The following is a 72,089-nucleotide window of genomic DNA, read 5'->3' as shown; positions in this document are numbered from 1 at the left end:
AACAACTGAAGACTTTTAATATATATAAGAATAATCTACTTGATACATAAAATATAGAAAGAAAAGGGCTGTGTAAATTAGCACATTTGACAACCTTTTGACAAGTAATTGATAATAACCCCTATAAAAGGCACTGGGTTAGTAATGCAAGGAGAGCTTGAGAAAGGCGTATTAGCCGAAACTATCAATCAGTGAGAAATCAGTAGAAAGTCTGCAGGGGGACGCCCCCCTGGGTACCAATCAGAATGGTAAGAGTGGACTCTCATAAATAGCACTGCCAACCAGTGTGTACATTTAGGCCTCTGGGTGTTAAAGTCCCAAGTTCATAGATCCATCTGGATTCCTTCTGTAGAAGAATTTTGGCTCTGTTCCCACCTCTCCTAAGGCTTGGTACATGATCTATAATTTGGAACCTTAAATCAATCACCATGTGACCTGCCTCCAAGAAGTGTCGGGCTACTGGTTGGTCAGATTTTCCTTTCAAGATGGCTGATCGAATACTAGATCTATGATTAGCCATTCTTGTTCTTGCATCGTCAGTAGTTTTACCTGTATAGAATTTACCACAAGGACAGTTCAGTAAATAGATAATATACTGGGTGGTACATGTCAAAAAGAATTTGATTTCATATTTCTTTTTTCGGTCAGGATGGTGAAAGTGTGTGTCAGTCAACATGCTATTACAGGTCACACAACTGGTGCACTTAAAGCATCCTTTCTTCAACCAAATGTGATGAGGGATGTCCGGGATAATGTCTGTTAATGAGTCTCTTAGGCATCTGCCTCTCCTGTATGCAATTCGTGGGGCATCCCATCTATTGAAGGGTAATGAAGGATCAGCCTCAAGCAATTTCCATTCCTCCTTCACCGCTTTCATAATCAGGGAGCTGTCAGGTGTATAAGTCGTTACAAACGTCAGATGTTGAGTTCCTTTATCTTCATTGGACACTATTGGATTTGTTGCTAGTTTTTGCATCTCAGATAGATTTCTCTTCTTGCAACCCCTTTCAAGGAATCTTTGTGTCATCTCCTCTAGCTGTTTATTGCAAGTATCATCGTTGGTATTATTTCTGATGACTTGTTGAAATTGTGCTTTTGGGATATTGTGGACCAAGGATGGATGATGGCAGCTCTTTGCATGTAATAATGAGTTGCGAGCTGTGGTTTTTCGTAACAGAGTTGTCCCTAATCTATTACCATCCTTGAAAACTCATACATCAAGATAGTCTACAGAGCAAATGTTAGATATGTGTGAGAAGTGAATAGTGCTCTCAATTGCATTCAAATTCTTAATCCAAGTTTGCAAGGTTTCTTCACTGCCGTTCCTTATGAGGAACATCTATATATCGGCAGTAGAACTTTATCTGATCTGTTTCATAAACTTTCATCTTCAATGTTTCATACTCCACCATATAGAGGTTAGCCAGAGATGGGGCCATGTTGGACCCCATCGCTGTCCCAGAGATCTGCAGGTAGAAAATCTTTTCAAATCTAATTTTTTTTTCCGTGAGACATAGAGTCAGCAGTGTAATGAGAACCTCTTCTGATGGTCCAATGTAGACAGCCTGTCTTAAGCAATTGGCCACTGCCGCTATCCCAGCTGTGTGGGGGATGAGGGTGTATAGACTTGATACATCCAATGTTACTAACAAGTCAGAGGAGTTAATGTTGTTGAATTGAGTAATTCGTGTGATGAAATTGGTGGAATCCTGAATATAAGACCTCATTGTCTTAACCATTGGTTGAAGATAAAAATCCACGAATTGCACTAGAGGCTGAAACAATGAACCTCTAGCAGAGACAATGGGTCTCCCTGGTAGTGATGTTGCGAACCTAAAAATTTGGGTTCGCAAACTGCAAACCCGGACTCCCGCAAAAGTTCGCGAACCAGCGAACCGGGCGAACCCCCATTGACTTCAATGGGCAGGCGAATTTTAAAACCCACAGGGACTCTTTCTGGCCACAATAGTGATGGGAAAATTGTTTCAAGGGGACTAACACCTGGACTGTGGCGTGCCGGAGGGGGATCCATGGCAAAACTCCCATGGAAAATTACATAGTTGATGCAGAGTCTGGTTTTAATCCATAAAGGGCATAAATCACCTAACATTCCTAAATTGTTTGGAATAACGTGCTTTAAAACATCAGGTATGATGTTGTATCGATCAGGTAGTGTAAGGCATAAATCACCTAACATTCCTAAATTGTTTGGAATAACGTGCTTTAAAACATCAGGTATGATGTTGTATCGATCAGGTAGTGTAAGGGTTACACCCGCTTCACAGTGACAGACCAAACTCCCGCAGCGGGTACAACATCATCATCATCACACCGTACGTCCATGTCTGTAATGCTGCCTGACTGAGACATATCCCTGTTATCTACATCCTCTGGCAATAATGGTTGTGCATCACTCATTTCTTCCAACTGATGTGTAAATAACTCCTCTGACAGATCAAGTGAAGTGGCTGTGGTGCTAGTGTTGGTGGTGGCGGCAGGCGGGCGAGTGGTAACTTGAGAGGTGCTGCCCGAAGATAAGCTGGAGGAGGATGGTGCGTCAAGGTTCAGAGCGGAAGCTATAGAAGATTGGGTGTCCTGTGTTAAAAAGTCAACTATGTCCTCAGAACTTTTCGAGTTCATGGTACGTGGCCTCTGAACACTGGGCATTATTCTAGGGCCAAAGGGAATCACAGCACCACGACCATGACGGCACCTGCGGGGTGGCCTGCCTTTAAATGTACACTTACACTACTGTTATGAGCTGCTTATTCTATTTTCATTATTTTATATGTTTAACCAAACTTTTTCTTTTTCTTTTCTGAACTGTTCTCTGAAACTGCAGATATATTACTTCTGTATTTTCCAGCAATTCACTCCTGACCTAATAAGTGATGTATCTTTAACAACTTACTTTTAGCCTAATAAGTATGTATCAGTACATCTTAAAGTTATGGCTTCTCCCATACATTGTTTTCTAAATATCTGAAACTCAAGGTAAAATCCAAGGCTTCTCTGTACAGTATCAACTTCTCAATCCAATTAGCCAACTAGCCTCTGGTCACATTCCAAGAAAACATATCTCCCAAATTTTAACATAGAGGACCTGTTTTTTTTCTTCCCTTTCCTAGTAACCACTAATCACGTGAGATTTATTGGCCAATCATTATCAGCCAATTAGCTCTCTGCTTTGTAAGGAACTGTAATAGTATAAAAATGCATGTATATGAAAATGATTTAGACTTGCGTTACTGTTGTTTGTGCTGGGACACTGTTGCAACAGTGTAATAAAGATTACCTCTCCTGAGGTGAGCCCTTGTTTGATAAATATCTGGTCTGGACCTCTTTATTACTGCACCTGAGACGAGCTCACTCATGACAGTAACTTGGTGACTCTGGTGGGACGTGCTTCAGGTCGACCTTTCCGTGCCTCCCTGGCTGGGAACCAACATCTGTGCGCACCCATCTGATTCAGGTCTATAGCTTACCTGTGGGAGGTTTTGTCTTGTTGGCCAGGGAGTCCAGGGGGGGTGATAAGGGAGTTCGTCCTGAGGAACAGACCACAAACAACGGACACAATCTACCCCTTGGACCATTCTGTGAGTGTCTTCTTGTCTTTTGTGTTCATGTACGTGTAATATACGTTGTGGATCTTTTACCCTGTTTTTGTTTTATATACTGGATCACTATTAAATTCAGTGGGACATCTGTCTGGCAGTTAAACACCATTAGGGTGCCAGCCCACTATAAAATAAAGTTTCAGGTGGTAGGGATTTTACAGAGGCAGAAATAGTGATCCAAGACATATTGTGACTTGAGACTATAGTGCTAATCTCTCCCGCTAAGCAGGGACGTTGAGGTAGTGTCCGTCTGGTAACTGCAGGGACTTGATTGACTATAGTGCTAATCTCTCCCGCTAGGCAGGGACGTTGAGGAAGTGTCCGTCCGGTAACTGCAGGGACTTGATTAGGGATTAAAGTGAGGTGTGGATTTTGAGGAGTTAAAGTGCCCCTGTTTTTGGTCTAATTTTTGTAGACTGGGCACTTTGTCATCAAAATTTACATTCACTTTAAGGAACAGGGATATAATAATGGGATCCCGACTGTCTAAAGTAGACAAAGACTCTCCCCTTGTTAAAGTATATGCAAATTAGGGAAAACTCAGTACTGCTTGGTTATAAAAAAAAAATAGACTTTATACTTTGTGCACAGAGCTCTGAGTTTCCTATACTCTCGGCCTTGAGCCTGAATTAAGGTGGCCGAGATTTGGGTCCTTTGAGCTCCCTAAATTAATTGCCCTCCACAATCTTCTGGTTGATTTATGCCCTGACCAGATAAACTACTATTATCATTTTGAGAATAGTAGGGTTGCGGATGTCAAAACCCAAATGAAAATGTGTTTTCTGTATTACTAAAAGTTTCATGTATGTTAACATTGCTTTAGAATAAATGCTGGGAGTGAAATATTTGAGGTATGCGAGTTGATATGAATTTTGTGTACAATCGCTGCAAAAGAAAGCTGGCCTTGATGTTTGATGCAGGCTGGAGCTGTGTGTCTGTGTGTGTATCAGGGATTCTTAGCTAAGAAATTTGACGCCGTAATGATTTGCTTGTTATTGCTGTAACTTGGTTTTAAAGTCATATGTATGTTCTTAATTTTGTGCGCCAATAATTGCATTTTTTTTTTAGTTTTAAGTGATATTTGTTTTATGTATGGGCTGATAAGATATTTAATGTGTTTCCATCTGTTTGAGGCATATAAAATATATGCAAGTGAAGTAACTAAGGACTTTGAAAGTGCGATGGTGTGTGTGATTTTTGTCACGCTCTAGTAAATATGAGAGTTTTACTAGTATATGATTAATGGGTTAAGTATGTTTGTGGAAAAGATAAAATAAGGTAAAAAAACTTGTCTTGTTTGCCATTGGAGTTCTGCTTCTTTGCTGTATTATGGACTGTGTGTCATTAGATGTATGTATTTGGGTCTGTTTCTTTTGTAATAAATATTTAAGTATATGCAGGTTGTGATGCAGTGGGGAGTTGGAGTTTTGATGGTAAATAAGACAATAAGGTTGAATATGTAATATACATGATAAATGGTCAGCCCTTATGGGGACAGTACACTGTAAAATTGTTTTTATATTAATGTATTTTCAATGACTTGTTATACAAGCCGCATAGTATAAAATATAGGAGAAATTGCATTTGCAAGTTTATTTGTATATATATGAAGTAGCTGGTTTTATGCTTTCAAAACACAGTTGATTGCAATGGGTTGAATTTTAGATAATAAGAATATCTCATTGTGTTATATTTGTCTGTAAAACTGGAGCTCAGTGCTTAGACAGAGCAATGGAAAATTGTCATGTTATTACTTAAAGGACCAGTTCACTCATGTGAAAGGGGTTCATGAGTAGCAATAACACTGGATTAACAAGAAAAGAAGATAATACATAAAATGTAGTAGTTTGTAAAATATATATATATATATATATATATTTTTAAATTTTTTATCTTCTTCTTTGCAGTTCAGCTAAATGTCCCTGGAATGCCCTGATAAAAGGGCAGTGCTACAATGTTCTATTACCCCGCCCCATGGCCAATCAAAGTGCTTTAGTAAATGATATGCTAAAGACAGTAAACCTCCAATGTGCACACACAATCAGCAGCTAACAAAATAAATTAAAATATCACTCCCCACACTTTCTCCGGGAGCATAATAATTGCATAAGACCTGGATGATTTTCTATATTTTCACTTTAGTTTGTTTTACAATAGTTTGCTTACATAATCACCTTGTGCAGACCTTTCCTTGTATATATAGATAATATAAAATCTGTGAGACTAGCAGTGAAAAAAAAAAAAAGAGTTTTTTTGCTTTCCAGCTGATTGAGGCTTCATGCTGATGTGGATTTTACTTCTGAGTTGAATACATACAGGTCTGTGTAAAAGTCTGTTCTAATACAGGAGTGGAATTGCATGTTGCAAACGTTTTTTTTTTGTTTTGTTTTTTTAAGTTGCAAACTGAGAGATATCACTGACCTGAATGTATTCAAGCTCTAAGAAAAACTGCTCACTGCTCAACACGGAGTCAGGGGGTGGAGCAAGTGCTATGCACAGAAGGCAGGGAAAGAAAAAAAATATTTAAAAGGGTATAGGAAAACTGATATAAATCTGAGATTTCAAAAAAATATTTACAGAGAAAGAAAATGAAGTTTATTGTATGCTCAGCACTAGTATATTTAACTATGTCAGCAGTTTCAATTCAAAATATTCTTAATTTGGGTAAACTGTCCCTTTAACTATCCTGCACCCCACTGTGAGTGTGGTTTCTTATGCTGGCTTGTTTACTTAGGCTGATTGATAGCTGAGACTCCAGTATAAAACTTTTACTATAGGTGGGAATACCACAGGCTAAATTAGCTATTTCAAATGCCAAAATAGAGGAATGGAGCTTGTACAGGGACATTCTTTACACATTTATCTGCCACACACAGTACATCTCTTACTCAATCAGAAAAATACACAAAAAAAATTTAAACCAACGTCTCACTAGGTATGAGACATTGCTTCTTGTACCTTCTAATATCACTATCATCCACTGTACCTCTCTCAACCCAGCAACTTTGTTACCTCTGCCTGATGATGGTACCCCACACTATGACTGTTTATCTATATCTCTCTTTTCATCGAAACCAAGGGATGACCTCTGTGATGTGCCTCTACCTAGCCTGGATTGGACACTGTTCTGTGATGGAAGTTTGAGGATGGTGAATGTTTCTGGTGTAGTCATAAAAACAGAGAATGCAGCAGCATAGGTATTTTACCAATTTTATTTTGGCACAGACAAAGTCCACAACGTTTCAGGTGTTACCCCTTAATCATGTGAATACATAATGGCACTAGAATCTGTCCTTATATACCTATACACAGGTGTAATCAAACAGTAATTAACAACTTGTTAGTAAATTTGCAACTTCTCAATACTGTTACACCCTCTAGTGGTTATTTCATGTCATTACAACATTAAATTTACACATTTTCATAATCCTTCAACAAATGGTATAAAGAGAACAAAGTGCACAAAAAATCACTTAAAACAGATTAAAAATCATGGAAGGCAGATACTATCACGAATCACATCAGACTTAAAGGAGTACAATCCATTTAACAGAATCTAGCAGAGTTAATTAATAAAAAAGTGTCCAATCTAGGTCTCTATTCATCCCTTTTGGCAGCAAAGTCCCCAACTTAAAGATCCAAAAAGCCTCTCTTTTCTTTAATAGTTTTTCCCTATTACCTCCTCTCCTAGGTCTATGCACTTATTCTATGATTTGAAACCTAAGTTGAGAAATGTTATGTTTAGCCTTAATAAAATGATGGGCAACTGGGGCCTCTAAATCCCCCCTCCTGATACTAGATTTGTGTTCATTCATTCTTTCACGGGCTTTACGTGTCGTCTCACCCACATAAAGGAGCCCACATGGGCATTTAATCAAATAGATTATATATTCACTATTGCAAGTGCAAAAGCAATTTATATCAAACTTCTTTCCGGTATGAGGGTGAAAAAACACAGCTCCTTTAATCATATTACTACAACTAAAGCAACCCAGACAGGGATAACAGCCCTTATTGGCCCTAGTAATATATCTGGTGCCCCCTGATTTAGCAGTGCCAACATCACTGCTAATAAGTTTGTCTCTAAGGGAGGGTGCCCGTCTGAATGCAGGCATAAAAAATTCTTTAAAGGCCTTTATGTCAGGATTACACTCAAACAAAATATGCCAATGTTTCCTAAGGATACTAACAACTTTATTACTGTGTTTGTTGTATTCGGTGACAAAAGTAATTCTGTCACCCTTATTTTTATCCTTATTGGCATTTTTGTGATGAAGGATGTCTTCTCTCGTCCTAACCTCTACCTTATCCAAATTGGATTTAATAACTGTATCAGGATAGCCCCGTTCTTTAAATAACTGACCCATTTCCTTAAGTCTCTGGCTAGACAAATCAGGATCAGAAACGATTTTCTTAACGCGAAGGAATTGGCTATAGGGAAGAGAATTCAACAGTGCCGGTGGATGTGCACTCTCATATCGCAACAAATTGTTGCGATCAATCTTTTTCTTATATATATCAGCCTTCAAAGAATTCTCTTCCCTATAGATAGAGGTATCAAGGAATTCTATACGCTCCTCACTCCAAGTTAGGGTAAATTGTATGTATCTAGAGCAGCTGTTAAGGTCATTAACAAAATTGAGCAGGGTTCCAATGTCGCCCCTCCATACCCCAAAGATGTCATCAATATAGCGCCACCAGGTGGCGCCATATTGTTGAAAGGCTAAATTTTCATAAACAAAATGTTCTTCATACATATTCATATATATGTTGGCGTAATTAGGGGCGACATTGGAACCCATGGCAGTACCCTGTTTCTGAATAAAGAATTGATCTTGAAACAAAAAATAATTGCATCTGAGTACTATATCTAATAGTTCCATAAGAAATTCACATTGTTGGTCAGAGTAATTACCACTGGATTTCAAAACATTACAAATTGCCCCCATTCCGCTAGAATGGGTGATGGTAGTATATAAACTTACCACATCAAGAGAATACAAAATATATTTATTATCCTCTAGTTGTAGATTTTCCAATTTAACCAAAAAATCATCGGTATCTCTGACATAAGATCCTGAAGTTATGACAAATGGTCTTAGTATCTTATCAAGATATATTGCAATATTGGAAAAGATAGAATTAGTACTGGCCACAATTGGTCTGCCAGGTGGCCTTCTATCATTCTTATGGACCTTTGGTAAGGTATAAAAAATGGGCGTAATATGTTCATCTACACAAAGGTATTCCATAGTTTTATTATCTATCAGACCGTTTTTCACTGCCTTCATTACCACATGAGATATTTCTTTCTTAATTTGAAATATGGGATCCCTATCCAATTTGCCATAAACATCTTGGTCACTAAGTTGTATCAAAATCTCTTCAATATAATATTTCTTATCTAATATTACAGTCGCACCGCCTTTATCGGCTTGTCTCAAAATGATATCTTTCTTATCCTTTAAAGACCCCACAGCTGCATACTCAGATTTAGAAAAATTATTACTACCTTGTCTGTCAGTGTGACACTTCCTAGATTCTCTTAAAGCCTCAATATCATGAATTACCAGTTTAGAAAAAGTTTCAATACTGTGGTTCTGTGTAGGTGGATTAAAGGAACTTTTACTCCTAAGCCCCAAATGTTTAACATTAAGTCGATCATAATCACCTGTATCAACATTCTCATTGTAATTTTCAAAAAATGCTTTTAATTTTAATGTACGAAATAATCTATGCAGATCTTGATATAACATAAAGAAATCACATTCTTTTTTGGGTACATAAGAGAGTCCTTTTTCCAGAACCAACAGTTCATCTTTATCAAGAATAGTAGATGAGGTATTCACCACCAGAGAAGTTAGTTCTTTACCTTGGATCTGGTCTGGCGAATCTGGCGTACCCCCATTTTTCCTTTGTTTCCTTTGTTTGCTCCGGCGGTGTTTGGTGCCGCCATGGTGGCATCGCTGTCTGAGTCCCCCGACGGTCTTTCTGATGACCCGGAAGAGGAACCGCTCTCCTTGCTGGTATTGGCGTTACCTCTACGCGCTTGTCTGCGCCAAGAGCCTCTCCCCTCTCTCCGGTCTCTTGCTGTCGGGTCACGTGTCCATCGATACACGTGACCTGTCTGGTAGTCCTCAGTGTCTCGCATGAACTTACTGCGCTTGCGTTGTTCCAGCTGCTTGCGTAACTCGTCCACGGCCGTTTTGGTATCTGTGAAAACTTTAGCAGCTCCATCTACTGGTAATGTAGCCCGCAAGTTATTCTCCATCTCATTTAAAGTATTTTCTTGCTCCTCCATTTCTTTTTGCAGGCATTCCACAGTAAGTGTTATTAAATCAAGCGAACACTTATTTAATATACGTTCAAATTTCTCGCAATAGTCCTTATTTGTCAACATCAAAGTTGGACGTGCTGTCATCCTCAACCCTCTGGGTATTCTTTTCACCCTGTGGTATTCAGCTAGGGTTGTAGAGTGTAGCTCATAAGCTAGATGTTTTTTTGACAAATTAGTAAATTCTTTACCAGAAATCTCTGCCGGGGTAGTTTTCAAAAAGTCTCTTGAGCCCCTCACCAGAGTCGTGATCCTGGCTGCCTCCATTTCACTGTAGCCAAATACATTGGTATCTTGATCAGTAATATTTCCTTCCATATTTGGCTACAGTGAAATGGAGGCAGCCAGGATCACGACTCTGGTGAGGGGCTCAAGAGACTTTTTGAAAACTACCCCGGCAGAGATTTCTGGTAAAGAATTTACTAATTTGTCAAAAAAACATCTAGCTTATGAGCTACACTCTACAACCCTAGCTGAATACCACAGGGTGAAAAGAATACCCAGAGGGTTGAGGATGACAGCACGTCCAACTTTGATGTTGACAAATAAGGACTATTGCGAGAAATTTGAACGTATATTAAATAAGTGTTCGCTTGATTTAATAACACTTACTGTGGAATGCCTGCAAAAAGAAATGGAGGAGCAAGAAAATACTTTAAATGAGATGGAGAATAACTTGCGGGCTACATTACCAGTAGATGGAGCTGCTAAAGTTTTCACAGATACCAAAACGGCCGTGGACGAGTTACGCAAGCAGCTGGAACAACGCAAGCGCAGTAAGTTCATGCGAGACACTGAGGACTACCAGACAGGTCACGTGTATCGATGGACACGTGACCCGACAGCAAGAGACCGGAGAGAGGGGAGAGGCTCTTGGCGCAGACAAGCGCGTAGAGGTAACGCCAATACCAGCAAGGAGAGCGGTTCCTCTTCCGGGTCATCAGAAAGACCGTCGGGGGACTCAGACAGCGATGCCACCATGGCGGCACCAAACACCGCCGGAGCAAACAAAGGAAACAAAGGAAAAATGGGGGTACGCCAGATTCGCCAGACCAGATCCAAGGTAAAGAACTAACTTCTCTGGTGGTGAATACCTCATCTACTATTCTTGATAAAGATGAACTGTTGGTTCTGGAAAAAGGACTCTCTTATGTACCCAAAAAAGAATGTGATTTCTTTATGTTATATCAAGATCTGCATAGATTATTTCGTACATTAAAATTAAAAGCATTTTTTGAAAATTACAATGAGAATGTTGATACAGGTGATTATGATCGACTTAATGTTAAACATTTGGGGCTTAGGAGTAAAAGTTCCTTTAATCCACCTACACAGAACCACAGTATTGAAACTTTTTCTAAACTGGTAATTCATGATATTGAGGCTTTAAGAGAATCTAGGAAGTGTCACACTGACAGACAAGGTAGTAATAATTTCTCTTGTAAGGTGTATCCAGTCCACGGATCATCCATTACTTGTGGGATATTCTCATTCCCAACAGGAAGTTGCAAGAGGAAACCCACAGCAGAGCTGTAATATAGCTCCTCCCCTAACTGTCATAGCCAGTCATTCTCTTGCAACTCTCAACAAGCAAGGACGTTGTAGGAGAGAGTGGTTAAATATAGCTAGTTTATTTTCTTCAATCAAAAGTTTGTTATTTTTAAATAGTACCGGAGTTGTGCTATTTTTCCTCAGGCAGTAAATAGAAGAAGAATCTGCCTGAGGTTTCTATGATCTTAGCAGGTTGTAACTAAGATCCATTGCTGTTCTCACATATTTCTGAGGGGATTACACAGATGAGGTAAAACGTCAGTGAGAGAATGGCGTGCAGTTTATTCTGCTATCAGGTATGTGCAGTTATATTTTTTTCTAGAGATGGAAAACACTAGAAAATGCTGCTGATACCGGATTAATGTAAGTTAAGCCTGAATGCAGTGATTTAATAACGACTGGTATCATGCTTACTCCCAGGGGTAATACCCTTATGATATTGCAATTTAAAACATTTGCTGGCATGTTTAATCGTTTTTTATATATGCTTTGGTGATAAAACTTTATTGGGGCCTAGTTTTTTCCACATGGCTGGCTTAAATTTTGCCTAGAGGCTTTCCACTGTTGTATTATAAAAGTTACAGTTGGTGCAGTTAAAATTACAAACTGTGACATCCAGCTTCCCTCAGGAGTCCCCTGTATGCTATAGGACATCTCTAAAGGGCCCAAAGGCTTTCCAAAGTTGCTTATTGGGGAAGGTAGGGCTACAGCTTGCTGTGGCAGTTGGTTGTGACTGTTAAAAAACTTCTATTTCGTTTTTCTGATCCGTTTTTTTTAACTAAGGGGTTAATCATCCATTTGCAAGTGGGTGCAATGCTCTGCTAGTCTATTACATACACTGTAAAAATTTCGTTTGATTTACTGCATTTTTTCACTGTTTTTCACTGTTTTTCAAATTCTGACAAAATTTGTTTCTCTTAAAGGCACAGTACCATTTTTTATATTTGCTTGTTAACTTGATTTAAAGTGTTTTCCAAGCTTGCTAGTCTCATTGCTAGTCTGTATAAACATGTCTGACATAGAAGAAACTCCTTGTTCATTATGTTTAAAAGCCATGGTGGAACTTAGAATGTGTACCAAATGTACTGATTTCATTTCAGGCAATAAAGATCATTTTCTGTCTTTTAAAAAATGTTATCACCAGAGGAATCTGATGAGGGGGAAGTTATGCCGACTAACTTTCCCCACGTGTCAGACCCTTTGACTCCCGCTTAAGGGACTCACGCTCAAATGGCGCCAAGTACATCTAGGGCGCCCATAGCGTTTACTTTACAAGACATGGCGGCAGTCATGGATAATACACTGTCAGCGGTATTAGCCAGACTACCTGAACTTAGAGGTAAGCGAGATAGCTCTGGGGTGAGACAAAATGCAGAGCATACTGACGCTTTAAGAACCATGTCTGATACTGCCTCACAATATGCAGAAGCTGAGGAAAGAGAGCTTCAGTCAGTGGGGATGTTAATGACTCAGGAAGATACCTGATTCTAATATTTATACATTTAAATTTAAGCTTGATCACCTCCGCATGTTGCTTAGGGAGGTTTTAGCTGCTCTGAATGACTGTGATTCCATTGCAGTGCCATGGAAATTGTGTAGACTGGATAAATACTTGCAGTGCCGGTGTGTACTGATGTTTTTCCAATACCTTAAAGGTTTACAAAAATTATTAATAAGGAATGGGATAGACCAGGTGTGCCGTTCTCTTCCCCTCCTATTTTTAGAAAAATGTTTCCAATAGACGCCACCACACGGGACTTATGGCAGACAGTCCCTAAGGTGGAGGGAGCAGTTTCTACTCTAGCAAAGCGTACTACTATCCCTGTCGAGGACAGTTGTGCTTTCTTAGATCCAATGGATAAAAAATTAGAAGGTTGCCTTAAGAAAATATTTATTCAACAAGGTTTTATCCTACAGCCCCTTGCATGCATTGCCCCTGTCACTGCTGCTGCTGCGTACTGGTTTGAGTCTCTGGAAGAGGCTTTACAGGTAGCGACTCCATTGGATGACATACTTGGCAAACTTAGAGCACTTAAGCTAGCCAATTCTTTTCTTTCTGATGCCATTGTTCATTTGACTAAACTAACGGCTAAGAATTCTGGTTTTGCTATACAGGCGCGCAGAGCGCTATGGCTTAAATCATGGTCAGCTGACGTGACTTCAAAATCTAAGCTACTTAACATTCCCTTCAAGGGGCAGACCCTATTCGGGCCTGGTTTGAAGGAGATTATTGCTGATATCACTGGAGGAAAAGGTCATGCCCTTCCTCAGGACAGGTCCAAATCTAGGGCCAAACAGTCTAATTTTCGTGCCTTTCAAAACTTCAAGGCAGGTGCGGCATCAACTTCCTCTAATAATAAACAAGAGGGAACTTTTGCTCAATCCAAGATGGTCTGGAGACCAAACCAGACCTGGAACAAGGGTAAGCAGGCCAAAAAGCCTGCTGCTGCCTCTAAGACAGCATGAAGGAGCGGCCCCCTATCCGGTAACGGATCTAGTAGGGGGCAGACTTTCACTCTTCGCCCAGGCGTGGGCAAGAGATGTTCAGGATCCTTGTGCGTTGGAAATTATATCCCAGGGATATCTTCTGGACTTCAAAGCTTACCCCCCAAAAGGGAGATTTCACCTTTCACAATTATTTGCACACCAGATAAAGAGAGAGGCATTCTTACACTGTGTACGAAACCTCCTAGTTATGGGAGTGAACAGGAACAGGGTTTTTACTCAAATCTGTTTGTGGTTCACAAAAAAGAGGGAACCTTCAGACCAATTTTGGATCTAAAGATCTTAAACAAATTCCTCAAAGTTCCGTCGTTCAAGATGGAAACTATTCGTACCATCCTACCACTGATCCAGGAGGGTCAATATATGACTACAGTGGATCTAAAGGATGCTTATCTTCACATTCCGATACACAAAAGATCATCATCGGTTTCTCAGGTTTGCCTTTCAAGACAGGCATTACCAGTTGTAGCTCTTCCCTTTGGATTAGCTACAGCCCCAAGAATCTTTACAAAGGTTCTAGGGTCGCTTATGGCGGTCCTAAGGCCGCGGGGCATAGCAGTAGCCCCTTATTTAGACGACATCCTGATACAGGCGTCAAACTTCCAAATTGCCAAGTCTCATACGGACGTAGTACTGGCATTCTGAGGTCGCATGGGTGGAAAGTGAACGAGGAAAAGAGTTCTCTATCCCCACTCACAAGAGTTTTCTTTCTAGGGACTCTGATAGATTCTGTAGAAATGAAAATTCACCTGACGGAGTCCGGGTTATCAAAGCTTCTTAATTCCTGCCGGGTTCTTCATTCCATTCCGCGCCCTTTGGTGGCTCAGTGTATGGAAGTAATTGGCTTAATGGTAGTGGCAATGGACATAGTGCCATTTGCACGCTTACATCTCAGACCGCTGCAACTATGCATGCTCAGTCAGTGGAGCGGGGATTACACAGATTTGTCCCCTCAACTGAATCTGGACCAAGAGACCAGGGATTCTTTTCCCTGGTAGCTATCTCGGGTCCATCTGTCCAAAGGTATGACCTTTTGCAGGCCAGATTGGACAATTGTAACAACAAATGCCAGCCTTCTAGGTTGGGGTGCAGTCTGGAACTCCCTGAAGGCTCAGGGATCGTGGACTCAGGAGGAGTCTCTCCTTCCAATAAATATTCTGGAACTAAGAGCGATATTCAAGGCTCTTCAGGCTTGGCCTCAGTTAGCAACTCTGAGGTACATCAGATTTCAGTCGGACAACATCACGACTGTAGCTTACATCAACCATCAAGGGGGAGCAAGAAGTTCCCTAGAGATGTTAGAAGTTTCAAAAATAATTCGCTGGGCAGAGATTCACTCTTGCCACCTATCAGCTATCCATATCCCAGGTGTAGAGCACTGGGAGGCGGATTTTCTAAGTTGTCAGACTTTTCATCCGGGAGAGTGAGAACTCCATCCGGAGGTATTTGCACAACTGATTCATCGTTGGGGCAAACCAGAACTGGATCTCATGGCGTCTCGCCAGAACGCCAAGCTTCTGTGTTAAGGATCCAGGTCCAGGGATCCCAAGGCGACACTGATAGATGCTCTAGCAGCGCCCTGGTCTTTCAACCTGGCTTCTGTGTTTCCACCGTTTCCTCTGCTCCCTAGACTGATTGCCAAGATCAAGCAGGAGAGAGCATCAGTGATTGATAGCACCTGCGTGGCCACGCAGGACCTGGTATGCAGATCTAGTGGACATGTCATCCTTTCCACCATGGTCTCTGCTTCTGAGACAGGACCTTCTACTTCAGGGTCCTTCCAACCATCCAAATCTAATTTCTCTGCGGCTGACTGCCTAGAGATTGAACGCTTGATTTTATCAAAGCGTGGCTTCTCTGAGTCAGTTATTGATACCTTAATACAGGCACGAAAGCCTGTCACCAGGAAAATTTACCATAAGGTATGGCGTGGATATCTTTATTGGTGTGAATCCAAGGGTTACTCATGGAGTAAGGTCAGGATTCCTAGGATATTATCTTTTCTCCAAGAAGGTTTGGAAAAAGGATTGTCAGCTAGTTAAGCGTCTGGTAGATGTTGCAGACGTTCAGGCTTTTTGTCAGGCTTTAGTTAGAATCAAGCCTGTGTTTAAACCGGTTGCTCCACCATGGAGCTTAAACTTGGTTCTTAAGGTTCTTCAAGAAGTTCCGTTTGAACCTCTTCATTCCATAGATATCAAACTTTTATCTTGGAAAGTCCTTTTTTTGGTAGCTATTTCCTCGGCTCGTAGAGTCTCCGAGTTATCTGCCTTACAATGTGATTCTCCTTATCTGATTTTTCATACGGATAAGGTAGTCCTGCGTACCAAATCTGGGTTCTTACCTAAGGTGGTATCTAACAAGAATATCAATCAAGAGATTGTTGTTCCATCCTTGTGTTACACAATCTGGACGTGGTCCGTGCTTTAAAGTTTTACTTACAAGCTACTAAAGATTTTCGTCAAACATCTGCTTGGTTTGTTGTCTACTCTGGACAGAGGAGAGGTCAAAAGGCTTCGGCAACCTCTCCTTCTTTTTGGCTAGGAAGCTTAATCCGCTTAGCCTATGAGACTGCTGGACAGCAGCCTCCTGAAAGGATTACAGCTCATTCCACTAGAGCTGTGGCTTCCACTTGGGCCTTTAAAAATGAGGCTTCTTTTGAACAGATTTGCAAGGCGGCGACTTGGTCTTCGCTTCATACTTTTTCAAAATTTTGCAAATTTGATACTTTTGCTTCTTCGGAGGCTATATTTGGGAGAAAGGTTTTACAGGCAGTGTTTCCTTCCATTTAAGTTCCTGCCTTGTCCCTCCCTTCATCCGTGTACTTTAGCTTTGGTATTGGTATCCCACAAGTAATGGATGATCCGTGGACTGGATACACCTTACAAGAGAAAACACAATTTATACTTACCTGATAAATTTATTTCTCTTGTGGTGTATCCAGTCCACGGCCCGCCCTGTCATTTTAAGGCAGGTAATTTTTAAATTTAAACTACAGTAACCACTGCACCCTATGGTTCCTCCTTTCTCGGCTTGTTTTCGGTCGAATGACTGGCTATGACAGTTAGGGGAGGAACTATATTACAGCTCTGCTGTGGGTTTCCTCTTGCAACTTCCTGTTGGGAATGAGAATATCCCACAAGTAATGGATGATCCGTGGACTGGATACACCACAAGAGAAATAAATTTATCAGGTAAGTATAAATTGTGTTTTTTCTAAATCTGAGTATGCAGCTGTGGGGTCTTTAAAGGATAAGAAAGATATAATTTTGAGACAAGCCGATAAAGGCGGTGCGACTGTAATATTAGATAAGAAATATTATATTGAAGAGATTTTGATACAACTTAGTGACCAAGATGTTTATGGCAAATTGGATAGGGATCCCATATTTCAAATTAAGAAAGAAATATCTCATGTGGTAATGAAGGCAGTGAAAAACGGTCTGATAGATAATAAAACTATGGAATACCTTTGTGTAGATGAACATATTACGCCCATTTTTTATACCTTACCAAAGGTCCATAAGAATGATAGAAGGCCACCTGGCAGACCAATTGTGGCCAGTACTAATTCTATCTTTTCCAATATTGCAATATATCTTGATAAGATACTAAGACCATTTGTCATAACTTCAGAATCTTATGTCAGAGATACCGATGATTTTTTGGTTAAATTGGAAAATCTACAACTAGAGGATAATAAATATATTTTGTATTCTCTTGATGTGGTAAGTTTATATACTACCATCACCCATTCTAGCGGAATGGGGGCAATTTGTAATGTTTTGAAATCCAGTGGTAATTACTCTGACCAACAATGTGAATTTCTTATGGAACTATTAGATATAGTACTCAGATGCAATTATTTTTTGTTTCAAGATCAATTCTTTATTCAGAAACAGGGTACTGCCATGGGTTCCAATGTCGCCCCTAATTACGCCAACATATATATGAATATGTATGAAGAACATTTTGTTTATGAAAATTTAGCCTTTCAACAATATGGCGCCACCTGGTGGCGCTATATTGATGACATCTTTGGGGTATGGAGGGGCGACATTGGAACCCTGCTCAATTTTGTTAATGACCTTAACAGCTGCTCTAGATACATACAATTTACCCTAACTTGGAGTGAGGAGCGTATAGAATTCCTTGATACCTCTATCTATAGGGAAGAGAATTCTTTGAAGGCTGATATATATAAGAAAAAGATTGATCGCAACAATTTGTTGCGATATGAGAGTGCACATCCACCGGCACTGTTGAATTCTCTTCCCTATAGCCAATTCCTTCGCGTTAAGAAAATCGTTTCTGATCCTGATTTGTCTAGCCAGAGACTTAAGGAAATGGGTCAGTTATTTAAAGAACGGGGCTATCCTGATACAGTTATTAAATCCAATTTGGATAAGGTAGAGGTTAGGACGAGAGAAGACATCCTTCATCACAAAAATGCCAATAAGGATAAAAATAAGGGTGACAGAATTACTTTTGTCACCGAATACAACAAACACAGTAATAAAGTTGTTAGTATCCTTAGGAAACATTGGCATATTTTGTTTGAGTGTAATCCTGACATAAAGGCCTTTAAAGAATTATTTATGCCTGCATTCAGACGGGCACCCTCCCTTAGAGACAAACTTATTAGCAGTGATGTTGGCACTGCTAAATCAGGGGGCACCAGATATATTACTAGGGCCAATAAAGGCTGTTATCCCTGTCTGGGTTGCTTTAGTTGTAGTAATATGATTAAAGGAGCTGTGTTTTTTTCACCCTCATACCGGAAAGAAGTTTGATATAAATTGCTTTTGCACTTGCAATAGTGAATATATAATCTATTTGATTAAATGCCCATGTGGGCTCCTTTATGTGGGTGAGACGACACGTAAAGCCCGTGAAAGAATGAATGAACACAAATCTAGTATCAGGAGGGGGGATTTAGAGGCCCCAGTTGCCCATCATTTTATTAAGGCTAAACATAACATTTCTCAACTTAGGTTTCAAATCATAGAACAAGTGCATAGACCTAGGAGAGGAGGTAATAGGGAAAAACTATTAAAGAAAAGAGAGGCTTTTTGGATCTTTAAGTTGGGGACTTTGCTGCCAAAAGGGATGAATAGAGACCTAGATTGGACACTTTTTTATTAATTAACTCTGCTAGATTCTGTTAAATGGATTGTACTCCTTTAAGTCTGATGTGATTCGTGATAGTATCTGCCTTCCATGATTTTTAATCTGTTTTTAAGTGATTTTTTGTGCACTTTGTTCTCTTTATACCATTTGTTGAAGGATTATGAAAATGTGTAAATTTAATGTTGTAATGACATGAAATAACCACTAGAGGGTGTAACAGTATTGAGAAGTTGCAAATTTACTAACAAGTTGTTAATTACTGTTTGATTACACCTGTGTATAGGTATATAAGGACAGATTCTAGTGCCATTATGTATTCACATGATTAAGGGGTAACACCCGAAACGTTGTGGACTTTGTCTGTGCCAAAATAAAATTGGTAAAATACCTATGCTGCTGCATTCTCTGTTTGTATCTATTTTGGGGTTTGCAGGAACCCTGCAGCATGCATTGAGCATTTAAGGGTGCTGGACTTTGGATTGTTTTCTGGTGTAGTCATGACAGATTCTGTTATAGAGGCCAAGCCCCTCCCATCTCACTACAGTGCCCAAGCGGCTGAGCTACATGCACTCACACTTGCTTGTCAGCTCTCAAAGGACAGGTCAGTAAACATTTACACTGATAGTAAATATGCTTTAGGGATTGTATATGCCACTGGTCAATTATGGAAATTAAGGGGTTTTCTAACTTCTGCTGGTACCCAAATTGTCAATGCACCACAAGTTTCTGCGCTCCTTGACTCAATCCATTTACCCACTTCCATCTCTGTCATGCATTGCAAAGCACACACCCACTCACAGGAACCCATTTCACTTTGTAATAGTTATGCTGATCAAATTGCTTAGCATGCAGCTTCTCTGCCATTTACACTACATTGTCTTCTCTTTACACTTCTCTTCCTGAACAAACTGTTCACCTCTGGACTGTTCTTGGTCTTACCTATGACTCTTTTGGTATCTGGTCCACTCCAGATGGATGCCCTGCTCTACCTCAACCGCACCTCTCTCATATGCTATCCTTTCTGCATAACCAAACACACTGAGGTACCACACAACTTGCTGAAACCCTTAACAGACAGTGGTTTGCCCCCCCCCCCCCATCAAGCTGCAAAATGGGTTGTATTGAATTGTGAGACGTGCTCAATTCAATCCAAGGGGGGAACCTAAAGGCCCACCAGGCGGATGCCCATGGGCATTTCAAACTTTTGAATGTTTACAAATTGACTTTTCTGACATACCTCCCTGTAGGGGTTTCAAACATTTACTTGTGATAGTGGACCAACTTACTGGATGGGTCGAGGCCTTTCCTACAAGAACTGTGAAAGTCCAAGAAGTTGCCAAGTGAATGCTAAAAGAACTCATACCCAGGTTTGGCCTCCCAGAGTAATTGAATCTAACAGAGGAAGACATTTCACAAGTAATATTATTAACCAACTGACATTAGCCGTAGGCTTTACTTGGCATCTCCATACCCCTTGGCATCCAGAAAGATCAGGCCAAGTGGAAAGAAAGAACCAGACCCTAAAACAGACTATTGCAAAAATGTGTTCTCAAGTAAGCCTTAAATGGGTAGATGATTTGCCCCTAGCACTGTTTGGGACTCACACAAACCATAGGGGGACCCTCAAGCTCTCACCATATGAACTATTGTTTGGTAGGCCACCTCCTTTGTATAGTGCCAACACTTTACACCTGCCTGACCTTGCGGTGGGTGATGTACAATTAACTGCCTATCGTTTGCAATTGCAAAAGCAATTACATTCTCTCCACAGACATGCCTCTCTCTCTCAGCCCTTCCCATTGGATGTGACTGCACACCCCAGGTGACTCCATTTTGGTCTAGACTTATCAAAAGAAGCCACTGCAGCCTCTCTGGAAAGGTCCTTACTGGTTTTGCTGAATACTCCAACAACTATCAAAGTTGCCAAGGTTGACTCTTGGATCCACTACTCCAGGTGTAAAAGATACAGCCCAGAAAAAGAAGCAGCCTGCAATGGAGCAAAGAAAGAAGAAGCTGGGGAAACCAAGGCCTCTGAAGAAGGGGTAACCAAGACCCCTGACGACAAGTGATTAATTCAGACCCTTCCTGGTTTGAAACTCAGACTAACCAGAAATAGTAAAATCCAACTATCTGAATGAGTGAAACTGAAAGCTTTGTCTTCCTTACTCTTATTTTCATTGTCTCACTCCTCTGTTGATATCTTGAGTAACATTCCTCAATATGTCTCCTTTGTTTTGTGTCACACTTTTGACCATGCTCTCTTACTCTATTTCCAAATATGTGTCTCCTGGTCAGTGTGTTTGTTCTAACCCCTTTACTAAATAATCTTGTTCTGGTAACCTTGTATCTGTGGCAGTTTTCCCTCCCACTACTAGCTGCCCAACAAGTAATTATACTCAAAGTTCGCAATAAAAGTCCTAAGGGTTTTGTTATCCAGTCTATTTGCATAGCCCCTACTACTGAATGTGGTTTGAAAATTATGAAGTCGGTAGCTGAGAAACGAAAGTTACCCCTCCTTGCTTGGTGTTCCCATATAACTACTTTTGCCACAACCCTTATTTACCCCCATGATTCTTTCCCCCATAATGATAATTTACCTAATGCCCAATTGTCCACAGAGAACTATTCTTTAGGTGAATGGGGACTAAACTCACATGTTGTCCTACTCCAAACTATAGCCAATCACACCGAGGGCAATTGTTATATTTGTGCTCGCATTCCCACTCATCATAAGGGGGGTATTCCTCTTATGGTTATTAATGTTGATTTGTTTACCTTTGATTTGTCTACTTTTATTCCTCCAGGTACACCATTGTTTAACCTATCAGGTAATTTTATCTCTTTGGGAGGCACCTCATATGGTACTATCTGCAGGGAAATTGGCCAAGGTACGGTGCGGTTGGGTGCCTCCCTATGTGAGTATGTAATCTCCAGTAATGGCACTCATTTCCGGCTGGTAAATTCCTCTGGTATGATCCTAACTGTGAATCATAATCTCACTGCACTTTTTTGTTTCCTCCAGGGCCCCAATTGTACTTTTGTTTCCCCATCCCTTGTACAATCTTTCCTCAGCAGACCACCCCCTGGGTTGTATTGGATATGTGGACAGACAGCGGTGTCAGTCCTCCCTGGTTACTATACAGCCATCTGCTTCCTGGGTGTGGTAACCCTAGCCATCCGTGTTGTCCCCACGCTGCCCTTGGGCCCAATTCACAATAAACGTGAATCTGGAAGCTCGCTGCTCCCACTTGTCCAACAGTATGCTGGAGATTCAACTGGTCGAGCTATCCTCCCGGCCGTTTGTGTCTACCTGAATCATCAGGACATCATCATGTTATCTGTGATACTACAGACCTTCATGAATGAGAGTGCAGGAGTTGTTCAGAGTGTGGCCCAAGAGTTGAAACAGCTTAGACAACTAGCATTGCAGAATAGGATGGCCCTTGATTACCTCCTGGCTTCCCAAGGAGGGGAGGGGGGGTGTAGTCTTGTGAGCAAAGAATGTTGTACCTATGTTACTGATCAATCACTTAATTTGAGTCACCATCTCACAGTTATTAGGTCCCTATCCCAGGATGCCCAAGATGTGATTGATGACAAATTTGGCCTTGGAGGTATTTTTGACCATCTCTTTGATTGGCTACCTAATTTGGGATGGTTACGCTCCCTTTTTCTGTATGGCATTGTTATTATAGTATGCCTTATCCTGATGTGTTGATGTATACAATGTGTACCTGGTTTAATTTCTACATGCAAGAGTGTTTTCTCTGTGTCCCATTCTTCTCCCAAATACTTGTTTCCCTCTATCTGTTTTGAATCTCCCCACCATGTTGAGATCTCTCTTGACCCTGATTTCTTCTGAGTTCACCTACTTCTCTCCTGCTCTATATCTCGTCTGACCTCTTGATCTTACAATGTTATTGTCTAACCACCAGCTGTGCCCTAAATTTCCCTGTCTTATCCCTATGCAGGATGCAATACGTCCCTAGGATCGTCTAGAACTTTCCTACATTGGGAAACTGGCCATGGAGAGACCATGGACCATCATCTACCTTGATGGCCACCCCGGTCGTAGCCTGTATACCCATACCCCACTCCTTTTTCCCTCCCTGGTGGTTTCTATTTCTTCATTGTCTTTCTGCATTGTTTTATTTTGCCTTCATATTGCATTGCCTTATACTCTCTATGTTTCCTTCACAGGTGCAGAATTCCTTCACCTCCCAAACATGCCATGACACTGAATGACAACCCACTATTCGCCATCAACTCTGCAAAAATGATGGGGATTGTTAATTGTTGTTAATAAATCTGGGAGGGGATGTTTCTGCACTATGTCATGCCCCACACATATGTCATGCCGCACACACATATACAGCATAGGAATGTTTAGGTAGTTGTCTACTCCACCCGATGGCGACTAGAGTCCGGTAATAGCGGAATTGTCTACTACCTAATATCTTCACTCCTACCTTGTTTTTGCTTACCCTCTTGTAGTCCTGTGAACCATCTTGGACGCGAGCACCCATGTACTAATAGCATTGTGATTGTCAAACCGCCATGAGTCACATTTACTTTATGTGATCGCGGCACTTTGACGTTTGCGATCAAAGGGGGGAATGTTATGAGCTGCTTATTCTATTTTCATTATTTTATATGTTTAACCAAACTTTTTCCTTTTCTTTTCTGAACTCTTCTCTGAAACTGCAGATATATTACTTCTGTATTTTCCAGCAATTCACTCCTGACCTAATAAGTGATGTATCTTTAACAACTTACTTTTAGCCTAATAAGTATGTATCAGTACATCTTAAAGTTATGGCTTCTCCCATACATTGTTTTCTAAATATCTGAAACTCAAGGTAAAATCCAAGGCTTCTCTGTACAGTATCAACTTCTCAATCCAATTAGCCAACTAGCCTCTAGTCACATTCCAAGAAAACATATCTCCCAAATTTTAACATAGAGGACCTGTTTTTTTTCTTCCCTTTCCTAGTAACCACTAATCACGTGAGATTTATTGGCCAATCATTATCAGCCAATTAGCTCTCTGCTTTGTAAGGAACTGTAATAGTATAAAAATGCATGTACTGTATATGAAAATGATTTAGTCTTGCGTTACTGTTGTTTGTGCTGGGACACTGTTGCAACAGTGTAATAAAGATTACCTCTCCTGAGGTAAGCCCTTGTTTGATAAATATCTGGTCTGGACCTCTTTATTACTGCACCTGAGACGAGCTCACTCATGATATGAGTGGTGCCACTGGGCAAGTGGGCACAGTATACGCTGTGAGCCTGGCACAAAAAAGCAGACAGATGTTTCACAGTCTAAAAAGTTTTTATTTTTTTAAATGTATACTTACACTACTATTAAACAAGATATGAGTGGTGGCACTGGGCAAGTGAGCACAGTATACGCTGTGAGCCTGACACAAAAAAGCAGACTGATGTTTCACAGTCCAAAAACTTTTTTTTTTTTTTAAATGTACACTTACACTACTATTAAACAAGATATGAGTGTTGGCACTGGGCAAGTGGGCACAGTATACGCTGTGAGCCTGACACAAAAAAGCAAACTGATGTTTCACAGTCCAAATTTTTTTTATTTTTTTAAATGTACACTTACACTACTATTAAACAAGATATGAGTGGTGGCACTGGGCAAGTGGGCACAGTATATGCTGTGAGCCTGACACAAAAAAGCAGACGGATGTTTCACAGTCCAAAAAGTTTTTTTTTTTTTAAATTTACACTACTGTTACACCAGATATGAGTGGTGGCACTGGGCAAGTGGGCACAGTATACGCTGTGAGCCTGGCACACACGCTGGCAGGCAGGCAACTGCAATTAGATTACACTAGCAGACTGATGTTTCACAGTCAAAAAAGTTAGTTTTTTTTAAATTTACACTACTGTGACACCAGATATGAGTGGTGGCACTGGGCAAGTGGGCCTGGCACACACGCTGGCAGGCAGGCAACTGCAATTAGATTACACTAGCAGACTGATGTTTCACAGTCAAAAAAGTTTGTTTTTTTTAAATTTACACTACTGTTACACCAGATATGAGTGGTGGCACTGGGCAAGTGGGCCTGGCACAAACGCTGGCAGGCAGGCAACTGCAATTAGATTACACAAGCAGACTGATGTTTCACAGTCAAAAAAGTTTTTTTTTAAATTTACACTACTGTTACACCAGATATGAGTGGTGGCACTGGGCGAGTGGGCCTGGCACACACACTGTCAGGCAGGCAACTCCAATTAGATTACACAAGCAGACTGATGTTTCACAGTCAAAAAAAGTTTTGTTTTTTTAAATTTACACTACTGTTACACCAGATATGAGTGGTGGCACTGTGCAAGTGGGCACAGTATACGCTGTGAGCCTGGCACACACGCTGGCAGGCAGGCAGGCAACTGCAATTAGATTACACAAGCAGACTGATGTTTCACAGTCAAAAAAGTTTTTTTTTTTTTAATTTACACTACTGTTACACCAGATATGAGTGGTGGCACTGGGCAAGTGGGCCTGGCACAAACGCTGGCAGGCAGGCAACTGCAATTAGATTACACAAGCAGACTGATGTTTCACAGTCAAAAAAGTTTTTTTTTTAAATTTACACTACTGTTACACCAGATATGAGTGGTGGCACTGGGCAAGTGGGCCTGGCACAAACGCTGGCAGGCAGGCAACTGCAATTAGATTACACAAGCAGACTGATGTTTCACAGTCAAAAAAGTTTTTTTTTTAAATTTACACTACTGTTACACCAGATATGAGTGGTGGCACTGGGCGAGTGGGCCTGGCACACACACTGTCAGGCAGGCAACTCCAATTAGATTACACAAGCAGACTGATGTTTCACAGTCAAAAAAAGTTTTGTTTTTTTAAATTTACACTACTGTTACACCAGATATGAGTGGTGGCACTGGGCAAGTGGGCACAGTATACGCTGTGAGCCTGGCACACACGCTGGCAGGCAGGCAGGCAGGCAACTGCAATTAGATTACACTAGCAGACTGATGTTTCACAGTCAAAAAAGTTTTTTTTTTTAAATTTACACTACTGTTACACCAGATATGAGTGGTGGCACTGGGCAAGTGGGCCTGGCATACACGCTGGCAGGCAGGCAACTGCAATTAGATTACACAAGTAGACTGATGTTTCACAGTCAAAAAAGTTTTTTTTTAAAATTTACACTACTGTTACACCAGATATGAGTGGTGGCACTGGGCAAGTGGGCACAGTATACGCAGTGAGCCTGGCACACACGCTGGCAGGCAGGCAACTGCAATTAGATTACACTAGCAGACTGATGTTTCACAGTCAAAAAAGTTTTTTTTTTAATTTACACTACTGTTACACCAGATATGAGTGGTGGCACTGGGCAAGTGGGCCTGGCACACACGCTGCAGGCAGGCAATTGCAATTAGATTACACAAGCAGACTGATGTTTCACAGTCAAAAAAGTTTTTTTTTTTAATTTACACTACTGTTACACCAGATATGAGTGGTGGCACTGGGCAAGTGGGCCTGGCACACACGCTGGCAGGCAGGCAACTGCAATTAGATTACACTAGCAGACTGATGTTTCACAGTCAAAAAAGTTTTTTTTTTTTAAATTTACACTACTGTGACACCAGATATGAGTGGTGGCACTGGGCAAGTGGGCCTGGCACACACGCTGGCAGGCAGGCAACTGCAATTAGATTACACTAGCAGACTGATGTTTCACAGTCAAAAAAGTTTTTTTTTTTATAATTTACACTACTGTTACACCAGATATGAGTGGTGGCACTGGGCAAGTGGCTTGGCAGGCAAGCAACTGCAATTAGATTACACAGGAAAAAAACAAAAAAAAACCAGACTGATATTCTAGCCCTAAAAAGGGCTTTTTGGGGTGCTGTCCTTACAGCAGAGATCAGATGAGTCCTTCAGGACTGTAGTGGACACTGAATACACTAGCCTAGCTATCAATTTCCCTATTAAATCAGCAGCAGCTACACTGTCCCTCCTCTCACTAAGAATGCAGCTTCCAAATGAATCTAAAATGGATGCTGTCCAGGAGGTGGGAGGGTCTGGGAGGGAGTGTCTGCCGCTGCTTGGCTGTAATGTGTCTGCTGACTGTGAGGTAGAGGGTCAAAGTTTACTCAATGATGATGAATAGGGGGCGGATCGAACATCGCATATGTTCGCCCGCCGCGGTGAACGCGAACATGCTATGTTCACCGGGAACTATTCGCCGGTGAACTATTCGCGACATCACTACTCCCTGGTGGTTTCTCAGCATTCTTGTAAATTTTCAGCAAAGTGTTAAGAATTGGTGTCACTGGATGATCCCTTTGTAAGAACTTGAGATCATGTATAGAAATAAGTGCGCATTCTTTCCACTCATTGAGTGTAGTGTCAATTCTTCTCTTGAGTTGATGCGTGGGGTCCCTCTGTAATGTTAAGTAGGTCTTGACATCAGATAGTTGGTTCATGATTTCAGCCTTATATTCTGTCAAGTCCATAATCACTACCCTTATCAGCCAGCCGGATCACGATAGATGAATCATCCTGAAGCGTTTTAAGTGCTGTTCTCTCATCTTTCGTGAGGTTGTCTTGGCATCTCCTTAGTGGTTTTGTCAATATCTGGTGAGTCAAATAGTTGGTTACAGTGCTGATGGTAGGGTTATTAGACCCACGGTCAAACGTACCTTTAGTTTTAAAACTATTTGAAGAATCAGATTCAGTTTTGAAGAATTCTTTCAGCCGTAGGTTGGTATAAATGAGAGACCTTTGTTCAACAAGCTTTCTTCAGACTTAGATGATGAGAACTGATATTGAACACAATGTTTTCTATCTTCTCTGGTGTGGGGGACGGCGGGCAGTGCCCCCCCTCCTCGTGTGTGGCCTGGACCTCGGCCTAAAAAACGGGAGGTGGTAGGGTGTGTTGTCAATGGTGGAAAGGATGCGAGAGGTGTAGTGCCCCTACCTACAGAATCCCAGTGACTCCTATTGCCCCTGGATCGGGTCATGATACCACGAAAATGGGTCTCATTACCTCCAGTAGGGGCTTCAGGGTCTGAGCTGTCACCTGAACTTGTGTTGACAGTGTTAATGGCTTTCTTGGTGAACCTTCTATCTCATCTTGGTTGAAAGGTTCTCCTCTCATAGGGAGTCATGGATGGCAGAAGTGAGTGCTTATTTTCACAGATTTGTGTGTATATATATATATATATACAGGGAGTGCAGAATTATTAGGCAAGTTGTATTTTTGAGGATTAGTTTTATTATTGAACAACAACCATGTTCTCAATGAACCCAAAACACTCATTAATATCAAAGCTGAATAGTTTTTGAAGTAGTTTTTAGTTTGTTTTTAGTTATAGCTATTTTAGGGGGTTATCTGTGTGTGCAGGTGACTATTACTGTGCATAATTATTAGGCAACTTAACAAAAAACAAATATATACCCATTTCAATTATTTATTTTTACCAGTGAAACCAATATAACATCTCAACATTCACAAATATACATTTCTGACATTCAAAAACAAAACAAAAACAAATCAGTGACCAATATAGCCACCTTTCTTTGCAAGGACACTCAAAAGCCTGCCATCCATGGATTCTGTCAGTGTTTTGATCTGTTCACCATCAACATTGCGTGCAGCAGCAACCACAGCCTCCCAGACACTGTTCAGAGAGGTGTACTGTTTTCCCTCCTTGTAAATCTCACATTTGATGATGGACCACAGGTTCTCAATGGGGTTCAGATCAGGTGAACAAGGAGGCCATGTCATTAGATTTTCTTCTTTTATACCCTTTCTTGCCAGCCACGCTGTGGAGTACTTGGACGCGTGTGATGGAGCATTGTCCTGCATGAAAATCATGTTTTTCTTGAAGGATGCAGACTTCTTGCTGTACCACTGCTTGAAGAAGGTGTCTTCCAGAAACTGGCAGTAGGACTGGGAGTTGAGCTTGACTCCATCCTCAACCCGAAAAGGCCCCACAAGCTCATCTTTGATGATACCAGCCCAAACCAGTACTCCACCTCCACCTTGCTGGCGTCTGAGTCGGACTGGAGCTCTCTGCCCTTTACCAATCCAGCCACGGGCCCATCCATCTGGCCCATCAAGACTCACTCTCATTTCATCAGTCCATAAAACCTTAGAAAAATCAGTCTTGAGATATTTCTTGGCCCAGTCTTGACGTTTCAGCTTGTGTGTCTTGTTCAGTGGTGGTCGTCTTTCAGCCTTTCTTACCTTGGCCATGTCTCTGAGTATTGCACACCTTGTGCTTTTGGGCACTCCAGTGATGTTGCAGCTCTGAAATATGGCCAAACTGGTGGCAAGTGGCATCTTGGCAGCTGCACGCTTGACTTTTCTCAGTTCATGGTTATTTTGCGCCTTGGTTTTTCCACACGCTTCTTGCGACCCTGTTGACTATTTTGAATGAAACGCTTGATTGTTCGATGATCACGCTTCAGAAGCTTTGCAATTTTAAGAGTGCTGCATCCCTCTGCAAGATATCTCACTATTTTTGACTTTTCTGAGCCTGTCAAGTCCTTCTTTTGACCCATTTTGCCAAAGGAAAGGAAGTTGCCTAATAATTATGCACACCTGATATAGGGTGTTGATGTCATTAGACCATACCCCTTCTCATTACAGAGATGCACATCACCTAATATGCTTAATTGGTAGTAGGCTTTCGAGCCTATACAGCTTGGAGTAAGACAACATGCATAAAGAGGATGATGTGGTCAAAACACTCATTTGCCTAATAATTCTGCACTCCCTGTATATATATATATATATATACACACACACACACACACATATATACAGTATGTGTATATATAAAGTATATATATATATATATATATATATATATATATATATTTATTTATACTGTATATACAGTCGTATTCAAAAGTTTAGGCACCCCTGACAATTTGCATGATTTTCATTTATAAATAATTGGGTGTTTGGATAAGCAATTTCATTTTGATCTATCAAATAACTGAATAATTGATTCAGTAGTGAAAAGAGGTTTATTGAATTTACAGAAAATGTGCAATATGCATCAAAACAAAATTAGACAGGTGCATAAATCTGGGTACCCCAATAGAAATATCAGTAGAGCCTCCTTTAGCAGAAATAACAGCCTCTAGATGCTTCCTATAGCCTCTAATGAGTGTCTGGATTCTGGATGAAGGTATTTTGGACCATGCCTCCTTGCAAAACATCTCCAGTTCAGTTAGGTTTGATGGTTGACGAGCATGGACAGCCCGCTTCAAATCACCCCACAGATTTTCAATGATATTCAGGTCTGGGGACTGGGATTGCCATTCCAGAACATTGTACTTGCTCCGCTGCATAAATGCCAGAGTAGATTTTGAGCAGTGTTTTGGGTCATTGTCTTGTTGAAATATCCAGCTCCGGCGTAACTTCAACTTTAAGACTGATTCCTCAACATTATTCTCAAGTATCTGCTGATATTGAGTGGAATCGATGCAACCCTCAACTTTAACAAGATTCCAAGTACCGGCACTGACCACACAGCCCCACAGCATGATGGAACATCCACCAAATTTTACTATGGCTAGCAAGTGTTTGTCTTGGAACGCTGTGTTCTTTTGCAGCCATGCATAACGCCCCTTGTTATGACCAAATAACTCAATCTTTGTTTCATCAGTCCACAGCACCTTCTTCCAAAATGAAGCTGGCTTGTCCAAATGTGCATTTGCATACCTCAAGCGACTCTGTTTGTGGCGTGTGTGCAAAAAAGGATTCTTCCGCATCACTCTCCCATATGCTGAATTGTTGAACGATGCACCGTGACATGATCTGCAGCAAGATGATGTTGTAGGTCTTTGGAGGTGGTCTGTGGGCTGTTTTTGACTGTTTTCACCATCCTTTGTCTTTGCCTCTCCGATATTTTACTTCTGGCCTTAACAAAAACCGTGCCTGTGGTCTTCCATTTCCTCACTATGTTCTTCACAGTGGACACTGACAGCTTAAATCTCTGCAATAGCTTTTTGTAGCCTTCCCCTAAACCATAATGTTGAACAATCTTTGTTTCTCTTGTAAGGTGTATCCAGTCCACGGATCATCCATTACTTGTGGGATATTCTCCTTCCCAACAGGAAGCTGCAAGAGGATCACCCACAGCAGAGCTGTCTATATAGCTCCTCCCCTAACTGCCACTATCAGTCATTCTCTTGCAGCTCTCGACAACATAGGAAGTAGCTAGAGAGATGTGGTGAATTTATGTAGTTTATCTTCAATCAAAAGTTTATTATTTTCAAATGGTACCGGAGTTGTACTGTTTTAGACTCAGGCAGAAAGTTGAAGAAGAGTCTGCCTGTGGTTTTTGATGATCTTAGCAGGTTGTAACTAAGATCCATTGCTGTTCTCACACATAACTGAAGAGATGAGGTAACTTCAGCTGGGGGAATGGCGTGCAGGGTCTCCTGCTATGAGGTATGTGCAGTTTAAATTTTTCTAGAGAAATGAATATGCTAGAAAATGCTGTTAATACCGGATTTATTTAAGGTAAGCCTGATTACAGTGATTTAATAACGACTAGTATCATGCTTGCTGTAAAAGGTAATATTCTTATTACTTTCTCACATTACTGAAAATAAGATAACGTTTGCTGGAAGTGTTTAAACGTTTTTTTCTACATATTGGTGATAAAACTTTATTGGGGCCCAATTTTTTCCACATGGCTGGCTAGATTTTGCCTAGGGATAGTTTTTTATGGCCCTCTCACTGTGAGTACAGGTTGGGAGGGGCCTAATTTCAGGCCTAAATCGTGCAGTAGTTTTTGCAGCTTGAGAATTCCAGCTTCCCTGAAGGAGTCCCCTGAACACTTAGGACCTCTGCAAAGGGTTTTTGTGCCTTCAAAAGTCATTGTATGGGCAGGTAGGGCCACAACAGAGCTGTGGCAGTTTGTTGTGACTGTTAAGAAACATTTATATAGTTTTTTTGATCCGGTTTTGAAACTAAGGGGTTAATCATCCATTTGCAAGTGGGTGCAATGCTCTGTTAGTCTATTATACACACTGTAAAAATTTCGTAAGATTTACTGCTTTTCAATTTCTGACAAAAATTGTTTCTCTTAAAGGCACAGTACCGTTTTTATTTTTTGCTTGTTTACATTTATCAAAGTGTTTTCCAAGCTTGCTGGTCTCATTGCTAGTCTGTTTAAACATGTCTGACATAGAGGAAACTCCTTGTTCATTATGTTTAGAAGCCATTGTGGAACCCCCTCTTAGAATGTGTACCAAATGTACTGATTTTACTTTAAGTTATAAAGATCATTTTCTGTCTTTAAAAGATTTATCACCAGAGGAAATTGACAAGGGGGAAGTTATGCCGACTAACTCGCCCCACGTGTCAGAACCTTTGACTCCCGCTCAAGGGACTCCCGCTCAAGTGGCGCCAAGTACATCTAGCGCGCCCATGGCGTTTACTTTACAAGACATGGCGGCAGTTATGGATCATACCCTTACAGCGGTATTGTCCAAACTACAAGGGTTACAAGGAAAGCGAGACAGCTCTGGGACTAGAAAAAATACAGAGCTCTCTGACGCTTTAGTAGCTATGTCTGATATCCCCTCACAATATGCAGAAGCTGAGGCAGGAGAGCTTCTTTCTGTGGGTGATTTTTCTGACTCAGGGAAGATGCTTCAACCTGATTCTGATATGTCTACATTTTAATTTAAGCTTGAACACCTCTGCATGTTGCTCAGGGAGGTTTTAGCTACTCTGGATGACTGTGACACCATTATAGTGCCAGAGAAATTGTGTAGATTGGATAAATACTATGCAGTGCCTGTTTACACTGATGTTTTTCCAATACCTAAAAGGTTTTCAGAAATTATTACTAAGGAATGGGATAGACCAGGTGTACCATTCTCTCCCCCTCCTATTTTTAAGAAAATGTTTCCAATAGATGCCGCTACACAGGACTTATGGCAAACGGTCCCTAAGGTGGAGGGAGCAGTTTCTACCCTAGCTAAGCGTACAACTATTCCCGTTGAGGACAGTTGGGCTTTCCTAGATCCAATGGATAAAAGTTAGAGGGTTACCTTAAGAAAATGTTTATTCAACAAGGTTTTATTCTCCAGCCTCTTGCATGCATTGCCCCGGTCACTGCTGCTGCGGTCTTCTGGTTTGAGTCTCTGGAAGAGGCCTTACAGGTAGAAACTCCATTGGATGATATACTTGACAAGCTTAAAGCGCTTAAGCTAGCCAATTCATTTGTTTCTGACGCCGTTGTTCATTTAACCAAACTAACGGCTAAGAACTCAGGTTTTGCTATACAGGCGCGTAGGGCGCTATGGCTTAAATCCTGGTCAGCTGACGTTACTTCAAAGTCTAAGCTTCTCAACATTCCCTTCAAGGGGCAGACCCTATTCGGGCCTGGACTGAAGGAGATCATTTCTGATATTACTGGAGGAAAAGGTCATGCCCTTCCTCAGGAAAGGTCTAATAAATTAAGGACCAAACAAACTAATTTTTGTGCCTTTCAAAACTTTAAGACGAGCGCGGCATCAACTCCCTCTAATGCAAAACAAGAGGGAAATTTTGCTGAGTCCAAGCCGGTCTGGAGACCTAACCAGGCCTGGAACAAAGGTAAGCAGGCCAAGAAGCCTGCTGCTGCCTTTAAGACAGCATGAAAGATCAGCCCCCGATCCGGTATCGGATTCAAATCTCTTTGTGGTTCCCAAGAAAGAGGGAACCTTCTGTAAGAAATCACTTGTTTATGTGACAATTCTTTACTTATCTTTAGTACTTTAGAAGTAGAACTGTGGTAATATGTTAATGTAACAAACTGGAAAATATGCTTGCTAGTAAGGAAGCATATAATCCTAATCTGTATTTATATTGCCTCAATAAGCTTCCAATATCAGAGAGTAATGAATACAGGAATGCTTCAGAGGCAGAACAAAGGATATATATTTCTCAAGACAGGAGCAGTAACTAGTTAAGGAAAATACCCTGATTAGTACTCATAGCATGTTTAACATGGCACACTGCAGGTGAGGAGTTAATATAACCATTTAGTAATGGTAATGCTAGTAGCTGTCTGGCAGATTTATACAGTGTAACACATAGAGGAATGTCAATATTATGGCAAGCTTAAATGTGGAAGTAGTGAGAGTAGCAGACTTAGAACACTACAAGTAAAAGCTTATACGGAACCTGATAACCTCATGTGTCGCTATACTTGTTGCAAGCTGAAGGCACTGTGAGTGCTTGAGATCCGGAAGGCTGTGTCAGAGCAGCTGGAAGTCTGTGCACGCTGTTAAGTTGGAACGCTGCCAGGCCTGAGCAGCGTGTGACGAGTGAATGGCTTGCAGTGACGTCAGAGGAAGCCGGGTAGGAAGACAACAAGCAGCGCTTTTGCCAAGGTGTGCAAGTGAAGTAGTTTAAATGCAGCTGAGTACTTTCTTTCACCAGGATACAAGCTGGAGATGTGAGTTAATCACTTCAATAAACCAGCAAAGAGTAATTAGACAGTGCAGGCTTTATAGGCAGGAGGAGACAATGTTAAGGTGGTATAGGCTTGATATGGCAAAGTATATATTAAGGTGGAATGTGTGAGATAGGACCATAACATACTCCCCCCCCAAGGAAACATCAAAGAGGTTTCAGGGAGAAGGACGATCCGGATGCCTCCGATGAAACAAAGAGACCAACCTATCTGCAGAGAGATTTGAAGCGGGTTCCCAAGAGTCCTCCGAAGAGTCGTACCCGGACCAATGAACCAGATACTGCAGTTCACCATGCCAACGTCTAGAGTCCAGAATGGCCTGGACCTCGTACTCAGGATCCGGGGTAGGAGAACCCAGGGAAGCTGATAGAGGGGTAGAAGAGCAGCAAGGTTTGATGAGGGACACATGAAATGTCGGGTGAATGCGGTAAGTGGGAGGAAGCTGTAGAGTCACTGTAACCGGGTTTGGAAGAGCAATGATAGAAAAAGGACCAACAAAAAGTTTGTTAAACTTCTTGCAAGGAGTTGGAATCCTCAGATTCTTTGCCGATAACCAGACTTTTTGTCCTACAGCGTAGGTAGGATGAGGGCGATGGCGTAGGTCATAGAACCTCTTTTGGGTGGCCTGTGCTTGCTTGATGTTATCCTGTATGGTGACGTAAGTCTGCTTGATGGAATTGACGAGATCATTCACCTGAGGACAAGGTGAGTGTGTCATAGGCAATGGATGAAATCGGGGATGGTAGCCTGAATTGATATAAAAGGGAGAAAACCCCGTAGAAGTATTGGTGGTATTATTATATGCAAACTCAGCATGTGGGAGGTACGTGGCCCAAGATTCTTGTTTGTTGGAACAGTAGCAACGTAAAAATTGCTCCAGCCACTGGTTGGTTCTCTCACACTGTCCATTGGTCTGTGGGTGGTACGATGTGGTCAAACACTGATGTATGTCTAGTGAGGTACAAAGATGTCTCCAAAATTTTGAGGTGAATTGTGAGCCTCTGTCGCTGAGTACTGTAGTGGGTATTCCATGTAAACGAATAATCTCTCTAAGAAATAACTGAGCTGATTTTTGTGCAGTGGGTAGAGTTTCGGTTGGAATGAAATGTGCCATCTTTGACATGAGATCCACAACAACAAAGATGACGGTGTAACCTTCAGATTTAGGCAAATCAACTATAAAGTCCATGGAGACAGAAGTCCACGGAAATTCGGGAATAGGGAGGTTCTGTAGTAAACCCAGAGGTGGTTGGTGTGAGGGCTTACAGGTTTGACAGGTAACGCAGAGTTTGATGTATTCTTTAACAGTGGTTCTCATAGAAGGCCACCAAAAATACCTCTGTAGAAGGTCAAGTGTCTTGTGTATTCCCATATGACCTGCTAATAATGAATCATGGGCAATGGACACTGCCTGATCTCGCAGCGAGGGTGGAACATATAGCCTTGAATCCTTGTAGAGGATTCCAGCATTATCAGGGGTAAGTGTGTAAGCGGTCTTAGTAATGTCTTGTTGTTGATGTGTTTTTAGATCTGTGAGATCATTTGATAGAAGACCTACAAAAGAAGATTTTGGAATGATGGTGGATGGAAATTGAGTAGACTCAGGCTTTTTATCCCTTCTAGATAAAGCATCTGCCTTTCCATTCCGTATGCCAGGACGGTAGGCGATGTGGAAGGAGAAACGAGAGAAGTAGAGGCTCCAGCGGAGCTGTCGTGCAGAGAGGGTTCTGTTTGTCTGGAGATACTGTAGATTCTTATGATCAGTAAATATCACTATAGGTTGCTCCGTACCCTCCAATAAATGCCTCCATTGGTCAAAGGATGACTTAATAGCCAACAACTCCTTTTCACCAACTGGATAATTCAGCTCAGCTGGTGTCAGGAGCCTAGAGAAATAAGACACAGGATGTAATGAGTCCTTAGGAGTGGATCTCTGGGATAACACGGAGCCAATGGCATATTCTGATGCGTCAACCTCTAATACGAATTGACACTTTGTGTTTGGTAGATGGAGTATCGGAGAGGTGGTAAAGAGATGCTTCAATTGGTCAAAGGCGGTTTGGGCCTCAGGTGTCCAACAAAATGGAGTCTTTCCCTTAGTCAGATTTGTCAGGGGTTTTGTGATGGCAGCAAAGTTTTGAATAAAGCGTCTATAAAAATTTGCGAAGCCCAAGAACCTTTGAACTTCTTTCACAGAAGAGGGTATAGGCCATGATGATATGGCTGAAATTTTGTTATCCTCCATCTTTATCTGACCCTTACTGATGTGATAACCCAAGAAAGACACCTCTGTGACGTGAAACAAACATTTTTCTAATTTAACATAGAGTCTATGTGTTTGTAGTCTAGACAACACAAGCCTGACATGTTGTATATGTTCTGTCAAAGAGGGTGAGTAAATAAGAATGTCGTCTAAGTAGACAACCAAAAATGTGTCAAGGACATCTCTAAAAATATCGTTAATGAAGTTCTGGAATGTCGCCGGGGCATTGCACAGACCGAATGGCATAACCGTATACTCATAGAGACCATACCTAGTCCTAAATGCGGTCAGCCACTCGTCCCCGGCTCTTATTCTGACAAGGTTATAGGCACCCCTCAGATCTAGTTTAGTGAACACTGTGGCGCCACGTAACCTCTCAATCAGTTCTGGGATGAGAGGTAGTGGGTATCTGTTTTTTATTGTTATTTTGTTCAGCTCGCGATAATCTATTATCGGGCGTAAAGACCCATCCTTGTTCTTTACAAAAAACATAGCTGCTGCTGCAGGTGAGGTGGAGGGACGGATGAACCCTTTTTTTAAATTCTCAGTAATATAAGTTTTAAGGTGTTGTAACTCAGGTCTTGAGAGGGGATAAATATGACCATGAGGTATGGTTGCACCAGGCAGCAGATCTATGGGGCAATCGTAGGCCCTATGGGGAGGCAATACCTCTGCCTCTTTTTTATCGAAAACGTTTGAAAAATCAGAATATTCAACTGGTATGACAGGAGTGGATGTGATCAAAATATGTTTCCTAGGGAAGCAAGTGTTAGAACAGTAAGAGGAGGGGAAGGAGAGAGAAAGAGTGGACCAATGCAGAGTGGGTTGGTGTAAACGAAGCCAAGAGATTCCCAGTACAATAGGGTAAATAGGAGAGGATATGATATCGAAAGTAATTGTTTCAGTGTGACCAGAGGGAGTTGTGACTAACAGAGGGACAGTTTGATGTGACACCGGACCAGAAGCTAAATGTGACCCGTCAATGACTTTGAGAGGCAGTGGAATGCTTTTTAACTGAAAAGGAATTTTATTAGAATGAACCAAACGAACATCAATGAAATTGGTACAAGCGCCTGTATCAACGATGGCGTTACTGCTGATCCTGTGCTGATCCCACTGTAATTGTAAAGGTAAGGTAAAGTAAGTTGATGTAGCTGACTTTGTGTGAAGACAGTTACTATTTGATTTTGTCTTACCTAGCTTTTGCTTCAGAAGCAGGGGACAATCCTTAACCACATGCTCCGTACCAGCACAATACATACACAGATTGAGATTACGGCGTCTGGTCTTTTCTTGCATAGTGAGAGGTCCTCTCAGAAAACTAATGTCCATAGGCTGGTCAGGGGGAGCAGTAGCAGTAGGCGGAGTCGGGAGCAAGGGGCGTGTAGGGTGGCTAGAACTACCTTTTTCCTGCCTTCGCTCTCGGAGCCTGCGATCTATAGTAGTTGTTAAAGTATAGAAATCCTCTAGGCGATCTGGTATGCCAGTTCTGGAGAGTTCGTCCTTTACTTCCTCTGACAACCCCATTCGATACTGATTCTTGAGAGAGACCTCATTCCAGAGCGAATCTCTGGCCCAAATCTTGAAACGAGTAATATACTCCTCTACTGGAGCTTTTAACTGTTTGAGTCCTCTGAGTTTAGTCTCAGCAGTAATCTGACGATAAGGATCATCATAAAGGTTAGATAAAGCCTTTAAGAAGGCATCAAAAGAATTCAGAATTGGGTCCTGGGACTCATAAAATGAGTCAGCCCAGGCCCGAGGTTCCCCTCGCAGGTATGAGAGAACAGTTAATACTTTGGATCTGTCTGTAGGATAAGTTCTCGGTTTTAAATCGAATAACAACAGGCAGGCGTTTCTGAACTGGCGAAAAGTGGATCTATCACCAGTAAATTTCTCAGGGTAGGAAACCTGGGGCTCAGCCTGGTGGTCATTTCCAGCATTCCTATTGGCCAACACTTCTCTAAGACAGGCTTTGAGACTTTGGTTTTCCACCTGTATATCTCTAAATGCCTGAGTTAAGTTGTCCAGGCGCTGGTTTAAATTATGTAGCTGGGGGGCCACATCTGATGGCTCCATAGTTACAAAAAAAAAATTTTTTTTTTTTTTTTTTTTTTTTTTTTAGGGCTGGTTTATTATGTAAGAAATCACTTGTTTATGTGACAATTCTTTACTTATCTTTAGTACTTTAGAAGTAGAACTGTGGTAATATGTTAATGTAACAAACTGGGAAATATGCTTGCTAGTAAGGAAGCATATAATCCTAATCTGTATTTATATTGCCTCAATAAGCTTCCAATATCAGAGAGTAATGAATACAGGAATGCTTCAGAGGCAGAACAAAGGATATATATTTCTCAAGACAGGAGCAGTAACTAGTTAAGGAAAATACCCTGATTAGTACTCATAGCATGTTTAATATGGCACACTGCAGGTGAGGAGTTAATATAACCATTTAGTAATGGTAATGCTAGTAGCTTGCTGGCAGATTTATACAGTGTAACACATAGAGGAATGTCAATATTATGGCAAGCTTAAATGTGGAAGTAGTGAGAGTAGCAGACTTAGAACACTACAAGTAAAAGCTTATACGGAACCTGATAACCTCATGTGTCGCTATACTTGTTGCAAGCTGAAGGCACTGTGAGTGCTTGAGATCCGGAAGGCTGTGTCAGAGCAGCTGGAAGTCTGTGCACGCTGTTAAGTTGGAACGCTGCCAGGCCTGAGCAGCGTGTGACGAGTGAATGGCTTGCAGTGACGTCAGAGGAAGCCGGGTAGGAAGACAACAAGCAGCGCTTTTGCCAAGGTGTGCAAGTGAAGTAGTTTAAATGCAGCTGAGTACTTTCTTTCACCAGGATACAAGCTGGAGATGTGAGTTAATCACTTCAATAAACCAGCAAAGAGTAATTAGACAGTGCAGGCTTTATAGGCAGGAGGAGACAATGTTAAGGTGGTATAGGCTTGATATGGCAAAGTATATATTAAGGTGGAATGTGTGAGATAGGACCATGACACCTTCAGACCAATCTTAGATCTCAAGATCCTAAACAAATTTCTCAGGGTCCCATCTTTCAAGATGGAGACTATTCGAACCATCCTACCTATGATCCAGGAGGGTCAATACATGACTACCGTGGACTTAAAGGATGCTTATCTTCACATTCCGATACACAAAGATCATCATCGGTTTCTCAGGTTCCCCTTCCTAGACAGTCATTACCAGCTTGTGGTTCTTCCTTTTGGGTTAGCTACGGCACCAAGAATCTTTATGAAGGTTCTGGGGTCACTTCTGGCGGTCCTAAGGCCGCGGGGCATAGCAGTAGCCCCTTACTTAGACAACATTCTGATACAGGCGTCGAATTTCCAAATTGCCAAGTCCCATACGGACATTGTTCTGGCATTCCTGAGGTCTCATGGGTGGAAAGTGAATGAAAAGAAGAGTTCTCTATCCCCTCTCACAAGAGTTTCCTTCCTGGGAACTCTGATAGATTCTGTAGAAATGAGGATTTACCTGACAGAGGCCAGGTTGTCAAAACTTCTAAATTCCTGCCGTGTTCTTTATTATACTTCTCGCCCTTCGGTAGCTCAGTGTATGGAAGTAATCGGCTTAATGGTAGCGGCAATGGACATAGTTCTATTTGCACGCCTACATCTCAGACCGCTGCAACTCTGCATGCTCAGTGAGTGGAATGGGGATTACACAGATTTGTCCCCTCTACTAAATCTGGATCAAGAGACCAGGGAATCTCTTCTCTGGTGGCTATCTCGGGTCCATCTGTCCAAAGGTATGACCTTCCGCAGGCCAGATTGGACAATATTAACAACAGATGCCAGCCTTCTGGGCTGGGGTGCAGTCTGGAACTCTCTGAAGGCTCAGGGGTTGTGGACTCAGGAGGAGGCACTCCTTCCAATAAACATTCTGGAACTAAGAGATATTCAATGCTCTTCAGGCTTGGCCTCAGATTTAAGTCAGAGGTTTCAAAGATAATTCAATGGGCAGAGATTCACTCTTGCCATCTATCAGCTATCCATATCCCAGGAGTAGAGAACTGGGAGGCAGATTTTCTAAGTCATCAGACTTTTCATCCGGGGGAGTGGGAGCTCCATCCGGAGGTGTTTGCACAGTTGATTCAACGTTGGGGCAAACCAGAACTGGATCTCATGGCGTCTCGCCAGAACGCCAAGCTTCCTTGTTACGGATCCAGGTCCAGGGATCCCAAGGCAGCGCTGATAGATGCTCTAGCAGCGCCTTGGTCCTTCAACCTGGCTTATGTGTTTCCACCGTTTCCTCTGCTCCCTCGTCTGATTGCCAAGATCAAACAGGAGAGAGCATCGGTAATTTTGATAGCACCTGCGTGGCCACGCAGGACTTGGTATGCAGATCTGGTGGACATGTCATCCTTTCCACCATGGACTCTGCCTCTGAGGCAGGACCTTCTACTTCAGGGTCCTTTCAACCATCCAAATCTAATTTCTCTGCGGCTGACTGCTTGGAGATTGAACGCTTGATTTTATCAAAGCGTGGTTTCTCCGAGTCGGTCATTGATACCTTAATACAGGCGCGAAAGCCTGTCACCAGGAAAATCTATCATAAGATATGGTGTAAATATCTTCATTGGTGTGAATCCAAGGGTTACTCATGGAGTAAGGTTAGGATTCCTAGGATATTATCTTTTCTCCAAGAAGGATTGGAGAAGGGTTTGTCAGCTAGTTCCTTAAAAGGACAGATTTCTGCTCTGTCTATTTTTTTGCACAAACGTCTGGCTGAGGTTCCAGACGTGCAGGCGTTTTGGCAGGCTTTAGTCAGAATCAAGCCTGTGTTTAAACCTGTTGCTCCACCTTGGAGTTTAAATTTAGTTCTTAAGGTTCTTCAAGGGTACCAAACCTGGTTTTTTACCTAAGGTGGTATCTAATAAAAATATCAATCAGGAGATTGTTGTACCGTCACTGTGTCCTAATCCTTCTTCAAAGAAGGAACGTCTTTTACACAATCTTGACGTGGTTCGTGCTTTAAAGTTTTATTTACAAGCTACTAAAGATTTTCGTCAAACATCTGCATTGTTTGTTGTCCTCTGGACAGAGGAGAGGCCAAAAGACTTCGGCAACCTCTCTTTCTTTTTGGCTAAGGAGTATAATATGCTTAGCTTATGAGACTGCTGGCCAGCAGCCTCCTGAAAGGATTACAGCTCATTCTACTAGAGCGGTAGCTTCCACATGGGCTTTTAAAAATGAGGCTTCTGTTGAACAGATTTGTAAGGCGGCGACTTGGTCTTTGCTTCATACTTTTTCAAAGTTCTATAAATTTGATACTTTTGCTTCTTCGGAGGTTATTTTTGGGAGAAAGGTCTTGCAGGCAATGGTGCCTTCCGTTTAAGCGCCTGCCTTGTCCCTCCCTTCATCCGTGTCCTATAGCTTTGGTATTGGTATCCCACAAGTAATGGATGATCCGTGGACTGGATACACCTTACAAGAGAAAACATAATTTATGCTTACCTGATAAATTTATTTATCTTGTGGTGTATCCAGTCCACGGCCCGCCCTGTCATTTTAAGGCAGGTGTGTTTTATTTTTAAACTACAGTCACCACTGCACCCTATAGTTTCTCCTTTCTCTTGCTTGTCTTCGGTCGAATGACTGGTAGTGGCAGTTAGGGGAGGAGCTATATAGACAGCTCTGCTTTGGGTGATCCTCTTGCAGCTTCTTGTTGGGAAGGAGAATATCCCACAAGTAATGGATGATCCGTGGACTGGATACACCACAAGAGAAATAAATTTATCAGGTAAGCATAAATTATGTTTTTCAGGTCATTTGAGTTGTTTTGAGGTCCCCATGTTGCCACTCTTCAGAGGAGAGTCAAAGAGAACAACAACTTGCAATTGGCCACCTTAAACACCTATTTTCATGTTTGGATGCACCTGTCTATGAAGTTCAAGGCTTGATGGGCTCACCAAACCAATTGTGTGTTCCAATTAATGAGTGTTAGGGAGTTACAGGTATTCAAATCAACAAAATGACAAGGGTGCCCAAATTGATGCACCTGTCTAATTTGGTTTTGATGCATATTGCACATTTTCTGTTCATCAAATAAACCTCATTTCACTACTGAAATATTACTGTGTCCTTCAGTTATTTGATAGATCAAAATGAAATTGCTGATCCAAACACCCAATTATTTATAAATGAAAATTATGGAAATTGTCAGGGGTGCCTAAACTTTTGCATATGACTGTATATATATATATATATATATATATATATATATATATATATATATATATATATATATATATATAAAAGTCATGTGACATTTTAGGCAATAGACTATATGTGTGTATATATTGGTATATATAAATACAGTATAAATAAGTGTGTATATAGAGTGTGTAGGTGTGAATGGTTACAGTGAGCACCTACATATGTATTTGATTTGATCGGCTCATTGTACAGCATGTGATTGGTTACAGTGACACACCTACATCTGTATTTGATTGGCTCATTAAATATATATATATGTGTGTGTCTGTGTCTATATATATGTACAGTATATGTGCATATATGTATGTATATATATAGAAAATATATATATAAGTATTTAATATTATATGTATAATATAATAATATTGTGTACTACGATATATATATATATATATATATATATATATATATATATATATATATATATATATATATATATATATATATGAAAATTAAGTTTAAAGAAGAAAAGTGACACATAATAGTGGCACTTACAAAAGACTGGGAATTCAGCACTCTTTTAATAAATACAGAACACTAATGGATTTATTATGCACAAATCTGAACCAGAACCCTGGCAGGAAATGTAAAAAAAGAACACAAGAAAACTAATCAAATATAATGTAAAAAGACTAGAACAATATCTAGACTATAAAAAGGACCAGCCCTTGTGATTAACCAGACTTGATGGAAAGCTAGATATACATCATTAGCGGTAACTGCCATAAGTAGTGAAAAGGAAGGCTGTTCTAAATGGGTGATCAGACCAAATGTCAGTTTTAGTGATAAACTGAATTACCCATCAAAGAGAACAGTCACTACCTGGACACGACATAAAGCAAATTAGGCACCTATTTTGTGTGTGAAAGCATCACAAAAAGTATATAACATAAAGTACACAAAATTGTCAATTTGCAAATAAACAATATATGTTAACCGCTACTAAAAATAACAATGTTACAATGCAAATACATCTAGCAACAAGATTAGGTGTGATCCAGTTGTCAGACAACTTATAAGACAGTTCATTCAAAGACAGTTCATTATAAAGTGTACCAAAAATCTTTTTGAACTTTCATAAAGCAAAGGTTGTAAAAGTATCGTAGTAAAGCCAGTACATTTGGATATGCAGCAAATTTTTAGACAGTTAGTTGCCAACAAGGCAAAGTAATTCAAAAATAGGGATATTTATGCCAGCAGTGGAAAAGCAAGCAGTTAGTACATCAGCCGGACCAGGCACAGCTGACGGCGTTGAAGCAAGTTGTAGTAGTAGCAAAGCAAAGCAATGGGGCCAGAGAGGTATGAGAAAGGTACAGGAGGGTACACTGATTAGGTATTGGAGTACCCCTCTGTCAACTGCACCTTTATAGCAGACTTCAATGGAGACGTCAAAAGCATCCGTTCCAGGACTTTGTGATCCGGTTGTCATATGTGCTTACCTCTTCTTGATCTGCCACCCCAAAGTGCTTACATACTTTGTATCTTTATCCACTGGATCTGCAGGGCATCTGTCATAGGCCGCGTTCGGGTAGCGCTCAGGAGCTAGTGGGAGCGCTTCACTTCCAGCGATGACGTGGCGCTGGGTGACGTCACAAGCAAGGGAGCTTAGAGAAAACGATCGCATGCGCAAAGGGATCTGCTGCACAATAATGGACTTTGTGCATGCGATCGTTTTTTTCTAAGTGGAGGATTATTTTTATACAACATGTATAGTTTTTAACGCCCTGTCAAATCTGAATACCTTTTAGCACAAGAGTTTAGTTTTCTGTGGATTTTACAGCAGCATTGTCAACAGCAATACAGAAATAAGCATACCATGAATCCAACTCTAATGTTTAGTAACACAGTGGAGTAAACTGCACAATCGGCAAACATCGGAACCCTGACCAACCTCCATTCAGCTGCTCTCAGCTCAGCCCCTGTAGCTTATCCTGCACCATTCAGCTAATAATACTACAGGTGCTGAGCTGAGAGCAACTGAATGGAGGTGGGTCAGAGTTCCGATGTTTGCCGAGAGGCAGGGGAAACCAGAGACACTGGGGAAACAATAACACCGGATAAGCCTGACAGCAGCATTTAGTACAGGGCAAAGTGGAGATAGGTTACTAAACCACTTTGCCCTGTACTAAATGCTGCTGTCAGACTTATCCGCATCACCGGTCCCTCTGCTGCTTATACTAAAAACATGGCAACCTCCACAGCAACACGTGTGTGGAGGCTGCCATGTTGCCAAGAGTTTGAGCTTGCTCTGAAAAGTCCCAGCTTTTCCAGCACACTGGAAGCGCTGGGACTTACGTCATCAGAGCGCTCAAAAAACGCCAGGCATCTCACTTGCAAGTGTGAGAAAAACGCTCCAAGCGAGTCCCAGTTCGCTTGGAGCGCTGCCCGAACGCAGCCATAGTCGCATATGTAGATACAAAAACAGCCTTGAAGGTGTATCCGTTTTTTTCAAAGTTGCGCCGCTCCACTATCCAAACAAGCATGGAGGTCACATGGGTCAGTCAGCCAATTGCCGACGCGCGTTTCACCCCCTCGTCATCAAAAAAAGACGGGGCTTCCTCAGGGCAAAGAAGGCAGACGTCACGTATGCTAATTTATAGCATAGCGATACTCCACCCTAGGAGGTGAAGGTTTAGACATACTTCTGTAATTTATACATAAAGCAACAATATATACAAGTGAAATTACCAACAAAGTTCACATCACACATTATAATATGTACACGTCAAATTTATATAAAGGAAATTCAGAATAAGTAGATGCACATGGGAAAAGCCATCATGAAAAAGAGGTTTTTAAAGAAAACTCGCCATATCCAATTTTTCATTCATACCTCCTGAACCAGTGGTAGAGAGGTTGTAGATTTTAGGCAATAGACTATACGTGTGTATATATTGGTATATATAAATACAGTATAAATAAGTGTGTATATAGAGTGTGTAGGTGTGAATGGTTTCAGTGAGCACCTACATCTGTATTTGATTTGATCAGCTCATTGTACAGCATGTGATTGGTTACAGTGACACACCTACATCTGTATTTAATTGGCTCATTAAATATATATATGTGTGTGTCTGTGTCTATATATATGTACAGTATATGTGCATATATGTATGTATATATATATAGAAAATATATATATAAGTATTTAATAATATATGTATAATATAATAATATTGTGTACTACGATATATATATATATATATATATATATATATCAAAGGGTAAACAGCGCTTATAGATATTCTTAAAAACTGTATATATGAGAGTCTCAACAGAGTTGGTTAGAAAAGAAAAAATGAAAAAAATTTTATATGGATATACGCATGTAAATAAAAGTCTTAGATCAAATATTGAAATGTTGAGATCCTAGTGCAATGAAGGAGTAATAGATACCCTTACCAAAAGTTACCTCAATCCTATGAGGTAAGTTTGCCGCATTGGAAGGTGTATCTCGTGGTTTGATGGATCCTAGATGTTCTGATCTGTGTAGTTTCACTGCCTCTTGGAGTAGAATGGGATGTAGGTCCCCTTTGTCCTCTTATCTTTAGGAAACTTCCTGTATTTGTTGCCTCTTGGAGCTTGGTTTTCTTGTCTTGGTATAAACTTTCTTGTCCAGATATATACCCAAAAAGACAGAAAACAGCAAAGATAGTGTAATACCGTTTTATTCAATAATAGTATAGACAATAACATATATCACACTCACATTTTATGTCCTCACTGTATGAGGTATTGTAACAGCACATAGGTTTAGAGGTGAATTCACAGGTGGTTATGTCCCAAGCCAGTCAGGAAATAAAGTCAGTATTCCTTAGATGTCACAAGCAGTGATTTCAGCCAAGCTCAAATGTAACAAATGATTTATCCGGTTAGTATTGCTAGTTAGGTCAGTGACTATAAAGGGCTGGTCTGTTCATATATTCAGGTATATCCAGTATTTTAGTATAAGTCACACCATTAGCAGATGGCCAGATAAAAGTTGTTAATGCAATTGTTAGCAATGCTGCATGTGCACACAGGTTAATACAGCAACAGTCTGGCGGGTCAGGCAGTATATAGAGTTAATAACAGAGCAAAAGTTCAATTCGTACATAAAATGTAAGCTTAAAAAACCACACAGTTTAAAAACAGTTAAAAGCTAATAAAAAGGTAAATAGTGTTACCCTAATAGTGATACCCTATCACTATTAGGGTAACACTATTTACCTTTTTATTAGCTTTTAACTGTTTTTAAACTGTGTGGTTTTTTAAGCTTACATTTTATGTACGAATTGAACTTTTGCTCTGTTATTAACTCTATATACTGCCTGACCCGCCAGACTGTTGCTGTATTAACCTGTGTGCACATGCAGCATTGCTAACAATTGCATTAACAACTTTTATCTGGCCATCTGCTAATGGTGTGACTTATACTAAAATACTGGATATACCTGAATATATGAACAGACCAGCCCTTTATAGTCACTGACCTAACTAGCAATACTAACCGGATAAATCATTTGTTACATTTGAGCTTGGCTGAAATCACTGCTTGTGACATCTAAGGAATACTGACTTTATTTCCTGACTGGCTTGGGACATAACCACCTGTGAATTCACCTCTAAACCTATGTGCTGTTACAATACCTCATACAGTGAGGACATAAAATGTGAGTGTGATATATGTTATTGTCTATACTATTATTGAATAAAACGGTATTACACTATCTTTGCTGTTTTCTGTCTTTTTGGGTATATATCTGGACAAGAAAGTTTATACCAAGACAAGAAAACCAAGCTCCAAGAGGCAACAAATACAGGAAGTTTCCTAAAGATAAGAGGACAAAGGGGACCTACATCCCATTCTACTCCAAGAGGCAGTGAAACTACACAGATCAGAACATCTAGGATCCATCAAACCACGAGATACACCTTCCAATGCGGCAAACTTACCTCATAGGATTGAGGTAACTTTTGGTAAGGGTATCTATTACTCCTTCATTGCACTAGGATCTCAACATTTCAATATTTGATCTAAGACTTTTATTTACATGCGTATATCCATATAAATTTTTTTTCATTTTTTCTTTTCTAACCAACTCTGTTGAGACTCTCATATATACAGTTTTTAAGAATATCTATAAGCGCTGTTTACCCTTTGATACATATTCTCCTATATGGTATAGACTGTGTCTATTACACAATATTTGTACTTTAATAGCTGCTCTATAAGATCTTCATACCTTTGACTAGCGCATTTACTAGAGTAACGCTTGTTTCTACTCATTGACACTGAGTGGTAACATTCTACTTAACTCTATATATATATATATATCTATATATATATGAAAATTAAGTTTAAAGAAGAAAAGTGACACATAATATTGGCACTTACAAAAGACTGGGAATTCAGCACTCTTTTAATAAATACAGAACACTCGTAATTGATACAATATCAAAAATAATGGATTTATTATGCACAAATCTGAACCAGAACCCTGGCAGGAAATGTAAAAAAAGAACACAAGAAAACTAATCAAATATAATGTAAAAAGACTAGAACAATATCTAGACTATAAAAAGGACCAGCCCTTGTGATTAACCAGACTTGATGGAAAGCTAGATATACATCATTAGCGGTAACTGCCATAAGAAGTGAAAAGGAAGGCTGTTCTAAATGGGTGATCAGACCAAATGTCAGTTTTAGTGATAAACTGAATTACCCATCAAAGAGAACAGTCACTACCTGGACACGACATAAAGCAAATTAGGCACCTATTTTGTGTGTGAAAGCATCACAAAAAGTATATAACATAAAGTGCACAAAATTGTCAATTTGCAAATAAACAATATATGTTAACCGCTACTAAAAATAACAATGTTACAATGCAAATACATCTAGCAACAAGATTAGGTGTGATCCAGTTGTCAGACAACTTATAAGACAGTTCATTCAAAGACAGTTCATTATAAAGTGTACCAAAAATTCTTTTTGTATTTTCATAAAGCAAAGGTTGTAAAAGTATCGTAGTAAAGCCAGTACATTTGGATATGCAGCAAATTTTTAGACAGTTAGTTGCCAACAAGGCAAAGTAATTCAAAAATAGGGATATTTATGCCAGCAGTGGAAAAGCAAGCAGTTAGTACATCAGCCGGACCAGGCACAGCTGACGGCGTTGAAGCAAGTTGTAGTAGTAGCAAAGCAAAGCAATAGGGTCAGAGAGGTATGAGAAAGGTACAGGAGGGTACACTGATTAGGTATTGGAGTACCCCTCTGTCAACTGCACCTTTATAGCAGACTTCAATGGAGACGTCAAAAGCATCCATTCCAGGACTTTGTGATCTGGTTGTCATATGTGCTTACCTCTTCTTGATCTGCCACCCCAAAGTGCTTACATACTTTGTATCTTTATCCACTGGATCTGCAGGGCATCTGTCATAGCCGCATATGTAGGAGGTGAAGGTTTAGACATAATTCTGTAATTTATACATAAAGCAACAATATATACAAGTGAAATTACCAACAAAGTTCACATCACACATTATAATATGTACACGTCAAATTTATATAAAGGAAATTCAGAATAAGTAGATGCACATGGGAAAAGCCGTCATGAAAAAGAGGTTTTTAAAGAAAACTCGCCATATCCAATTTTTTATTCATACCTCCTGAACCAGTGGTAGAGAGGTTGTAGATCCATCTACATTTTTTTTAAGTAGAATTTTATCGTTATTACCTCCTCTACCATTGGTTATACCCTTGTCAATGCCTGTAACTCTCATACAGTCAGGATCACTATTGTGAAAAATTTCAAAGTGTTTTGCTACACTGCTGTTTTGTGCTTTGTGGTTTATATTGTCACAATGTTCAGAATTCTTTTGTTTTTTTCCCACATAAAAGCTGGGGCACGAACAGAACAGGAGATAAACAACCCCCTCAGTATTGCAGTTAAAGAAAAAATCTCAATTTGTAAGTTTTTTCATGATGAACAGAAAACACTTTTGTTTGGTACATGAATTTACAGAAATCTTTGTAATATGGATTTATTTAAAGTGAGAGAAAATCTCTTATCAAATATAAAATCTGACTGTAATCTTTGTAACATGAATTTACAGGCCACACATCTTTTACAGAGATAGTTACCTATAAGTTTTTGGCTAGACAACCAATTTTTTTGTGGTGTCACAAATTTACTTTGAACTAACTTGTCTTTTAAGTTTGGAGCCCTTCTAGCTGTAAGTGTGGGAAATTCTCCTACTACTTCTGCTACATTGTCATCACTTTGGAGGATGCTCCAATTCTTTTTAAATATGTCTCTAACGCTCCCCCAATGGCAATTAAATTTTGTTACTAATCTGATAGTATTGTCTTGGATTTTCTCTTTTGGAAACAGTAGTTGATTTCTATCCACTTTTTTTGCTGTATTTCTTGCATATGATAGTGCTCTTTTTGAGTACCCTCTTGTTTTGAACCTTTTCTCCATCTGCTCAGCATGCTCATCATACTTAGTTAGAGATGAGCAATTTCTGCGCAGACGGAGGAATTGACCTTTAGGGATACCTCTTTTAAGGTGAGATGGATGGTGACTTTTAGCTTCAAGCAGGCTGTTTGTGGCTGTTGCCTTCCTGTAGTTCTCAGTCACCAGAACATCATTTTTAACAATGATTTCTCTTGATAGCAAATAGATCCAAGAATGTGTTCAGGCAGACAAGAGAGTTGTAGAAAAATAAAAGTATGCTTTATTAGGATAATTTAAAAACGAAAAAATAGGCAGACTCCAATGAACATTGGGAGTGAGAAAGGTCTGACCGGTTTCAGCCTAACAGGCTGTAGTCATAGACATGTTGCACCTGTGCAGGTGCACTCTATTTAAAACTCTTAGCTCCTCCTAGAGGAGGTGATAAAAGAAAAGAAGAACTGACTCCCAATGTTTAACCCCTTGAGGGAAAAATAAATAGAGCAATATATATACATGCATATAAAAAGAACAAAATAGACAACTAACATTAAATGAACACATAACTGTCAAAAATTAGTAGCCCCTATTAGCTCAGCAGCCGCAACATATCAAGTGTATTCAAATAATGAATATAGTAACATTTCATTAGTGCAAAAGCAAGCTCTAGTGTTTTTTGTACTTAAGGGCATCCTAGCTAAAATAATGAGTAATATCTAGCTAATGTATATATATATAAGATGAATAAAGAGCTCTATGTACTTTGTTTTAAGGACATGAAGTTATTTAGGATGTGAATGGTGAACGTGTATGTAACAAATGGCGTGTAGAAGTATATAAGACTTAAGTATTTAAAGTCTAATAATGAACTATTTTAAATATATATGGATAGATTGTCTAACAAAGGTGTTGATATTCTCAAAAGATATAACCAGATATACATGTCTATCTAAATTTACGAAACAAAATGTGGGACCATAGTCAGAATATGGGCTTAGTCTAAAGTAAAATACCTCCATGAGCTGATGTATACATAGTTTTGCAAAGATGGGCACATAGATACTTCAACATAAACTATACGCTTGGAGTAATAAGAACTATTAGTGTTGCCAGTAATTGATGATGTCAAATTCAGAGTTGAATCCCCTTGGTAAAAGGCAACCGAGCTTATGGATCCAATAAATCTCCTGACGGCATAAGATGCCAAATTTGTCACCTCCCCTAGGGGGTCTGACAATCTGCTCGATTGCCTGCCACCTAAAGGATCCAACTCGGCCTTGGTGTACCTCCAAAAAGTGTTTAGAAAGAGCAGAAACTGCTCTTTCATGGGAGATGTGGGCTAGATGCTCTTTGATACGTGTCCCCACTGCTCTGGTGGTCCTACCTACGTACTGCTTGTGGCATAGGGTACACTCTATGAGGTATACCACAAATTTACTACCACATTTAACACAGCCCTTGGTCTCAAAAGATTCTGCCCCAGAAGCTGACGTAAAGTGAGTGGCTACTTTAATGTGGTCACAGGACCCGCAGGACCTCTTTCCACACCGGAAAGTGCCCTTGAAATGTAACCAAGAGCTCCTGCTTGGTTCTTCCCTTAACTGGCTGGGGGACAACAGATTGCCTAGGGTCAGATTTTTCCTGTAAACAAAGTTACAGCCACCCTTAATGACATCACGTAATGATTTATCTCCCCGCAGAATTGGAATGTTCTTCCTAATTATATTACAGACCTGATGGTATTGGTTCGAGTAGGCTGTAATAAGGGTAGGAGTATTACGTGTCAATACTGTCTTGGTTCTTTCATCTGCTGGGTTAATGGTCCTGTGGAACAAGCCTGACCGATCCATCTGATCTACCTCAGTACGTGCTCTCCAAATAGCTTTAACAGGATAGTTCCTATCTCGTAGGCGCTTTTCCAAATCCTCACTCTCTCTATCGTAGTCCTCACCCCGGGTACAGTTACGTTTGACACGCATAAACTGGCCTTTAGCAATCCCCCTAAACACATGCTTAGGGTGACTGCTATTAGCGTGCAATAATGTATTGCCGGAGATAGGCTTACGGTAGAGAGAAGAAATGATCTTATGGGTGTCTGAATCACCCGTCAGAGTAACATCCAAATAACTCATAGTGCTGTGATGCCACTGATAGGTGAATCTGAGACCCACTTCATTGCAATTCAATTGGTCCACCCATTCCTTTGCTTGTATCTCCCCTGAGGACCAGATGATCAATAGGTCATCTATGAACCTCAGGTATTTATGGATGGATCCAGTGAATGTATTACTACCCCCATAGACGTGGAACCGCTCCCACCAGCCCATAAAAAGGTTGGCGTAGGAGGGGGCTAATTTTGCCCCCATGGCGGTTCCACGCCTCTGGAGGTAGTAAGTGTCGGAAAACTTGAAGAAGTTATGTTGGAGCAGGAACCTAATAACCCTCAAAACAAAATCTTTGTGTTGAGAATCCAGGTCTGTGACCATATCCAGAAAAAATTCCACAGCCTTGAGTCCAGATTCGTGGGGAATGCTGGAGTATAGAGCCACCACGTCGATAGTTATCCAACTATAGTTAGACTCCCATCTAATCTGTTCCAGTTTTGATAAGACATGAGCAGTGTCACGTACATAACTGGGTAGTCTGTGTACCATTGGTTGCAAGAAGTTGTCGACCCATTTAGATAGTGGCTCTATTAAAGAGCCAATACCTGCCACAATGGGTCGTCCCTGGACATTTTCAAGACTCTTGTGGACCTTCGGGAAGTGGTGGAAGATGGGCATCACTGGATTTTCAACCAACAAACAGTCAAATGTATGTCTATCGATGATGCCCATCTCCAGACCATCATCCAGGAGATCCTTCAAGATATGTCCAAAAGATGTAGTGGGGTCCCTAGGTAAGATGGAATAGGCCTCATGATCACCCAATTGTCTCAAGGCTTCCGCGACATAGGAATCCCTGTCCATGACAACTACACTACCACCTTTGTCGGATTGACGAATCACAATGTTGTTGTTATTCTGTAGTTTGGTAACGGCTTCCCTTTCTTTTCTAGTCAAATTTGAGTTGTAATTAGAATTGGTCTGGGAAAGAGTGGTGAGGTCCTCCATGACTCTTTTATGAAACACTTCAAGACTCTTACCCCTAATATGTAAGGGGTAGAAGTTTGATGCAGACTTTAATCTATGTTGACCAGTAGTGTCCTTACAAAGGAGGTAGTGTAGTTGTCATGGACAGGGATTCCTATGTCGCGGAAGCCTTGAGACAATGATGCCAGTGATGCCCATCTTCCACCACTTCCCGAAGGTCCACAAGAGTCTTGAAAATGTCCAGGGACGACCCATTGTGGCAGGTATTGGCTCTTTAATAGAGCCACTATCTAAATGGGTCGACAACTTCTTGCAACCAATGGTACACAGACTACCCAGTTATGTACGTGACACTGCTCATGTCTTATCAAAACTGGAACAGATTAGATGGGAGTCTAACTATAGTTGGATAACTATCGACGTGGTGGCTCTATACTCCAGCATTCCCCACGAATCTGGACTCAAGGCTGTGGAATTTTTTCTGGATATGGTCACAGACCTGGATTCTCAACACAAAGATTTTGTTTTGAGGGTTATTAGGTTCCTGCTCCAACATAACTTCTTCAAGTTTTCCGACACTTACTACCTCCAGAGGCGTGGAACCGCCATGGGGGCAAAATTTGCCCCCTCCTACGCCAACCTTTTTATGGGCTGGTGGGAGCGGTTCCACGTCTATGGGGGTAGTAATACATTCACTGGATCCATCCATAAATACCTGAGGTTCATAGATGACCTATTGATCATCTGGTCCTCAGGGGAGATACAAGCAAAGGAATGGGTGGACCAATTGAATTGCAATGAAGTGGGTCTCAGATTCACCTATCAGTGGCATCACAGCACTATGAGTTATTTGGATGTTACTCTGACGGGTGATTCAGACACCCATAAGATCATTTCTTCTCTCTACCGTAAGCCTATCTCCGGCAATACATTATTGCACGCTAATAGCAGTCACCCTAAGCATGTGTTTAGGGGGATTGCTAAAGGCCAGTTTATGCGTGTCAAACGTAACTGTACCCGGGGTGAGGACTACGATAGAGAGAGTGAGGATTTGGAAAAGCGCCTACGAGATAGGAACTATCCTGTTAAAGCTATTTGGAGAGCACGTACTGAGGTAGATCAGATGGATCGGTCAGGCTTGTTCCACAGGACCATTAACCCAGCAGATGAAAGAACCAAGACAGTATTGACACGTAATACTCCTACCCTTATTACAGCCTACTCGAACCAATACCATCAGGTCTGTAATATAATTAGGAAGAACATTCCAATTCTGCGGGGAGATAAATCATTACGTGATGTCATTAAGGGTGGCTGTAACTTTGTTTACAGGAAAAATCTGACCCTAGGCAATCTGTTGTCCCCCAGCCAGTTAAGGGAAGAACCAAGCAGGAGCTCTTGGTTACATTTCAAGGGCACTTTCCGGTGTGGAAAGAGGTCCTGCGGGTCCTGTGACCACATTAAAGTAGCCACTCACTTTACGTCAGCTTCTGGGGCAGAATCTTTTGAGACCAAGGGCTGTGTTAAATGTGGTAGTAAATTTGTGGTATACCTCATAGAGTGTACCCTATGCCACAAGCAGTACGTAGGTAGGACCACCAGAGCAGTGGGGACACGTATCAAAGAGCATCTAGCCCACATCTCCCATGAAAGAGCAGTTTCTGCTCTTTCTAAACACTTTTTGGAGGTACACCAAGGCCGAGTTGGATCCTTTAGGTGGCAGGCAATCGAGCAGATTGTCAGACCCCCTAGGGGAGGTGACAAATTTGGCATCTTATGCCGTCAGGAGATTTATTGGATCCATAAGCTCGGTTGCCTTTTACCAAGGGGATTCAACTCTGAATTTGACATCATCAATTACTGGCAACACTAATAGTTCTTATTACTCCAAGCGTATAGTTTATGTTGAAGTATCTATGTGCCCATCTTTGCAAAACTATGTATACATCAGCTCATGGAGGTATTTTACTTTAGACTAAGCCCATATTCTGACTATGGTCCCACATTTTGTTTCGTAAATTTAGATAGACATGTATATCTGGTTATATCTTTTGAGAATATCAACACCTTTGTTAGACAATCTATCCATATATATTTAAAATAGTTCATTATTAGACTTTAAATACTTAAGTCTTATATACTTCTACACGCCATTTGTTACATACACGTTCACCATTCACATCCTAAATAACTTCATGTCCTTAAAACAAAGTACATAGAGCTCTTTATTCATCTTATATATATATACATTAGCTAGATATTACTCATTATTTTAGCTAGGATGCCCTTAAGTACAAAAAACACTAGAGCTTGCTTTTGCACTAATGAAATGTTACTATATTCATTATTTGAATACACTTGATATGTTGCGGCTGCTGAGCTAATAGGGGCTACTAATTTTTGACAGTTATGTGTTCATTTAATGTTAGTTGTCTATTTTGTTCTTTTTATATGCATGTATATATATTGCTCTATTTATTTTTCCCTCAAGGGGTTAAACATTGGGAGTCAGTTCTTCTTTTCTTTTATCACCTCCTCTAGGAGGAGCTAAGAGTTTTAAATAGAGTGCACCTGCACAGGTGCAACATGTCTATGACTACAGCCTGTTAGGCTGAAACCGGTCAGACCTTTCTCACTCCCAATGTTCATTGGAGTCTGCCTATTTTTTCGTTTTTAAATTATCCTAATAAAGCATACTTTTATTTTTCTACAACTCTCTTGTCTGCCTGAACACATTCTTGGATCTATTTGCTATCATTTTACTTGGAGTACTGGGACTCCAATCCTATTACACTGTTCACGGCGACACTGGATTGCCTAGCCGGGTGACGTCACGACCGGAGGAGGAGTCGAGCAGCGTGTCAGCGTGGAGACCAGCTGAGCAGAGTTGAAGCAAGGAACTACACTACTACGGAGCTACGGAGTTCCAGACAGAGACGCACAAGTGGATCTCATCGGACGGAGGTCACGCTATGGGTAGTGAGTAACCATTTATTACACTTTATTAAGGCTTGTGGCTCATTTGCGGATACCAGGTAACTTAACCACATCGGAACCCTGTTATGTCAATTTTGTTTGAGCATTTCTCAGCCTAATATCTATATCCTACCCTAGCGTAAGGACTTTTTCCTATGCTTGCTTGTTACACTTTTTCATCCATTTCATAAGCATCTGCAACACTTATCACCAAAAAGTGAGCGACTGGATAGATGGTTATGACCTGCCCTGAAGAGGATTATATGTTTCATGTTATATGTTTCACACATATTTTTTCAGCATAAATATATGTATAAGGTCATATGGATTGATTGGTTGATTATTTTTGAGCACTTATGCAAGCATTTGAATATGCAGGACCTGGCTTTCCTGATATACACAGCTTGATTAACCTCTCACTTGCCATAAATCCTTCGTTTGCTGCTGTGTCTGCTTACTACTACTATAATATAATATATCACACATGTTTTAGATGTTTGGATTGTGATACAAACACTAATATGTTATAACCCTTCAAGACTTTTACTAACTCTGCATGTTGCGATAGTAACAGCGGTCTCCACTAACGCTTGCTCATTCATTGTTTGCATCATTTGTTCCCTTTTTTTCTCAATGATTTCTCTTGTTAAGTGTATCCAGTCCACGGATCATCCATTACTTATGGAATATATTCTCCTTCCCAACAGGAAGTTGCAAGAGTCCACCCACAGCAAAGCTGCTATATAGCTCCTCCCCTAACTGCCATATTCAGTCATTCTCTTGCAAGCCTCAACATAGATAGGAGGTCGTGAGAGTCTGTGGTGATTTATACTTAGTTTATTCTTCAATCAAAAGTTTGTTATTTTTAAATGGCACCGGAGTGTGCTGTTTATCTCAGGCAGTATTTGGAAGAAGAATCTGCCTGCGTTTTTCTATGATCTTAGCAGACGTAACTGAGATCCAGTTGCTGTTCTCACACATTCTGAGGAGTGAGGTACTTCAGAGGGGGAATGGCGTGCAGGTTTTCCTGCAGATAAGGTATGTGCAGTAAAATATTTTTCTAGGAATGGAATTGACTAAGAAAATACTGCTGATACCGAAGTAATGTAAGTAAAGCCTTAAATGCAGCGATAGCGACTGGTATCAGGCTTATTAATAGAGATACATACTCTTATAAAAATGTGTTTTAAAACGTTTGCTGGCATGTTTAATCGTTTTTTAACATACATTGGTGATAACACTGTAATGTTGGTATAGCCTTAAATGCAGTAAAAGCGACTGGTATCAGGCTTATTAATAGAGATACATACTCTTGTAAAAATGTGTTTTAAAACGTTTGCTGGCATGTTTAATCGTTTTTTAACATATGTTTGGTGATAAAACTTATTGGGGCCTAAGTTTTTTCCACATGGCTGGCTTAAATTTTGCATAGAAACAGTTAACTGAAGCTTCCCACTGTTGTAATATGAGTGGGAGGGGCCTAATTTAGCGCTTTTTTGCGCAGTTAAAATTACAAAATGAATTATCCAGATTCCCTCAGCAGTCCCATGAATACTTCAGGACATTTCTAAAGGGTTAAAAAGACTTCCAAAATCGTTTATAGGGAAGGTAATCCACAGATCTGCTGTGGCAGTTTTGTTGTGTCTGTTTTTAAAAACGTCTGTCGTTTTTTTTATCTGTTTTTTGCATTAAGGGGTTAATCATCCATTTGCAAGTGGGTGCAATGCTCTGTTACCTTATTACATGTACTGTAAAAATTTCGTTTGTTTTACTGCCTTTTTTCACTGTTTTTCAAATTTTGACAAAATTTGTTTCTCTTAAAGGCACAGTAACGTTTTATATATTTGCTTGTTAACTTTATTTGAAGTGTTTTCCAAGCTTATTAGTCTCATTATTAGTCTGTTCTAACATGTCTGACATAGAGGAAGCTCTGTGTTCATTATGTTTTAAAGCCATGGTGGAACCCCATCTTAGAATGTGTACCAGATGTACTGATTTCATGTTAAACAATAAAGATCATTTTTTGTCTTTAAAAACATTATCACCAGAGGATTCTGTCGTGGGGGTAGTTATGCCGACTAACTCTCCCCACGTGTCAGACCTTTTGACTCCCGCTTTAGGGACTCACGCTCGAATGGCGCCAAGTACATCAAGGGCACCCATAGCGTTTATTTTACCAGGGGATTCTGTCGAGGGGAAAGTTATGCCGATTAACTCTCCCCACGTGTCAGACCCTTCGACTCCCGCTTCAGGGACTCACGCTCAAATGGCACCAAGTAGATCAAGGGCGTCCATAGCGTTTATTTTACAAGACATGGCAAAGGTGGTGAATAATACTCTGGCAGCAGTATTAGTCAGACTACCTGAAATTAAAGGAAAGCAGATAGCTCTGGGGGTAGATACAGAGCATACAGACGCTTTAAGAACCATGTATGATACTACCTCACAATATGCTTAGTCTGTGGGTGATTTTTTTGACTCAGGGAAGATGATTTAACCTGATTCTGATATTTCTACATTTAAAATTTATGCTTGAGAACCTCCACTTGTTGCTCAGGGAGGCTTTGGCTGCTCTGAATGAATGTGTACAATTGCAGGGCCAGAGAAATTGTGTAGACTGGATAAATAATATGCAGTGCCGGTGTGTACTGATGTTTTTCCAATACCTAAAGAGGTTTACTAAAAAAAATTTTTTTTTTAATAAGGAATGGGATAGACCAGGTGTGCCGTTCTCTTCCCCTCCTATTTTTTAGAAGAATGTTTTCTAATAGTTACCACCACACGGGACTTCTGGCAGACAGTTCCTAAGGTGGAGAGAAGAGTTTCTACTCTAGCTTAGGCGTACCACTACCTCTGGCGAGGACAGTTGTGCTTTTTAGATCCAATGGATAAAAAATGTTTATTCAACAGGGTTTTATCCTGCAGCTCCTTGCATACATTGCTTCTGTCACTGCTGCTGCGGCGTTCTGGGTTGAGTCTCTTGATGAGGCTTTACAGTTAGCGACTCCATTGGATGAATATATTTGACAAGCTTATGCTAGCCAATTCCTTTGTTTTCTGATGCCTTTGTTCATTTGACTAGACTAACGGCTAAGAATTCTGTTTTTTATTATACTGGCGCGCAGAGCACTATGGCTTATATCATGGTCAGCTGTCGTGACTTTAATAAATAAGCTACTTAACTTCCCTTCAAGGGGCAGACCCTATTCGGGCCTGGTTTGAAGGAGATTATTGCTTATATCACTGGAGGAAAAGGTCATGCCCTTCCTCAGGATAGGAATCAAGGGCCAAAAAAGGTCTAATTTTCGTGCCTTTTAAAACTTCAGGGCAGGTGTGGCATCCACTTCCTCTAAGGCAAAACAAGAGGGAATTTATGCTCAGTCCAAGGCGGTCTGGAGACAATTGGACCTGGAACAAAGATAAGCAGGCCAAGGAGCCTGCTGCTGCCTCTAAGGCAGCATGAAGGAACGGACCCCTATCCGGTAACGGATCCTATAGGGGGCAGACTTTCATTCTTCGCCCGGGCGTGGGCAAGAGATGCCCAGGATCCCTAGGCATTGGAATTTATATCCCAGAGATATCTTCTGGATTTCAAAGATTCCCCCCCAAAAAAAGGGGAGATTTCGCCTTTCACAATTATCTGCAAACCAGATAAAGGAGGCATTCTTACATTGTGTACGAGATCCATCCAGTTCCAAGAGAGGAACAGGGACAGTTTTTACTTAAATCTGTTTGTGGTTCCCAAGGTGAGGGAACCTTCAGACCTATTTTGGATCTAAAGATCTTAAACAAATTCCTCAGAATTCCGTCATTTAAGATGGAAACTATTCATACCATCTTAACTATGATCCAGGAGAGTCAATAGAGGACTACAATGGATTTGAAGGATGCTTATCCTCACATTGTGATGCATAAAGATCACCTTCGTTTTTCAGGTTTGCCTTTCTAGACAGGCATTACCAGTTTGTAGCTCTTTCCTTTGGGATATCTACAGCCCCAAGAATCTTTATGGAGGTTCTGGGGTCGCTTTGGCGGTCCTTAGGCCGCGGGGCATAGAAGTGGCCCCTTAGTTAGACGACATCCTGATACAGGCGTCAAACATCCAATTTGCCAAGTCTCATACGAACGTAGTACTGGCATTTCTGAGATCACATGGGTGGAAAGTGAACAAGGAAAGAGTTCTCTATCCCCAATCTCAAGGGTTTCCCTCCTAGGGACTCTGATAGATTCTGTAGAAATGAAAATTTACCTGATGGAGTCCAGGTTGTCAAAGTTTCTAAATTTCTGCCGTGTTTTTCATCCCATCCGCGCCCTTCGGTGGCTCAGTACATGGATGAAATCGGCTTAATAGGTAGCGGCAAGGGACATAGTACCGTTTGCACGTCTACATTTCAGACCGCTGCAACTATGCATGCTCAGTCAGAGGAACGGGGATTACACAGATTTGTCCCCCTGTTGAACCTGGACCAAGAGACCAGAGATTCTCTTCTCTGGTGACTATGTCGGGTCCATCTGTCCAAGGGTATGACCTTCCGCTGGTCAGATGGGACAATTGTTACAATGGATGCCAGCCTTTTAGGTTGGGATGCAGTCTGGAACTCCCTGAAGGCTCAGGGATAGTGGACTTAGGAGGAGACCCTCCTTCTAATAAATATTCTGGGAGTGATATTCCATGCTCTTCAGACTTGGCCTCAGTTAGCAACTCTGAGGTACATCATACTCAGTCGGACAATATACACGACTGTGGCTTACATCAGCCATCAAGGGGGAACAGAAGTTCCCTAGTGATGTTAGAAGTCTTACAATAATTTACTGGACAGAGACTCATTCTTGTCTATCAGCTATCCATATCCCAGGTGTTGAGAACTGGGAGGTGGATTTTCTAAGTCGTCAGACTTTTCTTCCGGGGGAGTGGGATTTCCTCCGGAGGTCAAGACCAAGCAGGAGAGGGCTTTGGTGTTTTAGACAGCGCCTGCGTAGCCACGCAGGACCTGGTATGCAGATCTGGTGGACATGTCATCCTTTCCATCACGGTCTCTGCTTCTGAGACAGGTCCCTCTACCTCAGGGTCCTTTCAACCATCTAAATAGAATCAATCTGAGATGGACTGCCTGGAGACTGAACGCTTGATGTTATCAAAGCATGGCTTCTCCGAGTCAGTCATTGATACCTTAATACAGACATGAAAGCCTGTCTCTAGGAAAATTGAACATAGATATGGTATAAATATCTGATTGTTATAAATCCAAGGGTTACTCATGGAGTAAAGCCTGGATTCCCAGGATATTATCTTTTCTCCAAGATGTTTTTGAGAAAAGGGTTGTCAGCTAATTCCTTAAAAGATTTTTACTCTGTCTATTTTTTTGCACCAGCGTCTGGCAGGTATTCTAGACGTTCAGGCATTTGGTCAGGCTTTGGTTAGACCCAAGCCTGTGTTTAAAACTGTTGCTCCACCATGGAACTTAAACCTGGTTCTTAAGGCTCTTCAAGAAGTTCCGTTTGAACCTTTTTTGTTCCATAGATATCAATCTTTATCTTGGAAAGTTCCTTTTGGGTAGCTATTTCCTCGACTCATAGAGTCTCCAAGTTATCTGTGTTACAATGTGATTCTCCTTATCTGGTCCTTCGAATGGATAAGGTAGTCCTGCGTACCAACCTGGGTTTTTTCCTAAGGTGGTATCTAACAAGAATATCACTCAAGAGATAGTTGTTCCATGCTTGTATCCTAATCCTTCCTCAAAGAAGGAACGTCTATTACACAATATTGGACGTGGTTTGTGCTTTAAAGTTTTACTTACAAGTTACTACAGTTTTCATCAAACGTTCACCTTGTTTGTTGTCTATTTTGGACAGAGGAGAGGTCAAAAGACTTCAGCAGCCTCTCTGTCTTTTTGGTTAAAAAGCATAATTCATTTAGCTTATGAGACTGCTGGACAGCAGCCTCCTGAAGGGATTGCAGCTCATTCTACTAGAGCTGTGGTTTTCACTTGGGCCTTTTTTAAATGTGGCTTCTGTTGAACAGATTTACAAGACGGAGTCTTGGTCTGCGCTTCATACTTTTTCAAATTTAACAAATTTGATACCTTGCTTCTTCTGAGGCTATTTTTGGGAGAAAGGGTTTTTTTACAGGCAGTGGTAACTTCCGTTTAAGTACCTGCCTTGTCCCTCCCATCATCCGTGTACTTTAGCTTTGGTATTGGTATTCCATAAGTAATGGATGATCCGTGGACTGGATACACTTAACAAGAGAAAACATAATTTATGCTTACCTGATAAATTTATTTCTCTTGCAGTGTATCCAGTCCACGGCCCACCCTGTCACTTTAAGGCAGGTAATTTTTTCATTTGAACTACAGTCACCACTGCACCCTATGGTTTTTCCTTTCTCTGCATGTTTTCGGTCGAATGACTGAATATGGCAGTTAGGGGAGGAGCTATATAGCAGCTTTGCTGTGGGTGGACTCTTGCAACTTCCTGTTGGGAAGGAGAATATATTCCATAAGTAATGGATGATCCGTGGACTGGATACACTACAAGAGAAATAAATTTATCAGGTAAGCATAAATTATGTTATTTACATCCAAAAAAGATAGGTCAGTTTTGCTATAATTAAGAGTTAAAGCAATGTTTCTCTCATTCTTATACAGGTTAGTAACAAAATCTTTTAAGGCTTTTTCCGTGCCTTCCCAGATTATCAGGATGTCATCCACATATCATAGCCATAGGTGGATATGTTCATTAAATACCTCTTTTTGAAAGACCTCCTCCATTTCCCAAGCTCCTAGATGGAGACAGGTGTATGTAGGAGCACAAGTTGCCCCCATCACTGTCCCCCTAGTTTGTTTGTAAATTCTATTAACAAAAGTGAAAACATTGTTTTCAAGTACAAAATGAAGTAGTTTTATGACAAAGTCAGTATGCTCTGAGTAGGAGACACCTCTAGTGTCCAAAAATTGCTTAGCTGCCCTTATACCCACCACATGTGGAATGGACGAGTAAAGACCTTCTACATCAAGGGACACTAACAGGGCTCCATGAGGTATGGTGAGTCCCTCAATTTTCCTAAGGAGGTCATCCGTGTCTATCACATATGATGGCATAACATTGAGGAAAGGTTTGAGAAAAGAATCAATGTAATTGCCTAAATTTTCAGTCAGACTACCAATCCCCGATATTATGGGGCGACCAGGTGGATTTATTAGGTTTTTGTGTATCTTAGGTTTGCAATGGAAAACTGGCATAATCGGATAGTCTGTAAAGAGATATTTAAACTCTGTTAGACTGATTATGCCAGTTGACTTGGCATCATTTAAAAATTTGAAAAGGGCAGTTTTTATGGTAGGAATGTGGGGTTATTTGGGAGGCGTTGATATTGATTTTTATCCAGCAATTGTCTTTTTACCTCTAAGGTGTAACTGGTTGCATCCCAAAGAATGACATTACCGCCCTTGTCGGCAGATTTTATCACCACATTATCTGCATTAATTAATTCATTTAGTGCCTTTCTCTCTACCTTTGTAAGGTTATCACCAGTAATACCTGTAAGTGTCAGACATTTTATGTCTTTTTCGACTTGTTTTACAAACATGTTGACAGAAGGTATTGAGGCTAGTTGGGGCATGAAGTTAGATTTAGGTCTAAGATTTGATCTAACTTTAATTTGTGCTATTGGGGCAGATAGGTCAAGACTCGGGGCCTCAGTCTGAATATCAAGAAGCTCCTCTAAATCTGTGAGTGCCAGTCTGTCATCTTTATCCAATGCCATGTAATCTATAAGATTTCTCCCCTTTCCCCTAAACATTTGGGACAAAACTATCCGCCTTGCAAAGCAATGTAAATCCTTAATGAATTCAAATTTGTCAAAGCTGTTTGTAGGGCAAAAAGAGAGACCCTTTTTAAGGACAATCATATGTGCTTGATTTAGTTTAAAAGATGACAGATTGACAACTTGAAGATCATTATCTGGTGATTTTAATAGCCCCTCCTGTTGCGGAATCTTTGTGGGCGACCTCTCTGTCCTCTCTCCTGACTGTAGTCTCTCTGCCGGTTTTGTCTGAAGGGGTATCTCCTCCCTTCGAAGTTTATATTCCCCCCTCCTGTGTCTCTTCCTGCCCCCTCTCCTCCTTCTGTACCAGTTTGTATTCCAGTCTGCTCGTTTTTTTACTGAAAGTTTTCAGTCTCAATGTCTGATCCATCCATCCCTGAATCAAAAGAACCTCTAACTGATTGGTAGCTATAAACTCATTTTTTTGTATAGTCGTCATTGTCTCTAGCTAGCTTCCTACTTTTTCTCGACTTGATATCTGCCTGTAGTCTAGCTAGTTGTTCCTGGATCTCCTTATTTAGTTTTTCAAAATTAGGATTTTACTAGGAGTTCACCACCTTCAGAGCTTCTTCAACAGGTTGTTTTGTTCTCTCAAACCTTTCTTTGTTCCTTTTAATCATTTTATTCATCAATGTAATGGAACATTCAGAAAGACTAACGCCTAGATTTAGAGTTTTGTCGGTAACGACCCGCGTAGCTAACGCATGCTTTTTTTCCCCCGCACCTTTTAAATACCGCTGGTATTTAGAGTTCACAGAATGGCTGGGTTTTCCGTGCGTTAGGCTCCAAAAAGGGAGCGTAGAGCATAATTTAACGCCACTGCAACTCTCGATACCAGCGGTGCTTACGGACGCGGCCAGCTTCAAAAACGTGCTCGTGCACGATTCCCCCATAGAAAACAATGGGGCTGTTTGAGCTGAAAAAAAACCTAACACCTGCAAAAAGCCGCGTTCAGCTCCTAACGCAGCCCCATTGTTTCCTATGGGGAAACACTTCCTACATCTGCACCTAACACTCTAACATGTACCCCGAGTCTAAACACCCCTAACCTTACACTTATTAACCCCTAATCTGCCGCCCCCGCTATCGCTGACCCCTGCATATTATTATTAACCCCTAATCTGCCGCTCTGTACACCCCCGTCACCTACGTTATCCCTATGTACCCCTAATCTGCTGCCCTAACATCGCCGACCCCTATATTATATTTATTAACCCCTAATCTGCCGCCCCCAACGTCGCCTCCGCCTAACTACACTTATTAACCCCTAATCTGCCGACCGGGCCTGAGCGCTACTATAATAAATGTATTAACCCCTAATCCGCCTCACTCCCGCCTCAATAACCCTATAATAAATAGTATTAACCCCTAATCTGCCCTCCCTAACATTGCCAACACCTAGCTTCAAGTATTAACCCCTAATCTGCCAATCGGAGCTCACCGCTACTCTAATAAATTTTTTAACCCCTAAAGCTAATTCTAACCCTAACCCTAACACCCCCCTAAATTAAATATAATTTTATTCTAACGAAATAAATTAACTCTTATTAAATAACTTATTCCTATTTAAAGCTAAATACTTACCTGTAAAATAAACCCTAATATAGCTACAATATAAATTATAATTATATTGTAGCTATTTTAGGATTAATATTTATTTTACAGGCAACTTTGTAATTATTTTAACCAGGTACAATAGCTATTAAATAGTTAATAACTATTTAATAGTTACCTAGTTAAAATAATAACAAAATTACCTGTAAAATAAATCCTAACCTAAGTTACAATTAAACCTAACACTACACTATCAATAAATTAATTAAATAAAATACCTACAATTATCTACAATTAAACCTAACACTACACTATCAATAAATAAATTAAATACAATTCCTACAAATAAATACAATTAAATAAACTAACTAAAGTACAAAAAATAAAAAAGAACTAAGTTACAAAAAATAAAAAAATATTTACAAACATTTGAAAAAAATTACAACAATTTTAAACTAATTACACCTACTCTAAGCCCCCTAATAAAATAACAAAGACCCCCAAAATAAAAAAATGCCCTACCCTATTCTAAATTACAAAAGTTTAAAGCTCTTTTACCTTACCAGCCCTTAAAAGGGCCCTTTGCGGGGCATGCCCCAAAGAATTCAGCTCTTTTGCCTGTAAAAAAAAAAACATACAATACCCCCCCCCAACATTACAACCCACCACCCACATACCCCTAATCTAACCCAAACCCCCCTTAAATAAACCTAACACTAAGCCCCTGAAGATCTTCCTACCTTGTCTTCACCTCGCCGGGTTCACCGATCGGTCAAGAAGAGTGTCCGAAGTCTTGATCCAAGCCCAAGCGGGGGGCTGAAGAGTGACGTCCATCCTCGGGCTGAAGTCTGGATCCAAGCGGCGGCTGAAGAAATCCATCATCGGGATGAAGTCGGAAGTCCATCATCAGGATGAAGTCTTCTATCAAGCCGCATCTTCAATCTTCTTTCTTCCGGAGCGGAGCGGAGCCATCTTCATCACAGCCGACGCGGATCCAACCTCTTCAAGCGACGCCTACTAGCCGAATGACGGTTCATTTAAATGACGTCATCCAAGATGGCGTCCCTCGAATTCCGATTGGCTGATAGGATTCTATCAGCCAATCGGAATTAAGGTAGGAAAATTCTGATTGGCTGATGGAATCAGCCAATCAGAATCAAGTTCAATGCGATTGGCTGATCCAATCAGCCAATCAGATTGAGCTCGCATTCTATTGGCTGTTCTGATCAGCTAAAGCTAATTCTAACCCTAACCCTAACACCCCCTAAATTAAATATAATTTTATTCTAACGAAATAAATTAACTCTTATTAAATAACTTATTCCTATTTAAAGCTAAATACTTACCTGTAAAATAAACCCTAATATAGCTACAATATAAATTATAATTATATTGTAGCTATTTTAGGATTAATATTTATTTTACAGGCAACTTTGTAATTATTTTAACCAGGTACAATAGCTATTAAATAGTTAATAACTATTTAATAGTTACCTAGTTAAAATAATAACAAAATTACCTGTAAAATAAATCCTAACCTAAGTTACAATTAAACCTAACACTACACTATCAATAAATTAATTAAATAAAATACCTACAATTATCTACAATTAAACCTAACACTACACTATCAATAAATAAATTAAATACAATTCCTACAAATAAATACAATTAAATAAACTAACTAAAGTACAAAAAATAAAAAAGAACTAAGTTACAAAAAATAAAAAAATATTTACAAACATTTGAAAAAAATTACAACAATTTTAAACTAATTACACCTACTCTAAGCCCCCTAATAAAATAACAAAGACCCCCAAAATAAAAAAATGCCCTACCCTATTCTAAATTACAAAAGTTCAAAGCTCTTTTACCTTACCAGCCCTTAAAAGGGCCCTTTGCGGGGCATGCCCCAAAGAATTCAGCTCTTTTGCCTGTAAAAAAAAAACATACAATACCCCCCCCCCAACATTACAACCCACCACCCACATACCCCTAATCTAACCCAAACCCCCCTTAAATAAACCTAACACTAAGCCCCTGAAGACCTTCCTACCTTGTCTTCACCTCACCGGGTTCACCGATCGGTCCAGAAGAGGGTCCGAAGTCTTGATCCAAGCCCAAGCGGGGGGCTGAAGAGTGACATCCATCCTCTGGCTGAAGTCTGGATCCAAGCGGCGGCTGAAGAAATCCATCATCGGGATGAAGTCGGAAGTCCATCATCAGGATGAAGTCTTCTATCAAGCCGCATCTTCAATCTTCTTTCTTCCGGAGCGGAGCGGAGCCATCTTCTTCCCAGCCGACGCGGATCCAACCTCCAGCCAATCAGATTGAGCTCGCATTCTATTGGCTGTTCCGATCAGCCAATAGAATGCGAGCTCAATCTGATTGGCTGATTGGATCAGCCAATTGGATTGAACTTGATTCTGATTGGCTGATTCCATCAGCCAATCAGAATTTTCCTACCTTAATTCCGATTGGCTGATAGAATCCTATCAGCCAATCGGAATTCGAGGGATGCCATCTTGGATGACGTCATTTAAAGGAACCGTCATTCGGCTAGTAGGCGTCGCTTGAAGAGGTTGGATCCGCGTCGGCTGGGAAGAAGATGGCTCCGCTCCGCTCCGGAAGAAAGAAGATTGAAGATGCGGCTTGATAGAAGACTTCATCCCGATGATGGACTTCCGACTTCATCCCGATGATGGATTTCTTCAGCCGCCGCTTGGATCCAGACTTCAGCCCGAGGATGGACGTCACTCTTCAGCCCCCCGCTTGGGCTTGGATCAAGACTTCGGACCCTCTTCTGGACCGATCGGTGAACCCGGCGAGGTGAAGACAAGGTAGGAAGATCTTCAGGGGCTTAGTGTTAGGTTTATTTAAGGGGGTTTGGGTTAGATTAGGGGTATGTGGGTGGTGGGTTGTAATGTTGGGGGGGGTATTGTATGTTTTTTTTTACAGGCAAAAGAGCTGAATTCTTTGGGGCATGCCCCGCAAAGGGCCCTTTTAAGGGCTGGTAAGGTAAAAGAGCTTTGAACTTTTGTAATTTAGAACAGGGTAGGGCATTTTTTTATTTTGGGGGTCTTTGTTATTTTATTAGGGGGCTTAGAGTAGGTGTAATTAGTTTAAAATTGTTGTAATTTTTTTCAAATATTTGTAAATATTTTTTTATTTTTTGTAACTTAGATCTTTTTTATTTTTTGTACTTTAGTTAGTTTATTGAATTGTATTTATTTGTAGGAATTGTATTTAATTTATTTATTGATAGTGTAGTGTTAGGTTTAATTGTAGATAATTGTAGGTATTTTATTTAATTAATTTATTGATAGTGTAGTGTTAGGTTTAATTGTAACTTAGGTTAGGATTTATTTTACAGGTAATTTTGTTATTATTTTAACTAGGTAACTATTAAATAGTTATTAACTATTTAATAGCTATTGTACCTGGTTAAAATAATTACAAAGTTGCTTGTAAAATAAATATTAATCCTAAAATAGCTACAATATAATTATAATTTATATTGTAGCTATATTAGGGTTTATTTTACAGGTAAGTATTTAGCTTTAAATAGGAATGTTATTTAATAAGTGTTAATTTATTTCGTTAGAATAAAATTATATTTAACTTAGGGGGGTGTTAGGGTTAGGGTTAGAATTAGCTTTAGGGGTTAAAAAATGTATTAGAGTAGCGGTGAGCTCCGATCGGCAGATTAGGGGTTAATACTTGAAGTTAGGTGTCGGCAATGTTAGGGAGGGCAGATTAGGGGTTAATACTATTTATTATAGGGTTATTGAGGCGGGAGTGATGCGGATTAGGGGTTAATAACTTTATTATAATAGCGGCGCGGTCCGGTTGGCAGATTAGGGGTTAATAAGTGTAGGTAGGTAGCGGCGACGTTGGGGGCGGCATATTAGGGGTTAATAAATATAATATAGGGGTCGGCGGTGTTAGGGGCAGCAGATTAGGGGTTCATAGGGATAACGTAGGTGGCAGCGGCGTGCGGTCGGCAGATTAGGGGTTAAAAAAAATTAATAGAGTGGCGGCGATGTGGGGGGACCTCGGTTTAGGGGTACATAGGTAGTTTATGGGTGTTAGTGTACTTTAGAGCACAGTAGTTAAGAGCTTTATGAACCGGCGTTAGCCCAGAAAGCTCTTAACTACTGACTTTTTTCTGCGGCTGGAGTTTTGTCGTTAGAGTTCTAACTCTCACTCCAGCCACGACTCTAAATACCGGCGTTAGAAAGATCCCATTGAAAAGATAGGATACGCAATTGACGTAAGGGATTCTGCGGTATGGAAAAGTCGCGGCTGGAAAGTGAGCGTTAGACCCTTTAATGACTGACTCTAAATACCGGCGGTAGCCCAAAACCAGCGTTAGGAGCCTCTAACGCTGGTTTTGACGGCTACCGCCCAACTCTAAATCTAGCCGTAAGGTTCCATTCCTCCACACAAACATATACACACAAACATATATATATATATATATATATATATATATATATATAATTTTTGAGACTTGAAGTTGAGAGAGTTTAAAATAAAGATATACAAAGTGTGTGTGTGTGTATATATATATATATATATATATATATATATATTAGTATTAGTACACAATATTATTATATCATACATATATTATTAAATATACTTATATAAATTGTATATGTGTATATATATATATATATATTAATATTATATATATTAATATAATATATATATATATATATATATATTTATATACTATATATATATTAATATATATATATCAATTATATTTTTGTGTGGGTGGGGAAGGGTGATATTAAAATATAACAAGTCTGAGACTGAGACATACTTCATTGTTTGATTGTATTTATTTGTTTGTAGAGACTGAGTCTGATATAAGATCTCACTTCAAGTGACAGTCCCTAATTCAATGGCTTATTGGATCCCAGTAGGTCCTATCTTGCTAGCTCTGACTAAGTGAATTGAATATTCACACTAATAGTCCTGTCACACAGGCTCAGCAGTTGCCGCAGCAGGCAGCATGTGTAGACTAGACAGCGCAGAGCCCCGGTCTTATTGCTGTTATGACATCACATGCGTGATCACATGACGTCCGACAGTCACACACAACAGCAAGGCAGCATGCACGGCGCACACTGAGGGTGGCACATCAGGAATCGCAGGCTCAGCTGAGTGATGACTTAGAGTCTAGTAGGGCTAGAAGGGGACGGGTGCCGGTGGACACTGGCTGCCAGGGCTGGGCGGCTTGGGTACTTTACTGCTGGGTATTGCCTGGTTGGGTTAGGTTTAGCAGGATGCGGCCAGCCGGCCAGCCACAGTCCACAGAAGTAATGTAAATAGTAAAACATTTTTTTTAAAAACACACATCTTAGCATCTGTCCGTTTTTTGGGAAATAATATTACTGGGCAGTAACCTGAAATACCGGACAGTCCGGTCTAATACTGGACACTTGGCAATCGTACATAAGTGTGAGGGACTAGAAAAACCTATACCCTGTATGTACGCAGGGTAACTATCGGCTAGATTACAAGTTTTGCATTATGGCTGTGCGCAAATAGCGCATGCGTAGCTTTGTATATGCACAAATTGACAATGGCGCATGCGTAATGTTTATTGTGCACTCTTCGAAACGTAGGTATTACAAGTCTGAAAAGAACATCGTTATGCATCGTGTTAAAATGAATACCGCGATTATTTCACTTGTGTATTCACGGCAGCATAATGGATTCCCCCATAGAAATCAATGGAAACAGAAAAATAAACAGATTTTTCATCTAACACTCAATATCCCGAGAACTACACATAGCTCTGTCACATTACACATACAACTTAATGGACACCAATAATAATCATGTCAAATGTACAAACAACAATCGCTCACACAACATAGAAGATTCGCATTCAACAATCACAATTATTCACAACAAATACTACATAACATTTACACAAAACGAGGATTCAAAAAATACATTTAGATCTGCATCAAGGAAGAAAAGAACAACAAATTACACACTTGTACACAAACAAAACATTTGCATTAGCAATTAGGAAAGATTTC

Source organism: Bombina bombina, chromosome 1 (genome assembly GCF_027579735.1).
Source record: "Bombina bombina isolate aBomBom1 chromosome 1, aBomBom1.pri, whole genome shotgun sequence".
Classification (NCBI taxonomy): Eukaryota; Metazoa; Chordata; class Amphibia; order Anura; family Bombinatoridae; genus Bombina; species Bombina bombina.
The sequence above is the reverse complement of the archived record's forward strand: the minus strand, read 5'-3'. Positions refer to the sequence as shown.